This window comes from Periplaneta americana, chromosome 14 (genome assembly GCF_040183065.1).
Source record: "Periplaneta americana isolate PAMFEO1 chromosome 14, P.americana_PAMFEO1_priV1, whole genome shotgun sequence".
Taxonomy (NCBI): domain Eukaryota; kingdom Metazoa; phylum Arthropoda; class Insecta; order Blattodea; family Blattidae; genus Periplaneta; species Periplaneta americana.
The window spans coordinates 144,428,151-144,500,239 of record NC_091130.1 but is presented as its reverse complement, the minus strand read 5'-3'; the positions used below and the strand labels follow the sequence as shown (position 1 = coordinate 144,500,239).

Below are 72,089 nucleotides of genomic sequence, written 5' to 3'. Positions count from 1 at the left end.
TTTACCGTCACCATACAACACCACGATTCGATCACCACATCCAGTAGAATCACATGCGTCCAGCGTTCCACTCAGTTTAGGACACTAATAAAATATAGAGTTTGGACACAATAGTTTTGACAGGCAGGCAGGGGGTACGATTTAGGGAGGAGGGTCTCGACAGTATGCCACTCAAAGTCCGAACGCCATAAAACCTTCAGTCCAAGTGCCATTTAGGGAAGTGAGGCTTTGAAAAGCAGCCAATGAGGACACGAGTTTGCGCGTCTGTTTTCTCTGTGAACGCTGCCAGTCATGAGTGCGCCACCTCCTAAGGCATGAGGATCCAAAGCGCAGGCACCTTTACACACACCCGATGTCACAGTTTCAGTAAACCTGCAGTAAAAATACACTTCTCTACGTCCAGATATGTGATTCCCTTATCATATAAACACCTTCTAAAAATCTACAATACAGTAAAACATGTCCAGTTCTTGGTATACTATGCATCCACACACGACCCCATCCGTATCATCCTTTGTGTCAGTCTCCGCTCCGTTTCTCCGCCTACTGGAGGAGCTGTAATCAAGGTCATTTAAGTTTTTACGATATGATCTAAAAAAGTACCTTTAATAAAAAACACAACCTGAAGTACGATAAAATTACAAACCACTTAAGTTTACTACATTTATTCACTTTAATTTCATTTATTTCACAAGTTAAATCCAGAAATATTCAAGCGAGATTCAACGAATGGCGCCTCATGATGATTTACGTCATCGTAAACCAGCCAAATGACAGCCATCATGGCTGCCCGGGGTGGGTCATTTGGAATCAAAACAAACCGAATACCAACCATTCCCTCCAAGTTCTGTTTAATGTTTTTGAATATTTAGGGGGGTGTTTGGAATGATTGTGAGAAATGAAAGGTGTCGTCTGTAAAATAGAGCATGTTCAATATATTATGTGTGCTTTTTTTTGTGAAGATTAAAAGTCAATGTTGGGTAACGTGAATTCTCAAGGTGATTCGGGCGTTAGTGAAACAAGTTAGACCTCTGTAGGGTGAAGTGATGGCTGGAAGGAGGAGCGTATGGAAGATAAATCAATCCCAGGACACTACAGTGTAACTCCCCGTCTCACATGGCATAGAAATGTGATTTGAAAGTTGCAGTGTTGCGCTCATTTTGTGAGAGTATTAATTGTACACATTTTAAAAGTAAATATTGGACTCGTATTCTACTATCAAAAAAAAAATCGTAGATCGAGGTAGATATACATTCAAAATTTGCTACTTTAAATAATTTCATATAATATCCGTGTGATTACTCAACACAAAAAAAAATAATTTCTTCAAGATCATAAGTGGTGATTTACACATTCCCTTTTATCACAGTGTTATTCGTTACAATTCATATCTTTTCCTTGGAATGTCTTAAACGTTGGCATTAGTCTGCCTGTGAGATTGCGTGGGGAAAAAAAAAAAAAAAAAATTGATATACAATCGCCTAGTTGGCAGAACTGATACAGTAGAATTGTGACTGCTTGGCCGCTAGGTGGCAACAGCGATAGGAAAATTTTCCTATACCTAACTCGGTCGGTAATACAGAAACCTATTACCGCTAAGGTTTACCGTGGCTGGTTTAGTTTCAAGACAATTGCATTGAATTATAATATGAATTAATTGGTTTGAATTGCGATTAGGGTTCCCAACTTTGGGTCACCGGTAGGTCGATAAATTCCAGGACAACATATATTATTTATTTATTTATTTATTTATTCATTCTTTCATTTATTTTTTATTTATTTATTATTTATTTATTCACTCATTCACTTATTTATTTCTTTATTCATTCTTTCTTTCATTTATTTATTTATCTATTTAATATTTATTTATACATTTATTTATTTATTTACTTATTCATTTATTTATTTATTCATGCATTCATTCATTCTTTCTTCTATTCATTCATTCATTCATTCATTCATTCATTCATTCATTCATTCATTCATTCATTAATTCATTCATTCATTCATTCATTCATTCATTTTTCATTTATTTATTTACTTATTCATTTATTTATTTACTTATTCACTTATTTATTCATTTATTCATTCTTACTTTTATTTATTTATTTATTTATTCATTTATTTATTTATTCATTCTTTCATTTATTTATTTATTCTTCCATTTATTTATTTATTCATTCATTCATTCTTTCATTATTTATTTATTTATTTATTTATTTATTTATTTATTTGTTTGTTTATTTAACCTGATAGAGATAAGCCCGTCGTATACGAAGAACAACAAAAAATTGTTACCAAAAAACGACAAAAAAAAAAGATTGAGTATGACATAAGTTGGAATTGATATTTATGGTACCTTTAGCCTTACAAAAGTAATCAATAAACTAATCAAAACAATATTACAGTACAAAGCAAGGTTACCTAGGTGCCGTATATGTTTTAAGTGTAACTAATATTCCATAACAAAACTCTTATCACATTATGCTTTTAAGGTGATATTGGTGAGCAATTTCCTACCATCAGGATATTAAATTATTTTCTCGAAAATTGCTGAAGCTATAGAGCTGACATTTTTACAACACATGGGCACGTATCTTTTGCTTATGATGTAACAGTAGTTGCTTTGTTAATTCATTTCCTTACAAACAATTTCCATGCAAATATTTTTAAAATTTTCAATACACTATCTTCAGTAATACGAATATACGGTATATTAGATTTACGAAACCATTCTGTAAGGCTACTAAATAAATAGGCCTATATCTGAAAATTTCACTTTTCTATAAAAGTAAGTTGAGAAAATATTTCTTTTGAATAAAAATTTCAACTTGTGAAAAATGAACATTAAAATTAAAACTTACATTCTTATAATGCACTTATACTTCTCAGGCAAATCTAAAAATTAACATGGATACAGTTTTAATAAGTTCTCTTCCCTTTATCTATTGAATCAGTGCTGGCCATCCCTGAATATAGCTCGACCAAGCGGCATATACACCTCTTTCGTCTGTCTCTTTCCTTTCCGCTGTAAAGCGCTCAGGCTCTCCTGAGCTCTAAAGCGCGCGCTTGCTCCTATGGGCATCAATTGACATGACTGTCCTTGATCATATATACGCAGATAGGTCGGCCTTATAGACCTTGAGGTTAACAACTTGTGTCGTGTATAGTTCCTGGGGTAGCTCAGTCGGTAGAGCGTTTGCGCGCTAAGCGAAGGGTCCCGGGATCGATACCCGGCTCCGGAACAATTTTTCCTTGAAATTATTCAAACCTGTGTCAAGTTTACTATGCTGCCATCTAGTTGTTACATAAGGAGTCACGTTATAATTCCCATTTGAATTGCATTAGCGACTGTACTGCCATCTCGTGTTCGTTTACGGCGGACGGGTGGCGATTCTGGCTTTTGTTCTTCAAAGTGCTGTCGATTTTAACATAGCGATGACTTATCTGTTACATATATGATCTAGGGTTTCATGTACACATAATCCCCCTTCTAAACTCTTCTTCTTCTTCTTCTTATTCTTTTCTTCTTCTTTTTCTTCTTTTCTTCTTCTTCTTCTTTTCTTCTTTTCTTCTTCTTCTTCTTCTTCTTCTTTTTTCTTCTTCTTCTTTTCTTCTTCTTCTTTTCTTCTTCTTTTTCTTCTTCTTCTTTTCTTCTTCTTCTTTTTTCTTCTTTTCTTCTCCTTCTTCTTCTTCTTCTTCTTCTTCTTCTTCTTCTTCTTCCTCTTCTTCTTCTTTTCTTCTTTTCTTCTTCTTCTTCTTTTCTTCTTCTTTTTTTCTTCTTCTTTTCTTCTTCTTTTCTTCTTCTTTTCTTCTTCTTTTCTTCTTCTTTTCTTCTTTTTTTCTTCTTCCTTTCTTCTTCTTCTTCTTTTCTTCTTCTTTTTCTTCTTCTTCTTTTCTTCTTCTTTTTTCTTCTTTTCTTCTCCTTCTTCTTCTTCTTCTTCTTCCTCTTCTTCTTCTTCTTTTTCTTCTCCTTCTTCCTATCACGTATTAAGCCTGGTGGCCAGTGACACAGCGCCCCTCAACCCCATGAGTCATGACGTCATTTATACTCTGTGCGTTCCAAACATGTCTGGTGATTCGGTGATCCGGCCTAGACCGAGACCTGATGATAATGCCGGCGAAAAGTGTCCCGGGGTCCGGTGCCACACAACCATTATTTGAAACCTGAAATATCTGTGATATTTAGGTATAATTTTGTAACTATTTATTTATAAAATAACAGTATTTCACGTTAAATAACATAGCGTTTTCTTCTAAGATGAGACAGCCTGTACTTAATTTACACTGTTTCACTAGGCATTGACAGAATGTGAAAAGTATGTCAGCAACTAATGTGTGTAATTTCCATTTTTGTATATTTTAACACTTTTTTCATTTTCTTGGATTAAATATCCATGTAAAGTGATATGATATGATATTTATTATATTATAGATCACAGACAAGGTACATACAAGTAAATCAATTTAACCCTTACATTACACACTTTACAACAATTTTTACACAAAGATATAGCATTCTTTAAATACAATTTCTACAATTTACATATTTACATATTTTTTTTTATCTTGCACTTGCTTTTAGTTTTGTGCAAGACTCAACTCATTCTAGAATGTAGTTGCAATCAGTATTTGTTTACCTTCCTAAGTTGCACTTCCCGCTTCAAAAATAAAATATAATAAAAAACATAAAAATAAAATAAGCTTTAAAAACATATTTGTTTGATAATCATTATTCTTATTTATTTATTTATTTACTAGCCGTACCCGTGCGCTCCGCCGCACCCGTTAGAAATGAATATAAAATAATGACATAATTAAAATAGGACATTTGATCCAGGGAATATTCGTGTATGATAGAAGGATAAATCGTTTAATATGTTACTTAATTTAAATTGTATTTAAAATATTAAAATGCGATCATTTTGGTCCAGAGACACTCATTTGGTGCAATGATAATTCCTTTAACATGTTCCTTAATTGTTATTACATGCAACCATAGTTTAATGAACATTGACATAATTTAGATTTAATGTCTATACTTTATTTTACTTGCTATATGTTTCCATTGAATTATGGTAATAACTTAATTTTAACCCTTCTTTTCTACGTATTCAGTAAATGGCGTTTGGCCCACTATGATTCTGAACCCTTCAAATAACTTAAATTATATTATATAATATTACATATTATATTATATTATATTATATTATATTATATTATATTATATTATATTATATTATATCACAAGTTACTGTAATAACATTATAGCATTTTGTCCATATAGAGAAACTACACTTTCCAATGATGAAATAATAATTAATTTATCAAATCGGTTAATTTAGCTTCCGATATTAGCCTACTTCATACAAACACAGAAACATTCTCTGTAGGCTATCTTTCATAGCTTTCGATTGTTGCTGTCCAAGGCCCTTTATAGACGAAGTCATTTGTTTTTTAATTCATTACACGGCCTTAGATGGCAGTTATTTTAATTTTAAAACTCATTTGTGTCATTTAATATCAGTCCTATCAAAATTTGTCAAGGAATAAAACTTATCGCAAATTATTTTTAAAGAACCTTTTGTTATGTAACATTTTTCACAAAAATCAATAATGAGCGAGATATTTCGATTTATTTAATTCAGGCCCCCTTATAACCCCCTTTTAAATAATGTATTTTGAATGCCATATAGCCTAAAATCTAAGTTACAACGAACTTAATTTATATTCCAATTTTCATCGAAATCCGTTCAGCCATTATGGCGTGAAAAGGTAACAAACATACAGACAGACAGACATACAAACAAAAATTTCAAAAAAGCGATTTTCGGTTTCAGGGTGGTTAATTATATATGTTAGGACGAATTATTTTTGGAAAATCGAAAATTACCAGAAAAATTTCGGCTACAGATTTATTATTAGTATAGATTTATGTATTTATTTGTTTATTTATTTCTCTATTTATTTATATATTTATTTATTTTTTCCGTTCACTTCTATTTCATTTATTCTATCCATTGTAATTTTTTTAGTCAAAAAAAGATATAAACCTAATTGCTTTTGCAATTTTATGCTAGTAATATTCATCAGTTTTTTTATAGCTATTTCTTTATTTATTTGTAGGAACTTTTCTTTTATAAATTTCGTCCGTATATCTTCTGTATTTTGACATTCAACAACAATGTGAATGTCATCTTCTCTCCGTCCACATAATGGGCACGTGCCTTGAGGTATATTGCCTCTATTATTTGTTAATTTCCAAATCCCCAGTCTGAACCAGGCTAGTCCAAATCTTTCTTTCATATTCGTATTACAGTATCTATATATGTACTCCTTCCCCATATTTTTTATATTAATTAAAAAATATTAGGGATCGCATTTCATTGTTACTACTGAAATCACTTTGCCTAGTTATATTTTTACATACTTACTTACAAATGGCTTTTAAGGAACCCACAGGTTCATTGCCGCCCTCACATAAGCCCGCTAGCGGTCCCTATCCTGTGCAAGATTAATCCAGTTTCTGTCATCATACCCCACCTCCCTCAAATCCAGTTTAATATTATCCTCCCATCTACGTCTCGGCCTCCCCAAAGGTCTTTTTCCCTCCGGTCTCCCAACTAACACTCTATATGCATTTCTGGATTCGCCCATACGTGCTACATGCCCTGCCCATCTCAAACGCCTGGATTTAATGTTCCTAATTGTGTCAGGTGAAGAATACAATGCGTGCAGTTCTGCGTTGTGTAACTTTCTCCATTCTCCTGTAACTTCATCCCGCTTAGCCCCAAATATTTTCCTAAGCACCTTATTCTGAAACACCCTTAACCAATGTTCCTCTCTCAGAGTGAGAGTCCAAGTTTCACAACCATACAGAAGAACCGGTAATATAACTGTTTTATAAATTCTAACTTTCAGATTTTTTGACAGCAGACTGAATGATAAAAGCTTCTCAACCGAATAATAACACGCATTTCCCATATTTATTCTGCGTTTAATTTCCTCCCGAGAGTTATATTTTTACATCTTGATTTAATTAGATTTAGGCTTGCTGACATATTTCTAGTAGCTAAGTTATCCCATAATCACTCTAGCCCAATATTAAAGATGTTATTTTTAATATTCACGATTGATTTATTTGTCGTATTATCAATTAACAAATGTGTGTAGTATTGCACCACTGCAATGGATTGTGTGTATCAGGTTATTTTACGATACTGTAGAGCAGCCGTGGCGAAAATGTGACCGTGCGCCGAGCCACTGTGTAACCTGCAATGTGCATAGCACCTTTGGAGGGCGGCGGACACCCGTAGGGGAAGTGAAGCAACTGTCTGACTTATTAACGGATCAAGCACTTAAATATAATTTTATACAGTATAAGGTTACAAACTAATGTGTAGTATGTCTAACGAAGAAAGAAATGAACAAGAAAACATAGGACACATTATCACAACCTAAAATTAACTGTCTTCAGAATGTCTCTGCGACAAAGTTTCAAAATCAGGAATTATGTCACTTACTGCCAGTCGTAGTTGGTCACGAAGGTATTTGTCTGTCAGTCGTGATTTAAATTTGGTTTTTAATATTTTCATTGTTGAAACTAATTTTTCACAAACGTAAGTTGTAGCGAACATGGCTTCAACAGGCAAGCGAAAGAATGAAGCTTCGGATATTTTTTTTTGGCAAAGATTTGAAAAGTTCAACATTTGTCTAGTCCTTACATCTAGCTTTCATTTAACATTACATTGTAAATAAATGAGCTAACCGCATTATTCGTATATCTGCTGAAAAATAATCGACGAATGATGATGATGATGATGATGATGATGATAATAATAATAATAATAATAATAATAATAATAATAATAATAATACTTACTGGCTTTTAAGGAACCCGGAGGTTCATTGCCGCCCTCACATAAGCCCGCCATCTTGAGCAAGATTAATCCAGTCTCTACCATCATATCCCACTTCCCTCAAATCCATTTTAATATTATCTTCCCACCTACGTTTCGGCCTCCCCAAAGGTCATTTCCCTCCGGCCTCCCAACTAACACTCTATATGCTTTTCTGAATTCGCCCATATGTGCTACATGCCCTGCCCATCTCAAACGTCTGGATTTAATGTTCCTAATTATGTCAGGTGAAGAATACAATGCGTGCAGTTCTGTGTTGTGTAACTTTCTCCATTCTCATGTAACTTCATATCTCTTAGCCCAAAATACTTTCCTAAGCACCTTATTCTCAAACACCCTTAACCTATGTTCCTCTCTCAAAGTGAGAGTCCAAGTTTCACAACCATAAAGAACAACCGGTAATATAACTGTTTTATAAATTCTAACTTTCAGATTTTTTGACAGCAGACTGGATGATAACAGCTTCTCAACCGAATAATAACACGCATTTCCCATATTTATTCTGTGTTTAATTTCCTCCCGAGTATCATTTATATTTGTTACTGTTGCTCCAAGATATTTGAACTTCTCCACCTCTTCAAAAGATAAATTTCCAATTTTTATATTTCCATTTCGTACAACATTCCCGTCACATACTTTGTCTTTTCGGGATTTACTTCCAAAACTATCTCTTTACTTGCTTCAAGTAAAATTCCCGTATTTTCCATAATCGTTTGTGGATTTTCTCCTAACATATTCACGTCATCCGCATAGACAAGCAGCTGATGTAACCCGTTCAATTCCAAACTCTCTCTGTTATCCTGGACTTTCCTAATGGCATACTCTAGAGCAACGTTAAAGGTGATAGCGCATGTCCTTGCTTTAGCCCACAATAATAATAATAATAATAATAATAATAATAATAATAATGATAATAATAATAATAATAATAATAATAATAATAATAATAATAATAATAATAATAATTCACCTTTTAATGTTTCATCAGTAACATGTAGTATAATGCCGTTTTATGTTATACAACCGTTTCCTCGTAATACTTGTTAACAAATCATACATTTAATATTCTCATCATATTGGCAGCAAAAAAATGCTTCCTCCCATCCTACTTGAAACTTTCGTTTTTGTAGAGGTACATGGTTTCGAGAGAGACATTGCGATGATACGCCACTCGCAGGCCAGACACAAATACAAATAGAACGAAGTTTGACTGCAGTGAGTGAGAGGGTTGGGGTTGGGGGATTTAGGAAGCAAGAGAAATGCACAGCTATCATTGCGAGCCACAATGTGCTCGTGAGTCACATTTTCGCCATGGCTGGATTAAAGGAAAGGATTTTTATTAGATCAGATATGGTTGTCGTATTCTGCGATTGTTTTAGTAAGGAGATAAGCACTGCTATTCTGTTTCCGAATATTTTCTATGGTAGTCGTTCTTTGTAAAAAATTACAAAACTTCTTAAATAGTAATATACGTTACAAGAGCGGTATGTTGACGTTCTCATGTTCGAGGAAAAGATTGAAAAAGCGAAACGTAGTTGAGCTTTTTTAATTTCCGACAACATGAAAACAAACATACCGCTCGTGTATCGTACATTATTTTGTGCGAAGATCGTTTATTACATACCTGAAAGAGGAATTTCTAATTAGTTGCAATGAAATCTCCATCTTGGTTTCTGTTCAATGACGGCAACTTTGGAAAACAAATATATCTATCTTCAACATTGTTCTTATAAAATGTTTTCTGTGTTTACTATACTCCAGCAGGCCGTGATATACGTCCGTCTTTTTTTTCCCCCAGTCTATGACGAGTCTGGAATCTTGTTGATTTTTTCACGGCTTCCTTAATGTTACTTGCATTACAAATGCAGTAACTTTTGTGGTGTTGTAGAGTTTACTTAATTTTTGAAAATATTTAAAAACAATAATTAACAGTGCAATTTAGGTGAAATTGCAGTGGTAAGTTTCCAATTTATAATTATTACTACATTGAACGTCTTTAAAAATAATATGTTAAAAGCCTAAAGCAGTAAAATGAATATGACGCTTAAGCGGTAAGAATAGGGAAATTGTTATGTGTGTTACGTTGGGAATACTGAATGTGGTATTTCACACTTACCGCGTATTGGTTTTGTGCGGAAAGCAAGCAAATACGCACGATCTCGCACAAAATAATTAATTAAATTACGATGGCCGTTTATAAATCGTATCTAGGTAACCGTAGATATAATTTTACATCAAATGTACTAAAAAATTTCAAGTCGACCAGCATGTCGCATCTGTTTCACATAGTACAAGAATACAAAAAAAAAAAAAAAAAAAAAAAAAGGCAGAATCTGCAAAGAATTCTATAGATACCTCAGTTTTTCCCGTGGTAGAGTGGGTGTAGCAGAGAAAAGCAACTGGACAGGGTCATAAAAGCGAACTCGAAGTACGATTTTTTTTGTTCGGTGAAGAAGGTTATTTGTGGCGAAAAGTTGAATGAAGAATTTGACCTGACACTGTCACAAATATGTTCATTCTAGTTTGCACCCATAAATTCTTGCGATGTAGAGAGGTCATTCTCTGCCTACAAAAACATATTGACTGGCAAATGCAGGAACCTAACCTATCCAAATTAGAAATGATTTTATGTTGTTAACTGTGCAAAAAAAAAAAAAAAAAAAAAAAAAAAATGAAGTTAAATAAGACATTTAAAAAAAATGAAAGTGCATATCTTAAATTATATATACAGGGTGTTTAAAAAATACAGGGCATAATTTCAGGTATGTATTCCCCATATGTAGATAATAAAAAAGTTCATTATAACATATGTCCGGAAATGCTTGGTTTCCGAGTTATCGCCTTCAAAACAGTGATATTCACCGGAACGTACTTCTTCCCGCAGGTAGTTGCCGTGACAGAAGATATTAACAGAGTTAATTCCGAGGCGAAGGGTACATTGAGTGTTGTGTTTGGCGGTGAACTGTGCGACATGTACTCAAATAAGAAGTTGGCAAAAGTGCACTTCATGTACGCTAAGGCGGACTACAATGCTGCGCTGGCTCGTCGTTTGTACTAGGATAGGTACCCTGACCGATGGATAGGTAGAGGTGGTCCAATTGCTTGGCCTCCACGCTCACCTGATTTCAGCCCTATTGATTTCTACTTGAGAGGCCATTTAAAATCATTGGTGTATTCGTCTCTGGTGCCTGACATGGAATCCTTTCGGAATCTAATTGTGGCAGGTTGTGAGGAAATACGCAATACTCCTGGAATTTGGGATCGTGTTCGCAAGGCCATGAGACATCGATGTGAGGCCTGTATTCAAGCAGGAGGAGGACATTTTGAACATCTGCTGTAAAGGCAACTACCTGCGGGAAGAAAACCGTTACGGTGAATATCACTGTTTTGAAGGCCATAACTCGGAAACCAAGCATTTTAGGACACATGTTGTAATGAACTTTTTTATTATCTACATATGGGGAATACATACCTGAAATTATGCCCTGTATTTTTTAAACATCCTGTATATATAATTTTGAACTGGTCATGAAAATTACGGGAAAACGGCTGAACCGATTTTAATAAATGACCCCTCATTTTGAAGCTTGGACCCCAAAGTTTTTCAGAAAAATAGTAGTTTTCAGTGAAATGTCAATTTTTCTACATAATTTTCCTATTTTCCAAAATCCATCTGTCGTCAGTTTTGAGAACTAATGGCTTTTCAGAATAAAACAAAACACACACACTACAATAAACAATATTACACGAAGGCCATGACCTGCAGGATTGCTGACATATTTAGAGCTCAGATTTTCTGACAACATAATTCCTATAGCTATGTCGATCTTCATTTGTGTAATTGTTTTAGAACATCTAAAAACTTACTAAAAATAATTTACAGGTCTGATTCTCTGGTGCTTAATTTTTTGAGTGCAGCTGTATATTGGATGTTAGAAACTACAAAACTTAAGAAGGTTTGATGACATAATTACATTAAAATTTGAATATTATCACAGTTTATGCCATGATGTATTTGTCACTAATGATATACATTAATGCTATTGATATATCGATGATATGATAGTGAACCCTTTTGGGGTTATATAAGTAGGCGTAGAGAATATCTTAAATTAGTTCTTAATATCTATAATTTACAGAGTAACGGCTATAGTATATGTAGAGTTACTGAAAACTACAAAACGTACGTTACATAACAATATTGCTATTAAAATGAAAAATTTTTATAGTTATTACTGAAGTGGTGTGGGTCTTTTTTTATATATTTAATGGCTGGGCGGTGTAGATACTTATATGTGTGATTCTCTGATTTTTGTAGGATGCAGTGCAGTAATATGGAAGAGGCGTTAGTAAATTGAGTCATGCTTTCTATTTTAGCTGCATCTTATCAAAATTAATTTCATATTCCTTTGGTTTAAGGGGAATTGAACGTTATCGCATGCAAAGTAATGGTAAAAATAGCCTATCTTCAAGCAGTCATAAATGTAATACTATTTATCACAGCTATTTCATTTTTTTAGTGATATATGTATACACATTAAGCTTTAAAATGAAAGAGGAATGGTTAATCTAGTGTAAATCTTACCCTTAAATTAATTTTTTAATTTAAACATATTTTTTATATAAATTCACTGCAAACCTGTGATTAGGTACACTCTATTCACTTATCATAGCACACAATGAATTAAAATTTTTGGGTACTTACTGCTAATAGATACTAAAACATACCCTACTAAAATGATTAAAATATCTGTAATATTATGGGCATAGGGCTTATACTAATCTTCATTTTTTTTATTTTACTGACGGTGACGATTGCTATAAGCCCTATGCCCATAATATTACAGATACATGAATAATTTTAGCAGGGTATGTTTTAGTATCTATTAGCAGTAAGTGGTCAAATTTTCAATTCAATATGTCCTATAATAAGTGAATAGAGTGTACCTAATCACAGACATGTAGTGAATTTATAAAATAATAGAGATTTACTCTAGAGTAACCATTCTTTTTCATTTTATAGCTTAATATGTATACACACATAGCTAACAAAAATGAAAGATCTCTGATAAATAGTAATATATTTATGAACTGCTTGAAGATAGGCTATTTTTACCATTATTTTGCATGCGATAATGACCAACTCCCCTTAATCGATTAGATCTGAGATCGCTGCCAATCATATCATTTTGTTCTAGGGAGAACTCAAAGAACTGAAGATAGATGTGTTCAAGAAAAAGTATTTAGCATAAAAACATTAAAGAGGAAGCTTTTTAAAAGAGATATTTTTGACGGGATTATTGAGTTATAATGTTGCTTTAAATGTTACATCTTCATCATTATGGAAGCAAATACATTTCAAAATGTCTGGTAATCTTTCTGGAATATAAATATGAAAAATATTATTTGAACTTGTAATTAAGTAAATTTGCAGCATTTCTTGCACAAGCCGCTAGTTTTAATGTATTTTTCGCTTGATCGTGCATGTTTCATAGTTTAATAGTGCATGAATCCAGACATATATTGGGATTTTATAGTGCATGAATTTCTCGTCTCTAATGATGATTATTACAAGAATGATGATAATGATGACGGAGAATATATTTTAGTGTTTTGGATGTCCCATTTTATAAGTAAGTTATTTTTATAGTACTGTGGCAATAACGTATAAGAAATAATAGTTTCGAATAAATTTCAATTTATTTATTGTCTTGTAATCTTCTACATATTCTTCTCCATAAAACAGAACTTAAATCAGAACATGTATCTTAAGAAGATGCAGGTCCATTTTGGATGCACGAAATGGTAGTCGATACGGTGTTTCCAATCTGGGAAGTGACTTTTATCAACTCATCCTTTCCGCACTGAACCGCCTTTATCCCCAGAACTGCCGTGCAATTTGACAACTTTACCAAATCGTCGCTCATAGAAGACGTCAAGAGAGCGAACTTATCTGCTCTAGTTGTAAAATAATTGAACATACATACAGGGTTAATTGAACAACTAGCAAATCAGCCTGGAATTCCCTCAGCCAGTTCCAACTCTTGTTGTTTCAGATTAGCAATATCTTTCAAAAACTATTCACAATTCTCTAGCTGAGTTTTTGTACAGTTCTGAAAGTCTAGTCCTGCGAAAGAAACAAAACAAAACAAAACAATATTAATATACAATTTTTGTTACCTGAAGCAGCAAATCGTCATTTTTCTAAAACCTTCTACGTGACAATATAGAAAATAATTTTTAAGGAGTAAGAAAAAATTAATTAAAACTCAATAAGCCTACATAAGAATATAAAATAATTCGGTAGAAAATGTTGGTGAATACGATGAACATAAATTACATCATCCAGGATCCGTGTGGGCCAGAGTGCTGTATTGGAGTTAAATCGCTCGCTTGAACTCGGTCGAGTGTCGCACCCTCGAGTGAGATACGCTCGGTCGTGATACGCTCGTAATAAATAGAAGCACAGTACAAGGTTATCTCACCGACATGTCTTATCTTGTATGGAAGGCGACAGATGAGATACACATATGTTTTGCTCACAGGTAAAAATAAGGCTTTTTTTTTTTTCTGCGTTTAATGGAACAGTCAATGGAACGTACCAAAACAGGAACATGATGTTATAAATAAAATAATATGAAAAACTTCGATATACAGTTATTATTGCTAATTAATAATTATTCAATATTTGATTTACCACATATATAATATGATAGGTCCATACATAGTGTTCCGCCTATATACTGCGACAATGTAGAAACGTTTTACAAAATATTATTGATATAGCAGTAGATTAATAAGAATATTAGTACAGAGATAACGTCAAAGAAAATATATTAAAACGAATAATCATGCTGCACAACTGTTACAGACGCAAAGATTTAAATTCAAATACAGAATAAAGAAATATAATTACAAAACAAACAAAGAGAAATACAAATAAAATAATACAAGCGATATAAAAAGAAGATACAGTAGTATTAACAAAATGTGAGAACGAATGAGCAGCGCTCGTGCTCGGTCGCAGTTCAGATATAATATTAAAATAAAAAATAATAATAATAATATAAATAAATAAGTAAAATAAAATAGGAACTAAAATGTAATTACAGCGGCAATGGAATTATATAATATAATATTAACACTAGAGAAGAATAATATCACACGTGAAAAGTAGGACTAATATATATTTCAAAATTATAGAATACAAATATAATATAGGTTGATTAATTCATACACATAGGCTATAAATTTATTTAATCAAATTGAAGATATTAACACGTTTCTAATTTTCTTGTTATATGTTAGTGGGTTACATGTTAGAAGTTCTGGGTGTAATTTAGTTAAAGCATTGTACAACCGAGGGCCAAAATTTATGCTATGCTTTAGACCAGCAGATGTGAGACATTTAGGTTCTACTAATGTTGAATTAATATTGATACACTATTGATACACTACTTATTAGAGATTACCATTATTATTATTATTATTATTATTATTATTAATATTATTATTATTATTATTATTATTGTTACTAGAAAACTTGATACAGTTCTTGCATTATCGTGATTGTGTTCTCCGTTTATAATAATTACATTTACATCCAATAACATCTATCAGATGTGGCAAAATCAAAATCACTCCTGTGTGGGGGAAAAAAAAAAAAAAAAAAAAAAAAAAAACATTTACCTACAACATTTATATTACATTTTTAAAGCAAGTTTTGTAGTTGTACTATGGAGAGGTTAGTTAAGCACTGTAAAGTTTTGAAACGATAAACATCTACGATGTTATTACACAGTTCATCACTGTAACAAGAACGAATGTCTAACGTTCGGCTTATACCGTTCGAGGATTTATCGCTCGTGACAATTTTACCCATCATGCACGTGCGCTACCTATCGGATTATGCTATGAACTACTTGGCGCTCGAGCGAAAACGTTCGATGCAGAACTCTGGGGCCTGTTTTTCAAAAATACTAATTTAGTAGTTCACCAGTTACTAGTTACCAGAGTGTATTTCACCAGCTCTAGTAGATTCTGTTTCTCAAACTATTTCACCAGTCTAGTAACTTGTGACAATTTTTTACTAGTCACATGATTTTTTTCACTAGTCAGCTGATTGAGTTCATTTGTTTATAGTCATGAGTAGGTATTGTTATTTGAGATTAGAAGGCTAAGTTGTTTGTGCTTTGGTTTTGATTTCTCTTTTCGGTTGAAATTCCATCAATTGAAAGCAAATTAACTATACTCAATATGTTTAAAGGATCAAAGGATATAGTATTTGGTGCTTTTTCAAGCATATTAACAAACAATGATGAAGTAAACGATGGACAAAAAATTCTATAACGCGTTAGGCTGTGGAACTATAGACCTACCTCAGAACAAAGATTATGCATACGTTATGGACACTTATTGGACCAACATTAAGAAAGCAACTTTGATGAGTACCAGTTCACGTTCACAGTATCATAATATGAACATATGATGTAGCTAGTGGGTCTACTGCCAACATAAATGTCACATATGACTTGGTGAAAAATTTGCTTTTTTTTTCAGTTTTACATTTGATCTATTCATAAATTAATGCAGTTTTATATTTAATTTGTAGGCTAAAGTTGACAATGTCAGAAGAACTGGCAGTGGAGGAGGAAAGCCAACAAAAATTACGCAGTTGATAAATTGGTATTAGATTATTAGGAAAGAATTCTGCATGTGTTGCTGGTCTACGGCAGAAAGACCAGATGGCATTGGAAATTTTTTTTTGTTAGGTTATTTTACGACGCTTTATCAACATCTAGGTTATTTAGCGTCTGAATGAGATGAAGGTGATAATGCCGGTGAAATGAGTCCGGGGTCCAACACCGAAAGATACCCAGCATTTGCTCATATTGAGCTGAGGGAAAACCCCGGAAAAAACCTCAACCAGGTGACTTGCCCCGACAGGGAATCGAACCCGGACCACCTGGTTTCGCGGCTAGATGTGCTAACCGCATTGGAAAATAATCCATCTCAATTTGTAGAGCAATTTGTATTTGAAGCTTTGCTGATAATGCGTGACTTCTGTTTGTTTGTCTTGTTATGGCAGGTACCACTATATTTAACAACTCTTCAAACTTTTCAGCACTTTACCTAAACATTCTTTCTCGATATAGTTTTAGCTCTTCTCACAACAACTTCTTCATCACTTCAATCGCAATCACTAAAGCACATATTAAAAAAAATAACTACAATATTTTCTTTGATTATCTGAGAAAGGTTGTCACTGGTAACTGATAATATAGAAATCATCAGTCTTTAGAGTCTTGTAGCAATATTCCTGTTGAATACTAGTGTAATCAACTAGATTAGCATTTTGAGAAACAAAATCACTTATGAACTAGTGAATTCGACCAATATTACTAGTCTATGAACTGGTAACTACTACTTTACCCTTGTAGTTTCTAGAAACACAGCAGTGGCGGCTGATTGACTGAGGCAAGTGAGGCCGGGCCTCAGTCACTTGGCTTAACTGAAATCAAATTTTGTGTTTTTATATAATGTATTAGTTATTTGAATGAAGCATATATCGCTGTAGAAGCATTTGATAACTTTGATGTATATAGAACTGTTTTGCAGTAAAATTTGTTCCTGAGGCCGGGATCGCTCGTGCCGGGTCTGGCTTGTGATGTATATAGACCTGTTTTGCAGTAAAATTTGTTCCTGAGGCCAGAATCGTTCGTGCCGGGTCTGGCTTAATGCATTTCATGTCCTTTCGCGGGCTTCGAGTTTACGCTTAAAACGTTGTAGCTGAGGCACAATTCGGCTGGCCTGGTCAGGTTTCACTCGTCCCATCCATGGGCCGGCCTCAAGGGTAGAGTGGGGTGGGAATAGCAGTGGTGACTTGTTTTCCTAACTAGGCCATAAATAACAAAATTCCAGCTCTTTGGCAGGCAGAGACCCACTCGATTCTCTCCCCTTATGTCTCAGTTTATGACACAAGCGAGGGTGTTGTACTATTGTACTTGGTAGTACAGTAGTGAATCTGGGCCAATGTTGTTATGTATTTTGGGAAAATATAAACAGAAACAAATGAGAGAAATAATGCTGGTGTAGTTAATTCATTGTTAGAGTGTCTTTTTTCGAGAAGAAATAATATTGAAAGAAAGTAAGTTTTAAATAAAGAGAGAGACTACCGAGATACCTACGACATCGCTGATAATTTTTCTGACACATAATCTTAAAACGCGAGTTTCTATTGCATCCCGGTATGGGCAACATAAATGGTTAAGTGGTAATGTGATGCAAAATAAACTTCTCTGTTGGCCTTGTTTGTTGCTGTCAAAGGAAAAAAATAAAAAGAAAAGAAAGAAAGGGGAATTTCAACACATAATATGGGATGCTTCATCACACTGAAACAATCACTGAAACTCAGAGCATAACAGCTTATTTGGTGAGTGACATTATTATTTTTCATTGATAGTAATAAGAATTGACTAATAATAATAATAATAATAATAATAATAATAATAATAATAATAATACTGTAATAATGATATCTATACTAATAATAAAACTGTAGCCGAAATTTTTCTGGTAATTGTCGATTTTCGAAAAATAATTTGTCCTAACATATATAATTAACCACCCTGAAACCGAAAATCGCTTTTTTGAAATTTTTGTTTGTATGTCTGTCTGTCTGTCTGTCTGTATGTTTGTTACCTTTTCACGCCATAATGGCTGAACGGATTTCGATGAAAATTGGAATATAAATTAAGTTCGTTGTAACTTAGAATTTAGGCTATATGACATTCAAAATACATTATTTAAAAGTGGGGTTATAAGGGGGCCTGAATTAAACAAATCGAAATATCTCGCTTATTATTGATTTTTGTGAAAAATGTTACATAACAAAAGTTTCTTTAAAAATAATTTGCGATAAGTTTTATTCCCTGAAAAATTTTGATAGGACTGATATTTAATGAGATAAATGAGTTTTAAAATTAAAATAACTGCCATCTAAGGCCGTGTAATGAATTAAAAAAAAATGACTTCGTCTATAAGGAGCCTTGGACAGCAACAATCGAAAGCTATGAAAGATAGCCTACAGAGAATGTTTCTGTGTTTGTATGAAGTAATATCGGAAGCTAAATTAACCGATTAGTATAATTAAATCTTATTTCATCATTGGAAAGTGTAGTTTCTCTAGATGGACATAATGCTATAATGTTATTACAGTAACTTCTGATATAATATAATATAATATAATATAATATAATATAATATAATATAATATAATATAATATAATATAATATAATATAATACAGTATAATATAATATAATTTAAGTTATTTGAAGGGTTCACAACCATAGTGGGCCAAGCGCCATTTACTGAATACGTACAAAAAAGGGTTAAAATTAAGTTATTACCATAATTCAATGGAAACCTATAACAAGTAAAATAAAATATACACATTAAATCTAAATGATGTCAATCTTCATTAAACTATGGTTGCATGTAATAAAAATTAAGAAACATGTTAAAGGAATTGTCACTGCACCAAATGAGTGTCTCTGGACCAAAATGATCGCATTTTAATTATTTGGATGCAATTTAAATTAAGTAACATATTAAACGATTTATCCTTCTATCAAACACGAATGTTCCCTGGATCAAATGTCCTATTTTAATTATGTAATTATTTTATATTTATTTCTAACGGGTGCAGCGGAGCGCACGGGTACGGCTAGTTAATAATATAATAACAATAATAATTAATATCATAAACAAACATTTCGTATCGGAAGCACTTAAACTAGTTGCATCTGGCCTCACCGAGGATTTCGATCACCGGCCGCTACTGAAACGCAGACTTGTAAAATAAACTAAGATTACTATTGTACAGACTAGTATTACTAGTCCGTGAGTTTTGAGAAACAGGCCCCAGGTCCACACTGTACTTACAATCCATGAGGATTTACTTGTCTAGTCCCTTTTAGAAAGAGAGAGAATGCTCACCTTCTCTCTCTACCCTCATTTATGATGGTCGACACTCCTTCAAACGACCACGAGTTACCAGTGGCGGCATTCTCTTCCTCTTCAAATTCTGACTCCACTCCGCCAGGAAGTTCGTCCATGTCCGTGTCGTCCAAATTGATTACGAACGAATAATAAATTTCCATCTACAAGTCCATCCTTCGCCCAATAAAATTTTTCAACTTTTTCTACGTGTTCACAGGCCTTCCTGTAATTTTCTTCTCTCACTTTTGCAAGTGCGCTCATTTTTAACCTGTTACACACGTTTTTTAAGAATCCTATTCGGGGGTTTCTTTCCTGGAGATCGCAGCACGCTTCCAATTCCGCTTCCGCTTTGTTTTGTTTTTTTTTGTTTTTGTTTTGTTTTGTTCTGTTTTTTTTTTTTCTATTTTAATCCTGTTAACACCACGAGATGATATATCTGTCGCTGCAGCAGTTCTTTCGATAAAACTCGGCACAGATATTGTTTCTTTTCCGCATTTCAGTGCCTCATATTCTCCAGTAAAGAATTTATATGCATTAATAACCATATTCATACCGTCCGACTTCAAGTTTTCCCGCGTTTTCCCATACAAACTCGTCCACACCTGTGGAGTAACGGTCAGCGCGTCTGGCCGCGAAATCAGGTGACCGGGTTCGAATCCCGGTCGGGGAAAGTTACCTGGTTGAGGTTTTTTCCGAGGTTTTCCCTCAACCCAAAACGAGCAAATGCTGGGTAACTTTCGGTGGTGGACCCCGGACTCATTTCACCGGCATTATCACCTTCATTTCATTCAGATGCTAAATAACCTGACCTGTTGATACAGCGTCGTAAAATAACCCAATAAAAAAAAAGACACAAACTCACTTCACTATTCACAAAATACTACTAACTAATGAACTCAGACAACCCCGAGACGCCACTGAGAGATCCACTAATTGGGTTTGCAAAAGTGTGAAGGGAGAAGGGAGGAGAAAGGGAATTCCAAGAATTTTACAAAAGGAAAGCTCTTGCCCGTCACATCTGGTGGCATTCGGTAGACAAGGACAGTAGAAATCACGCCAACTTAATCCTCATGCACTGTAAGTGATCCTCACTATACTAATAAGGGGAAAAATGGTAAGGTTTCACCCGTAGGGTATTAAGTAAGCTGACCCGGACTGTACCTGCTTGTGATCCGATTTTCTGGAGAGCATCAAACTTTCCAGCAACGCATTTTGTGACATTTTCCCAGCCTGTACAGCCTCCTTAACAGCTGAATTTATCTTTTCTTTGGCGTTCTGTATGAGCTGCTGAACGTTTTGCGTTGTGGACTTTATTATCTGAGAGATCTGCTGTGTGGCGTTGTTGGTCGCTTCCAGAGCTTTGGGCATTGCATCCTCAAGCTGTTGCCTCACTTCCTCAGCCTTGTTCCACAGAGCGTCAGTGAGTTCTCGTTTCTGCGGTTCAGCAGACAGGACACACTGAAAGGTCAAACAGAGCAACGCGCATCAGAGACAGTGTTTTTATTCGTGTACTGTTGCATAATGTCCTTGCAGATGTTCCTGAGTTCAGACACATATAATGGTGATGATTTTCAAGGACGATCAAATTCTTAGCTCTCAGAAAGAAGTTCTTTGGGGAAAAAAAATTTCAAATAAATAATTATTACTCATTATTTACTTACTTACTTACAAATGGCTTTTAAGTAACCCGGAGGTTCATTGCCGCACTCACATAAGCCCGCCATCGGTCCCTATCCTGTGCAAGATTAATCCAGTCTCTATCATCACACCCCACCTCCCTCAAATCCATTTTAATATTATCCTCCCATCTACGTCTCGGCCTCCCTAAAGGTCTTTTTCCCTCCGGTCTTCCAACTAACACTCTATATGCATTTCTGGATTCGCCCATACGTGCTACATGCCCTGCCCATCTCAAACGTCTGGATTTTAAGTTCCTAATTATGTTAGGTGAAGAATACAATGCGTGCAGTTCTGTGTTGTGTAACTTTCTCCATTCTCCTGTAACTTCATCCCGCTTAGCCCCAAATATTTTCCTAAGCACCTTATTCTCAAACATCCTTAACCTATGTTCCTCTCTTAAAGTGAGAGTCCAAGTTTCACAACCATACAGAAGAACCGGTAATATAATTGTTTTATAAATTCTAACTTTCAGATTTTTGGACAGCAGACTGGATGATTTTACTTATACCTAAAATCCAAAACTTCTTCAGAGCAATATTTTTTTTAGTTCAAATAATATAATTATGTTGTTTGTTTGATGACGAATGGTTTTGATCCAAATGTCTGAGTACAGAATAAATAAAATGTTGTTGTTTAGTGAACTGTCCGAAGATACGTTTGAACATCATATATGAAACCAATACTGCATCATTCATGAGGCAACCAAGCCAGGAGATAATGAGGTAGGGTAGCCAGTCCTTTCCCCCTCCATTGGATACATCACTGACTAGCTACATATTACACTAGTCAGACTTCAGGTGTATACAAACAATTGTTCTTCCTCTGACACATATCGTTAAGTGAGATGTACTGCCTGATTATAGATGTACAGGGACATCATTTTATTTTTACTATAATTTTTAATATTAACTTGGCTATACCTCTGGATCAACGCCGTTTGCTACCCCCTTCCACGACTGGAGTTCGATGATACTGGCGTAATATACAAACAAATCACTTTACTAGGTATAGGAGGGAAGAAAAGTAGTTCATCCATTTACGTAAACTAGGAAATATCGCGATTTTGAGTTTAATCATTTTATTAGGTTTTGTTTAATCAAAATACAGTACAGTATTAACAATAAGTGTTTTTACTCACGAACTGAGCTGTCCATGTGGACGTATTCATTATGCAGTGTATATTATACTGTCTACAGCACATTAGCGTACAATATAGAGAATGAAGTTAAATTGAAAATAATCATAATATGGATATTTAAACACTTTTTTTTTTAAATGGTGGCCGTTCATTTCGATACAGGCTTCAGTTCTAATGTGGATATTATCGCACTGTAGACTGTTGTAGGCCTACCTAATTCAATTACCAGTTTCGTTCTTCGTATAGTAACTCATGTTGAAATAATTCTGTACCTACTCTATAAAAGAGTACCTTACATACTATAAATTCAATCTTCACTTCTGCTCGATCCGAAAAGATAAAATTACTCGGACATGCTATCTCCTGTCCGTCCAAGTGGTTATGTCGTAGGGTCGTAGAAAGGAAGGAAATCACATGACAATTAATTAACGAGGCCCTTTTATTTAAGTTATTTTAAACAGTTGTATAATATTACGTAGACGTCCAATTCCTAACAGAAATTAATGTTCTCAGAAAAGAGCTAAGACAGCCCAGCCACTAGCTGGCGAATAAAAGCTGGTGGGGGAAACCGGGATGCGACGTAGGCAAATGGACGACAGTACCTGTGCGAAAATGATTCAATATTGAAAGCTCTTTCATCACTGGAAAACGCGAACATATTTTTGGAACGTACTGTTTACTATGACCGTAAGGCTACTATGACTGTATATGCGGTTTTGGATCTGTGTGGAGGACGGTTGAACTTCATTAGTAGAAGGGTTGGGAGTGAAGTACATTCAAAAACTCAGGTACAATAAAAATTGAAGTAATAATAAAATTATGTCCCTGTACATATCAGCCAGAACCTTAATCAGAGAATTTGTCGTATGTAGGTGAGTAAAAAGAAAGAATTCTTTGAACCTTATCTATTTTTTATTTCATGGGGAGCCCGAGACGTAGATGGGAGGATAATATAAAATGGATTTGAGGGAAGTGGGATATGATGATAGAGACTGGATTAATCTTGCACAGGATAGGGATGGATGGTGGGCTTATGTGAGGGCGGCAATGAACCTCCGGGTTCCTTAAAAGTCAGTAAGTAAGTAAGTAAGTAAGTAAGTAAGTAAGTAAGTAAGTAAGTGAGTAAGTAAGTGAGTAAGTAAGTAAGTGAGTAAGTAAGTGAGTAAATAAGTAAGTGAGTAAGTAAGTAATTAAGTAAGTAAGTAAGTGAGTAAGTAAGTGAGTAAGTAAGTGAGTAAGTAAGTGAGTAAGTAAGTGAGTAAGTAAGTAAGTGAGTGAGTGAGTAAGTAAGTAAGTAAGTGAGTAAGTGATTAAGTGAGTAAGTGAGTAAGTAAGTGAGTAAGTAAGTAAGTGAGTAAGTAAGTAAGTGAGTAAGTAAGTGAGTAAGTAAGTAAGTGAGTAAGTGAGTAAGTAAGTAAGTGAGTAAGTGAGTAAGTGAGTAAGTAAGTAAGTGAGTAAGTGAGTAAGTGAGTAAGTAAGTAAGTAAGTGAGTAAGTAAGTAAGTGAGTAAGTAAGTAAGTGAGTAAGTAAGTAAGTGAGTAAGTGAGTGAGTAAGTAAGTAAGTGAGTAAGTAAGTGAGTAAGTAAGTAAGTGAGTAAGTAAGTAAGTGAGTAAGTGAGTAAGTAAGTAAGTAAGTAAGTGAGTAAGTGAGTAAGTAAGTGAGTAAGTAAGCAAGTGAGTAAGTAAGTGAGTAAGTGAGTAAGTGAGTAAGTGAGTAAGTGAGTAAGTAAGTGAGTAAGTGAGTAAGTAAGTGAGTAAGTGAGTAAGTAAGTGAGTAAGTAAGTAAGTGAGTAAGTGAGTACGTAAGTGAGTAAGTAAGTAAGTGAGTAAGTAAGTGAGTAAGTAAGTAAGTGAGTGAGTAAGTAAGTAAGTAAGTGAGTAAGTGAGTAAGTGATTAAGTGAGTAAGTGAGTAAGTAAGTGAGTAAGTAAGTAAGTGAGTAAGTAAGTAAGTGAGTAAGTAAGTGAGTAAGTAAGTAAGTGAGTAAGTGAGTAAGTAAATGAGTAAGTAAGTGAGTAAGTAAGTGAGTAAGTAAGTGAGTAAGTAAGTAAGTTAGTAAGTAAGTAAGTGAGTAAGTAAGTGAGTAAGTAAGTAAGTGAGTAAGTGAGTAAGTAAGTGAGTAAGTGAGTAAGTAAGTAAGTAAGTGAGTAAGTAAGTGAGTAAGTAAGTGAGTAAGTAAGTAAGTGAGTAAGTAAGTAAGTGAGTAAGTAAGTGAGTAAGTGAGTAAGTAAGTAAGTGAGTAAGTAAGTGAGTAAGTGAGTAAGTAAGTAAGTAAGTAAGTGAGTAAGTGAGTAAGTAAGTATGTATCATGTAATTTACGCGGCTAAGCTTGATTATAGGTTTTACATATAAATTATCGTGGGTCATGAAAGAACATGTGTGAACTTAGCGAAGGTTTTTCAAAGGATGTCAGCTCAGTAGAGAGACAGAAATATGTGTTCAATTAAAAGTTGAGTTTTAACTATAGAATTAACAAGTACTTACTTGAAAGGAAGCGAGCACGACTAGCAAGTAAATCACTTTCGAAGTCATCTTGCCTTGCAGAATTGTAGAATACAAAGTTCGACCACAACATGAAGGGTTTTTATAGTCAGGTTCTGACGTCCTCAGCAGTGTTATACAAGCTGAACCAACACAGTTGGTACTGCTGATTACTCTAGATGAATACAAATTAATTTTTAAGTACACATAATTACGTCAAAAGCATAAAAATTTAATGAATAATAGGTTAATAAGACAGATAAAGCTCTAGGATTTTTCCAACTAGCATGCACGTGTTTCATAAGGCAATCAATCGAATCAAATAACAGAATGATATTGTTGGAATTTTGAAAGAAAAACTTCTTGTAGATAAAATATGTGAAATAATGAAAGCTTTGAACAGCAACATTTGGACACAGATTAAATTAAACAAGGAATTAGCACAATTAATTGTTGTTCACGTGGTAATTATACATAATGCATATGAACGACAGCCAATGCATATGCGAAGCGGTGTTGCCAAACCTAGTAGGTGTGTGTTAGTGGGAACACTGGACATTAGAACACAATGAAAATTATGCAGAAATGAAAATCTTACCTTGTCGATGTTACTGCTGTATTTTAAAGTAATGAAACGGCAAGCACTTCTGGAATGTTCTCTTCATCATCTTCATCTTCATTTCCGTCTTCATCACTTAACTCAACAATCATCACTCAGAATCATCACATTTATTTATATATTTATTTATTTATTTATTTATTTATTTATTAATTTATTTATTTATTCTGGCGTAGTTAAGGCCATCAGGCCTTCTCTTCCACAACACCAGGAATACAAATACAATAATAGAAATAAACAGAAAAAAATACACTATATACAAAGTAAAGCTATACAAGAAATAAAGAGAGAGAGAGAAAAAACACTATAAACAAAGTAAAGCCACACAAAAATATACACAGGTTGCAGTCACACAAACTTTAAATGAGTGATTAAGTATCATAATTAACTGTATCCTAACTAATTACCTAACATAAACAAGAAACTTGCAATTTTAATCTAGATTAAAAAAAGAAAAAGAAAAAGAAAAAAACACAAATCAATACTTCTAGGAATACCTAAAAAACAATAACTAAGACAAAATTTTCCAATTTAATTTTGAATTGTGATAAAGTCCGGCAGTCCCTGACGTCATTAGGTAACGAATTCTTCCCGCAAGTTAATTATAGACTGCACACTTTCATCCCTTGCAACTTCTTTGTTGAAATTTTCATCCTGAAGCTATTCTGCGTGCCTAACGTGAGAGATCTAGTCTTCTTTAGTGACAGTGTCAATTCAATCAATCAATCAATCAATCTAATTTATTTTCCAGAATTACAATTATGTAATTATATGCAATAGTCAATAGAAACACAATCAGATTAAAATGTTAAAATTCCAAGTTCATATGGCTGTCAAAATATTCATTAATATGGCAAAAAGGTTTATTTATAAGACTTTTTTTTAAAACAACTTTGAACTTAAATAAGCCATAATAATATATTACATTGAGATGAGCCATCTATGTTTATCTAGTTTTATATAAATTAATTATAACATGAACGTTTTCGGCACTGATGTGCCATTTTCAAATGTATGAAAGTTTGCCTAATTACATATTAGTTATTTTATTTCTTAATGATTATTTAATTTATTATTTATTCACAGTAATAAGTTTTGTAAATTTATGGGAATTTACCTCAAGGGTCTGTTCTGAACCTTTACTGCCCAATTCTTTGCCTCCGATTCCATAGAAGTGAAGTTTGGAGTGAGATACACAGTCAGAAGCCTTGGATAGGTCACAAAGTGTAGACATGGTACTATCACAACTCTCAAAACCAGTAACAACAGATTCCACTAAATAATTAAGTGAATCAAGTGTGGATAATTCTGATCGAAAACCATATGGTGAATTGGAGAATTGCCTCATGCTTAAGTTTTCGATATTTATTAAGACGACTTTCATATCTTTCGTCGTGTAGTTCAGAGTTTCGTAATTTTTCACTTCGCGTAACATTCTCTTTCTCAACCTATAGGCCTACCTAAGCCTAAACTGTGATCCCTGTCATTGTTATCGTCATTATTATTATTATTATTATTATTATTATTATTATTATTATTATTGTTATTATTATTTACCTGTTTTCAATTATCAGCGTTCTTGTATAGTACATCATGCAACGAGCCTATAATGAAGGTAATTAAGAAGTGAGTACGGATATTTATGAAACGAGCGCAAGCTCGTTTCATAATTTTCATACGAGCTTCTTAATTACCATTATAGGCTAGTTTCATACGACTTTTTATGCTCGACCATATTTCTAACTTGATATTATTAATTTTAATTGTATCTGACCTTCAGCAATGTTCCGTATGTTGTGAGATGTGCGCAGACGCGAAAGTATTGATTTTTTTCCGAGGAACAGATATCCACATTGATCTTGCTAGGCCATAAGAACCTACAGAGATAACATTGAAATTAAATTAGACATTGAAAAACGAGATGACAAATTGAATTTATTTGAATATTATTTACAATTAACGCTAATTATTATAGTAACAGAACATAACCTTCTGCGACAGTATTGGATTTCCAGCCTCCGTGACTTTTCGCTAATTCTCTTTCGATTGCATATCCGAGAATAATCGATACTTGCGGTTTTATAACGGTAGAAAGCTGACCTGTCATTGGCTGAACAGTTGTAACCTGAGTCGTCATTGGCTGAAAGACCTGACGTTTAATGAGTAGGTGTACTTTAATGACATGCATTAAAGGTCTGCTACCAGGTGTATAATTACTACATTTCGGCATGGTCGAGCATGAAATATTTTAACTTTTCTGGCCTTTATGCTAGACGTCTTGAGCTTGACTACTTATTCCTTTGTAAGGCCTTAAAGGGTGATATTGATTGTGAATCCTTCATAAGCAATATCTACCTTCGGGCCCCTTCGAATGGTTTAAGATTAAAAAAAAAAAAAAACAAATTATACCTATAAGCCTAAATCTCTCTCTCCAGTTGTCAGATGCAAGAAAACTGCCAATTTACATTATAATAATTCAGATCCGTTTAATGTATAGTTTGTTGTTTGGCTATTCTTCATATTATTCATATTCATTTTAACTTCTTTTGTGTTGTTTTTAGCTTTTCTGTATCATGTATTTTTCTAATTATCTGTTCATTTTTGTCATCATTGTTTATTTGTATTTGTCTCTAATTTTAATAATTATTTGTATGCACTGTGTCTTATATTATTCCAGTCTTCATTTATATGATTTCATTAATTCATTTGTAATTCATTTTATTTAATTGCCATTATTTTAATTATCTCACTGTACTAATTTTAATAATTATTTGTACTATTTATTTTGTTGCATTTGGTCAATGATTAATGTTGACTAAGATCCCTGAGCCAAATAACGCCATGTATACCTTTAACGCCACCCTATTAAAATTTGTTAACGACACAAGTTTTCGGTTGTGCACTACTGTAGCCTGCATTCGCTTGCAATCTAGTGATGAAATGAGTTACTAGCTGTCCGCTGACATTTACGAGTGACATTATATTCCATCATTTTCCTGTTGTGTGTTGATAGTGAATGGCTGTTCTTATATCAAGGTAAGAGGTAATATTTTATTTTGTGTGTTGAGCAAATAATAACTATATTAAACTATATATTTTCGTGATCCTTGAACATTCTTCTATGTATAAAAAGTATTTGCTATATATAAAATTTGAAAATGTTAGAGAAACAGGCATGTCATGTTATCAAGTACTCAGTAGCGCTTTAACGTCATGTGGTGTTAAAGGTCTACAGACAAAATTTTAGGTTATGTTAGTACTAAGGCTGACAGTACAGCATCAGTGTGAAAACATCAGGAAACTCACTAAGCTTTCAACTTACAAATGTTCGGAATGTGCAGTGATGATATTGGTTCAATTGCTTATCGAACTCTTATTTTTTATTTTATTTTACATAACTTAATTTTTTTGTTTTACTTAATGGAAAACATTCATATTAAGCTAAGGTAAATGCTTTTGTGTTTAATAACTTTCTACTTTGTCACATTGTCTATTTTTTTTTAAGTAAGGAGTCACTGGAAAACATATTTTCCTAATCCATCTGGTGTTTCAGTTTCACATCAAGAATCTTTCATTAGTATTGACTGATTTTGTATCTTTTATTAACAGAAACTCAAATTTAGTCGCTTAGTTCAATTTGTGTTACTTAGGAAAAATAATTCATTAACAATTATAAGTGTATAGGTTACTAGAAAATAGGTGGCGTTAATTGGACAACCTGTTCCTAATAACGCCAGTTTACAAAGTTTTCCTATTTGAGTTCTAATTCTAGTTCGGTATATAATATATCCATTTTCATTGTGCTATTTTGTAAAGATAAGATTACAGTTTATATTTCATAATTTTCGTGTTTATACATAACTTATTTTCAGAGCAAAAGTGACTGAAGTGTTAAGGTGGCGTTATTTGGTACGTGTACCTTATTATATTGATTGTATTCCATCTCACTGCCATTTTCTATCATTCATTCTCATCATCACGCTTCGAGACTTCGGACCCAATAGAGGAGTTCAGTGGGAAATCCGCATAACTGCGTGCTGAGTATAGTGGTAAAGCGTACAGTGGGTGGGGGTACTGTAGAATGGATGCCAACAAATACGCAAAGGAAAACGATCTGGATTTGAAGGTTCTGACGAATAATTTGGTTTTCATACAAACTGTGTCTGAAACTATTACACGGTTAGAAAAGTCAGAGCAAGAGATGCCGGAAGCCCTGAAATTAATTTAGAAAATGACACAGAGAATTAATGAGACACCAAGTACACCGGTTACTGAACGTGTAAAACAGAAGTGGAAATCAATTTTATGTAAAAATAACGGATATGGAACATTGTGTAACATAAACAGCAAATTAGTGGACATAGAGTCACCCGAGAATAAAGGACTGTCTCTTAGAGACTGCAATGATGTTAGGTTTTTTTCGTTTTGCTCCTATCACGTCATGCGACGTAGAGCGCAGCTTTTCACAATACAAACTTTGGCAGATAAACGAAAAAGATTTACGTTTGAGACACTGAGAATGTATCTTGTAGTACATTGCAATTCGGTACTGTAACTTCACTTCCCAAAGACAACCAACAGAATAAATGAAAAAATTAAAATTGCTACATGCTTATTTCCACCATTAACACTGTGTATAATTAAACAGAAATGCTTATAAAATACAGGAGAATAAATGCTTTTCACATTCTTTTGGCATTATCATTGTGTAATGCATATTTACTTTCAGAATGTACATATGTGTGTTTCCCCATACTACCGTACTCTACTCTAAATAGCAACGTTGTTACCTCAACACATCTCTATCTACCTGCAGCGAGTCAACAACCTATAGTGCATGCACAGTAAACTTACTGTATCGGGTCCAAAGTCTCGAAGCCTGCTCATCATCATTTGTTGTTTTGTTTTGTATCTTGTGCTAAACTGTAATTGGCCATGTGCTGTTGTTTTGCACGTTAATATTCTAAATAAATAAATAAATAAATAAATTCTAAATAAATAAATAAATAATTATTATAGAAAACGTTTGAGTTCATATAAACATTTAAAACGGATGACTGGTAAATAATACCATGGAAGACACTGGATTGGACGACTGGAGGGACAAGAGGAAGGGATACACCACGAGAAGTAGACTGAATTTCCATTTTGCATAAATAAGTAGTTTTTTAACACTATGACAATAACATTAGAAATGTTAGTTTCAATAAGTTGTAATGTATTTATTATCAAGTAATGTGCTACACATATATTTTTTTGTGAAGCAGAACATAAATCAGAACATGTATCTTATTTAAGAAGATGCAGGTCCATTTTGGATGCACGAAATGGTAGTCGATACAGTGTTCCCAATCTGGGAAGTGATTTTCGTCAACTCATCCTTTCCGCACTGGACCGACTTTGTCCCCATTTCTCCCGTGTATTTTGCAAACTTTACCAAATCGTTGCTCACAGAAGACGTCAAGAGAGTGAACTTAGCTGCTGTAGCTGTAAAATAATTGAACATACATACAGGGTTAATTGAACAACTAGCAAATCCGCTTGGAATTCCCGCAGCCAGTTCCAACTCTTGTTGTTTCAGATTAACAATATCTTTCATTATGTAGTCCAAATTCGCTACCTGAGCTTGTATACAGTTCTGAAAGTCTGGTCCTGCGAAAAGATACAAAACAAAATTCTGTATTAATATGCAATACTGGCAGCCTGTAGTAGCAAACACTGATTCTTTATTTTGGACAATTATAATAGGGCCTACAGCTGCGAATATATTGAATAAGCCAGGTCTGAACAAACGACGCTCATCGAGCGCTGACGCTCCTTCGGAGCGGGAGAGCCGTCTAACAGCTCGCCGGAAAGGTATGTCAGGATGACGTAGGCCTGCTATAGGTAGAGGATAGTCAACGCAGCTATCTGGTGTAGTGTGTATTATCTACAGCAGAGGTCTCCAAAAAGCGTATCGTCATTCGTGCTCTCGATGCTGCCCGCCGAACACAGTGTGCTGTAAGGCTAGAGAAGGGGGAGAGACTCGTACCTCAACAGAGGTGAGCGATCAGTGGGGGATCGCGGCAACGGTCTGCTTAAGTTTACAAATAATAACATCAAAAGAATAAGAAATATACGTTTGTGCGAGATCGTGCGTATTTGCTTTGTTTCCACGGAAAGTCTAAAATTCCACATTCAGTATTCCCAACCTAACACACATAAACAATTTTCCCTCTTCTTACCGCTTAAGCGCCACATTTACTGCTTTAGGCTTTTAACATATTATTTTTAGAGACGTTTAACATAGTAATAATTATAAATTGGAAACTTACCACTGCAATTTCACCTAAATTGCACTGTTAATTATTGTTTTTAAATATTTGCAAAAATTAAGTAAACTCTACAACTCCACTAAAGTTACTGCATTCGTGATGCAAGTAATACTAAGGAAGCCGTAAAAAAATCAACAAGATTCCAGATGCCGATGTTATTACTCCAATATGTCATATAAATACTTACTTACTTACTGGCTTTTAAGGAACCCGTAGGTTCATTGTCGCCCTCACATAAGCCCGCCATTGGTCCCTATCCTGTGCAAGATTAATCCAGTCTCTGCCATCATATCCTACCTCCCTCAAATCCATTTTAATATTATCTTCCCATCTACGTCTCGGCCTCCCCAAAGGTCTTTTTCCCTCCGGCCTCCCAACTAACACTCTATATGCTTTTCTGGATTCGCCCATACGTGCTACATGTCCTGCCCATCTCAAACGTCTGGATTTTATGTTCCTAATTATGTCAGGTGAAGAATACAATGCGTGCAGCTCTGCGTTGTGTAACTTTCTCCATTCTCGTGTAACTTCATCCCTCTTAGCCCCAAATATTTTCCTAAGAACCTTATTCTCAAACACCCTTAATCTCTGTTCCTCTCTCAAAGTGAGAGTCCAAGTTTCACAACCATGCAGAACAACCGGTAATATAACTGTTTTATAAATTCTAACTTTGAGACTTTTTGACAGAAGACTAGATGACAAAAGCTTCTCAACCGAATAATAACAGGCATTTCCCATATTTATTCTGCGTTTAATTTCCTCCCGAGTGTCATTTAGTTTTGTTACTGTTGCTCCAAGATATTTGAATTTTTCCACCTCTTCGAAGGATAAATCTCCAATTTTTATATTTACATTTCGTATAATATTCTGGTCACGAGACATAATCATATACTTAGTCTTTTCGGGATTTACTTCCAACCCTATCGCTCTACTTGCTTCAACAAGAATTTCCGCCTTTCCCCTAATTGTTTGTGGATTTTGTCATATAAATAATATTGTTAAAATATTAAAATGAAAAATAAATCATTACATAACCTTACCGTTTGTTTTAAGTTCGCATTTATAGACTGGGGGGAAAAAAACAGACGTATATCACTTCCTGCTGGAGTATAGTAAACACAGAAAACATTTTAAAGCAACAATGTTGAAGATAGATATTTTTGTTTTGCAAATTTGCCATCATTGAACAGAAAGCAAGATGGAGATTTCATTGCAACTAATTAGAAATTCCTCTTTCAGGTACTGTATGTAATAAACGATCTTCGCACAAAATAATGTACGATACAAGAGCGGTGTGTTTTGTTTCAATTCTCGGAAATTAAAAAAGCTCAACTACGTTTCGCTTTTTCAAAGTTTTCCTCGAACATGAAAATTTCAACATACCGCTCTTGTAACGCATATTACTATTGTATATTATTTTGACATACTATGAAGCTGGAGCCCCGTCTGTTGTTATAGACACAAGCCATTGCAAATTCAACCAAACAAAATACAACTGGAGAAGATCTTTTCCAGGCAATGAAAGGCACCTTAGAACAGAAGAAGTTAAACTTGCAAAGGCTTGTGTCGGTAGCAACAGACGGGGCTCCAGGTTCATATATGTCAAAATAATATACAAAAGTATGATATTTCTTATTCTTTTGATGTTATTATTTGTAAACATAAGCAGACCGTTGCCGCGATCCCCCACTGACAGCTCCCATCTGTTGAGGTACGAGTCTCTTCCCCTTCTCTAGTTTTACTGTACTCCAACCACGAGAAAGTCTCCAGGGAATGAAACGGAGCGGGGTGATGCTGTGAATGAATGTTGATGTCATAAGATGTCATAAGGTCACATACGTGGGTATGCGTATCTCTATTGGCTAAGTCTCACAGCACAAACAATAACACTGATATACACATTTTTATACTACCGTAGTTATAAAATTAGATCACGTTTAATCTCCTGGTCTTTTAATCCCTCCATACAGGAAATAACATATGCAGGAGAGAGCATGATTTTTAAACTGACATTATAACTCTAATATTAACTATCTACTTCGCTCCAATAGATGACGCAATAGTAAGCACATTCCTTTCACGGTTTATCTCCTGATTGGAGAACAGTACAGCACACTGTGTTCGGCGGGCAGCATCGAGAGCACGAATGACGATACGCTTTTTGGAGACCTCTGCTCTAAACACTGCAATAGGACAAGGACCTGTTAACTGTTATACCTGCTTGTGCTCCGATTTTCTGGAGAGCATCAAACTGCCCACCAACACACGCTGTGACATTTTTCCCAGCCTGTACAGCCTTGTTAACAGCTGAATTGATCTCGTCTTTGGCGTTCTGTATAGCCTGCTGAACGTTTTGCGTTAAGGAGTTGAATATCTGAGAGGCCAGTTGTTTGGCGTTGTTGATCCCATCCTGAACAGTGGACAATGCACTCTCTATCTTTTGCTCCAGTGACCCAACCACGTTCATCAGATCGTCAATGAGGCCTCGCTTCTGCGGTCCAGCGGACTGAACATGCTAAAAACAACAAACAGAATAATAAGCATCGGAGACAGTGTTTTTATTCGTGTACTGTTACTTAATGTCCTTGCAGAGGTTTCTGAGTTCAGACACAGAAAATGGTGATGATTTTCAAGGACGATCAAATTCTTCGCTTTCAGAAAGGAGTAAGGGCGAAGACCACCTACTGTCTCATATCCACTGCGTTCTCTGCTACGATCCAAAAATAATTGTCCGAGATATACAGAGTGATTCACGATATAGGTACAGAGTGATTCACAGTGGATTTACCGCAACTTACGGAGCTTATTTTCAAGAAATTCTGATCAAAAAGTATCATTTAAACATGTGTCCTAATCTCAATATTTTCATATGATGAAAGAGTAATGGAACGGAGAAAAATTCTCTTCGGCGCCGGGATTTGAACCCGGGTTTTCAGCCCTACGTGCTGATGCTTTATCCACTAAGCCACACCGGATACCCACCCCTGCGTCGGACAGAATCATCTCAGATTAAGTTCCAACTCTTGGGTTCCCTCTAGTGGCCGCCCTCTGCAGAATATATCTGCATAGAAATATCATATGTTCTTCGGTACATTAAAATAATATATATATCAATATTTTCAGTCACACTAATTTGAAATTGTTTGTAAAATATCATTATTATTTAGTTTTAAGGGTAAAAGAATATTACGGATAAAGAATGAACTATTCAGGAGTATCATTTCTTTAGTTGGCTAGTATTCTGGAGCTAAAAAAATGTGTTATAAATTCCACAGTTGCTTCGTACATTTTTTTTTATTTTAAACCATAAAATTACATTTTTCTTAAGCATTTAACACAACAATAAATTGTTACAAATCACTCCACTCTTGTAAGTTTTTTAAGACTGTACATTAGGATGCATAATTAAACTGTAAATAATAATAATAATAATTAATAATAATAGTAATAATAATAATAATAATAATAATAATAATAATAATAATAATGATTTATTTAACCTGCCAGAGTTAAGGCCATGCGGCCTTCTCTAACACTCAACCAGGAGTAAAACTGCGTTACAAAAAACATTAGAAATTTACAAAGTACACTACAATTTTACACACAAAACTGAATCAAGTTCCTAAAGTCGTATGATTTGTAACAATTTTTGTGATAAGTGCGTAAGAATGGTGTAATTTTTAGTTAAAATTGAAAAACAAAATCTGTGCAAAGCAATTAACGACATATTTTAGCTTCAGAACACTAGCCAATTAAATAAATGGTAGTTCTAAATACGGTAGTTCATTCTCTATTTGTAAGTAATATTTTTTACCCTTAAAACTAAAGAAAAAAAGGGACTTTACTAACAACTTCAAATTAATGTAACTTTGAAAATACTGATTTTAGGATAAATGTTTATATGACAGGAATGGTTGAGCGCGAACAAAACAGCAACTCCCCGTACAAAAGGCCAGCGCATATCCACGAAAGATGTTATACATCTGATGGAACTGCCAGGGTGTGCTGTACTACGAATTGCTTCCCCGAGGTCTAACCATCACTGCCGACATTTATTGCCACCAACTGAGACATCTTGCACACGCAATCCAAGAAAAAGGACCAACAATACTGCGTGAAGTAATGCTACTCCACGATAACGCCCGTCCGCACTCTGCTAACCTGACACAAAACACTATCCAGAAGTTCGGTCGGGAAGTCATTCCGCACTCACCTTGTTTATCTGATCTTGCGCCCTCCAGATTTTCACCTTTTTCTGCTCTGTATTGAACAACCTTCAAGGAACTTCCTTTCCGGATGAAAATGCGCTCCGAACATGGCTTGACGACTTCTTTAACTCAAAACCTCACGATTTCTACAGAGTGGTATCGAAAAACTACTCCAGCGTTGGCAGAATGTTGTAAATAGTGAAGGAGAATTTATTGTTGATGATTAACTTCTTTTTTATGTTCATCTGATGTGTTTAATAAACTTATGAAAAATCACTACGGAATTATGCACCAACCTAATATTTTGAAGACCTTGGTCTAGGAAATCGATAAATTCTGAACGTTCTAAGGTATTTTGTGCTGATCCTAAGTTAGGATTTTCCATCTGAAAAATCGTACATAGCCACGGGTCTTCAAAGATGTCAGCCTCTTGAAGAGTAAGGAAATTGTTCAATTAAAAATTATACAGTGAAACTTCCCTTAACGGACACTTCCCAATAGCGGACTCCTCTCAATAGCGGACATTTTAAAATTCCCCTGCAAAATAACATTGGCCCTTATGACAAAATTCTTCCAAATAGAGGACATTCTCAATACCGGACGCGGACACTGAAATGTATGTCCCAACAACAATCAAAACTGCCAAATAACGGACAGCGTGAAAGAAAAAAAAAGAAAAAGACGGTTGTAAATTAAACGGAATTCTAAAGGAATTCTTTGCAACAATCATTATCGTGCATTTGAACGTTCTTGTCCTTTATTGAAGGTAAGCAGCACAGTTGTTAGTTGTGATACTGTACGTGAGCAGTCCGTACTTTTTAGTTTGTCAAGTTGAGTGTTCGGGAGTATAGTCACATAAAAAATGTCACAAAAACGTAAACATTTGTCACTAAAAGAGAAAGTGGATATTGTAAAGCATAGTGAGAAGGAGAAATTAAGTGTTCGTGAGCTGGCCACAAAGTTTAATGTGGAAAATCTCAGATTAGTGAAATTTTGAAAAAAAAAAAAAAAAGGATGTTAATTTAAAATCATTCACTGAGAATGCAGTTCTAGATTTCTTTGTGTAAGGTTAAGTGGTACAGTGACTGATGTTTATTTCATTTACAAAACATTTACTGGTACGATTTCTCTCTGGATGAATACTTTAACAATCTCACTGTGTACTGTACTGTACTGTAATAGTAATATGCGTTACAAGAGCGGTATGTTGACGTTTTCATGTTCGAGGAAAAGATTGAAAAAGCGAAACGTAGTTGAGCTTTTTTAATTTCCGAGAACATGAAAACAAACATACCGCTCGTGTATCGTACATTATTTTGTGCGAAGATCGTTTATTACATACCTGAAAGACGAATTTCTAAATAGTTGCAATGAAATCTCCATGTTGGTTTCTGTTTAATGACGGCAACTTCGGAAAACCAAAATATCTTTCTTCAACATTGTTGCTATAAAATGTTTTCTGTGTTTACTATACTCCAGCAGGCCGTGATATACGTCTGTATTTTTTCCCCCCAGTCTATAAATGCGAACTTAAAACAAACGGTAAGGTTATGTAATGATTTATTTTTCATTTTAATATTTTAACAATATTATTTATATAACATATTAAAGTAATAACATCGGCATCTGGAATCTTGTTGATTTTTTCACGGCTTCCTTAATGTTACTTGTATCAGGAATGCAATAAGTTTCGTGGAGTAGTAGACTTTATTTAATTTTTGCAAATATTTGAAAACAATAATTAACAGTGCAATTTAGGTGAAATTGCAGTGGTAAGTTTCCAATTTATAATTATTACTATGTTAAACGTCTCTAAAAATAATATGTTAAAAGCCTAAAGTAGTAAAATGAATGTCGCGCTTAAGCGGTAAGAAGAGGGAAATTGTTGTGTGTGTTACGTTGGGAATACTGAATGTGATATTTCACACTTACCGCGTATTGGTTCTGTGCGGAAAACAAGCAAATACGCACGATCTCGCACAAAATATAGTGTTGAATATGTATGAGAAATTTTAATGTACTATATACATTATTTTACTTATTTATTTTTATTACTATTTTTTTATTTTCTATATTTCTCTTATATTAATATTGTATTATATAATTTCTGTAACTGTAATTTTAATTCTATTTCCTATTTTATTTTATTTTATATTCTCTTATAGGCCTATTAATATTATATCTGAACTGCGACCGAACACAAGCGCTGCTCATTCGGTTTCAATTTTTTTTAATACTACTGTATCTCCTGTTTTATATTGTTTGTATTATTTTATTTCTATTTCTTTTGTTTGTTTGTAATTATATTCTTTATCCTGTACATTTAAATTTAAATAAATAAATTAAATTAAATAAATTAAACATATTAACGATTTTCTAAATAGCGGACACTTCTCAATAACGGACATTTAATATTTCGCCGGCGGCGTCCGCTATTGGGAAGTTTCACTGTATTCTACTATAGAATTAACAAGTACTTACTTGAAATGCACAGAGAACAACTAGCAAATAAACCACCTTCGACATCATCTTGATTCCCAAAATTGTAGGACAGAAACTCTGATCACAACACGGACGGGTTTTATAGGCAGTACTGACGTCTTCAACAGAGTCACACAAGCTGAACTAACACAGTTGCTGTTGTCGATTAACCCGGTTCATTACCAAATTAATTTTTAGATACACATACACGCTAGCGCACTGCATTATATAAGCAGAAAAATCAGCCATTTTTAATCATACTGTCAAGGCGACATAACAGTTTTTACATGATATTGTATACAAGGACAAGGTTATGCCTGCATGTTTGAAGTTGGAAGACAGTAAAGTTTCCTTATAGTTGCCTGTAAAATAAGTGAGTACAATGGGAAAGTAAATGCATGCGAATATATTAAAGTTGAAAGAATATGAAATTAAACATTTAAAGTAAAGTAAATCCTTACTTACTTACTTACTAACTGGCTTTTAAAGAACCCGGAGGTTCATTGCCGCCCTCACATAAGCCCGTCATAGGTCCCTATCCTGAGCAAGATTAATCCAGTCTCTGTCATCATACCCCACCTCCCTCAAATTCATTTTAATATTATCTTCTCATCTACGTCTCGGCCTCCCTAAAGGTCTTTTTCCCCTCCGGCCTCCTAACTAACACTCTATATGCATTTCTGGATTCGCCCATACGTGCTACATGCCCTGCCCATCTCAAACGTCTGGATTTTATGTTCCTAATTATGTCAGGTGAAGAATACAATGCGTGCAGTTCTGTGTTGTGTAACTTTCTCCATTCTCCTGTAACTTCATCCCTCTTAGCCCCAAACATTTTCCTAAGAACCTTATTCTCAAAGACCCTTAACCTATGTACCTCTCTCAAAGTGAGAGTCCAAGTTTCACAACCATACAGAACAACCGGTAATATAACTGTTTTATAAATTCTAACTTTCAGATTTTTTGACAGCAGACTGGATGATAAAAGCTTCTCAACCGAATAATAACAGGCATTTCCCATATTAATGCTGTGTTTAATATCCTCTCGAGTATCATTTATAGTTGTTACTGTTGCTCCCAGGTATTTGAATTTTTCCACCTCTTCAAAGGATAAATTTCCAATTTTTATATTTCCATTTCGTACAATCCCATGTGCATTAATTTAAGTGAAAACTAATGAAGTAATTAATTTAAAAGTATAAAATATAAAGTAAAGTAGACTTTATGTGCGTTAATATTATTTAGCTGAAAATTAATTAATTCAGTAACTAATTAAAAATATAAAGTAAAGTAGCCCCTGTGTGGAATAATATTTCGATGAAAACTAATTGATTACAAACTAGGCTATTAAGTAAAGTCAATACTTAGACAATTAACGTTTCAATGGAAATTAACCAATTACTTTAAAGGTAGAAAGTAACTACAAATAAAAAATTGATCTTTCTTCCTTTCTTCCTGCCTTCCTTTCTTTCTTTCTTTCTTCCTTTTTTCGTTTCTTCCTTCCTTTCTTTCTTTCTTTCATTTTTCTTTCTTTCTCTCTTCCTTTCTTTCTTTCTTTCTTTCTTTCTTCCTTCCTTTCTTTCTTTCTTCCATCCTTCCTTTCTTTCATTTTTCTTTCTTTCTTCCTTTCTTTCTTCCTTCCTTCCTTTCTTTCATTTTTTCTTTCTTTCTTCCTTCCTTTCTTTCTTTCATTTTTTCTTTCTTTCTCTCTTCCTTTCTATCTTTCTTCCTTCCCTCCTTTCTTTCTTTCATTTTTTCTTTCTTTCTTTCTCTCTTCCTTTCTTTCTTTTATTTTTTCTTTCTTTCTCTCTTTCTTTCTTTCTTCCTTCCTTTCTTTCTTTCTTTCTTTCTTCCTTTCTTTCTTTCTTTCTTCCTTCCTTTCTTTCATTTTTTCTTTCTTTCTTTCTTTCTTTCTTCCTTTCTTCCTTCCTTTCTTTCTTTCATTTTTTCTTTCTTTCTTTCTTCCTTCCTTTCTTTCTTTCATTTTTTCTTTCTTTCTTTCTTCCTTTCTTTCTTTCTTCCTTCCTTTCTTTCCTTTCTTTCTTTCTTCCTTCCTTCCTTTCTTCCTTCCTTCCTTTCTTTCTTTCTTTCTTTCTTTCTTCCTTCCTTTCTCTCATTTTTTCTTTCTTTCTTTCTTCTTTCCTTCCTTTCTTTCTTTCATTTTTCTTTCTTTCTCTCTCTCCTTCTTTCTTTCTTTTTCCATTCTTCCTTTCTTCCTTTCTTTCTTTCTCTCTTTCTCTCTTTCTTTCTTCCTTTCTTCCTTTCTTCCTTTCTTCCTTCTTTCCTTTCTTTCTTTCATTTTTTCTTTCTTTCTTTCTTTCCTTCTCTCTTCCTTTCTTCCTTTCTTCCTTCCTTTCTTTCTTTCATTTTTTCTTTCTTTCTTTCTTTCTTTCCTTCTCTCTTCCTTTCTTCCTTTCTTCCTTCCTTTCCTTCTTTCATTTTTTTCTTTCTTTCTGTCTTTCTTTCTCTCTTTCTTTCTTTCTTTCTTCCTTTCTCTCTGTCTTTCTTTCTTTCTTCCTTTCGTTGGTTCTTTTTTTCTTCTTCCTTTCGTTGTTCGTTTGTTCTTTTTTCCTTATTAATTAATTAATTTATTTATTTATTTATTTATTCCTTATTAATTAATTAATTAATTAATTAATTTATTTATTTATTTATTTAATAGGCAGAATGTTTTAGGAAATAAAACTAATTTTTATTAACGTTTTATGAGATTCACTTTTTTATAACGAATTAACAACCCTTAAGGGGAAGGACCTATAGAAAATCTCTTTCTTTTTTTCATACCATTTTAAGTACAGCCTCTATTTCCCTAACCTAGTTTCATATCAATGTACTGTATGAAGCCTTTTAAATACAACATTTTCACTTTTTACCCTCTACGGTACAGTCACAGACATAAAAATGCAAAAAAAAAAAAGCCGTATTATAAAGAAAATGATATACCCTGCTCTAAGAGTATCACAGAATCACAAATCTTGTCTTAAATGAAAGCTGAAAGACTGCTAATAAATGTTGTTTGATGATTTTTAGAAATATTTGTTTTTATGTTTTTATTTTGCATTTTTATGAACAGAAAGAAAAATTACACGTCTATTTTTAACTTATTCTTTAATTTGCAATTTGACAGTTTCCTCTGACAGAATTATTCACGTATAATGTAAGGAATATCATCTGATTGAGGTTCTGGTTGATATGTAAATCTAGGATTTTGATGAAATTGCATCTTTTTTCTAGTAAGCCAGAAACATAGCTGCTTTAGTATTTATATGTTAAGTGATAAACTGAGTGTTTTAAGACATATTTGTTAGGGCATTTTTTTTAATTTTTTGCCTCTTACAACTCATAAGATCATCTTTTATTTTATTCAGACTTTTTTAGGCATTTTCATTTAATTTTGTCCATAAATCCCCATTATTAATATAAAATAATGTTTATTTCCTTTGATATTTTCTCTACATATTTTGTCCATTAATACCCATTATTTTTTTACTTGGTTATTTAACGACGCTGTATCAACTGCGAGGTTATTTAGCGTCGATGGAATTGGTGATAGTGATATATTTGGCGAGATGAGGCCGAGGATTCGCCATAGAATACCTGACATTTGTCTTACATTTGGGAAAACCTCGGAAAAAACCCAACCAGATAGACTAATCAGTCCAAGCGCTACCGAGCTCAACTCCGGATTGGCAGACAAGCGCCTTAACCTACCGAGCTACTACCTATTATTTTGTATAATATTTTAATCGTTTTTCTACACAAATATTGCCATTTTAACACAGTACACTCCAACCACCCCTTCAATATAGACTCCTCTATACCTGCTAATTCCTGATAAGAGTGGCCTTGTGGTGGACTACATGAAACTACATCAGGTGAAATAATTAATTAAAGTGTACCACTTAGAAAAGATTATGTAAAATTACAGACGTGGACAAATTATTATCAAAATTGACGATTTTTATGATAATTCTGTTTACAAAATTTGACTTTTCAATTTAGACTACAGTTGACAATTTTGCATATTTCCATCATTATAGTAGACAGAAATATGCAGAAATGCTAAAAATTTATAAATATGCAAAAATGTCAACTGCAGTCAAAATTGAAGAGTCAAATTTTGTAAAAATATAAAATAAAAATCTTCAGTTTTGCTAATAATTTGGAAATATTCAAAATGTGAACTCTAGTCAAAATTGAAGAGTTGAATTTGGTAAAAATATATAATAAAAATCTTCAGTTTTGCTAATAATTTGAAATATGTAAAAATATCAAATGTAGTCCAAATTGAAGAGTCAAATTTTCTAAAAATATACAATACAAATCTTCAATGTTGCTAATAATTTGGAAATACGCAAAAATGTCAACTGTAGTCTGAATTGAAGAATCATATTTTGTAAAAGTATATAACAAAAAACTTCAATGTTGCTAATAATTTGGAAATACGCAAAAATGTCAACTGTAGTCTGAATTGAAGAATCATATTTTGTAAAAGTATATAACAAAAAACTTCAATTTTGCTAATAATTTGTCCACGTCTGTAAATAAACAAATGTTGGTACTAAAAATTAATTTAATTACTAGTCTAAATAATAACTAGTACAAGACCTCCTTTCCTACTTACTCAATTATGTACGAACAATTTTTAGGGCATTTTTAAGGGTAATATGTGGCTAGTCGGCGATGTATGCAATGCAGCGGGGAAAGGAACTGGACACCCTACCCCATTATCTCTTGGTATAGTTGCCTCATAAGTGGTGCCTTCTTGGTATCACTTGTGAGGTTGAGATCAGTGTTCGGACAGTTGACTAAGCCAACCAACAACAAAACAACATGAGAATATGTCATGAAAATTTTATTCAATGATCTCTATTATTGTCTGAGGTATTACATATTAAATGTTGAAAAATGTAAAATAAACAAACTGCGGATATTCAACGGAGAAGTTTAAGCACACATATTTAAAAATGGCACAAAAGCAATTATTTTCTTCCTAACAACCATGAAATTTCGCTCGATTGAAGTCAATATTATGAAGTATTTTTGGGCTAAAAAATGTTAATTTTGACACATATTTGGTCATTCCTGTCATCCCTTAAACATCCATTACCGTATGATCGACGTTTTACTATCCACAATATTCCTTGACTTTCATGCTCTACCTAAACATGATGCTTACCGACTGCAGGGGACTTGCTCCGAGTGTTATATCTAAGCAGTAAACATTGGTTTGCTCCTATATCGACGGAACAATGTAATTAATCCAACGAATAGTAACATTGGCACATAAATTAAACTGAAAGGAATTAACAGAACAAAGTGATGTTTATACAGGTAGTACACAAGCTGATATTCTAAGTTCTTTACTGTTCAATGTCATAACACTCATAACCGATAAGATTATAGACAATAACTGAAAGCCAGTAATATCGTGTTGGAACTGAAGAAACAAAGATAACATGCTCATTAGACCATGTGTTATAGCGAAAACTGAAGATAATCTGAAAATACAGGGTGTCCTTAAATTGGACCGACAAAGTTTGTGTTAGAATGTATAGGTTTTTTTTTTTCAATGTTTGTTAAGAACACATGAGCCACAGTATATTGGGTTCTGACTGCAAGAATGCATTAGGCCTAAATGCTCTTTCCTTTCTCTTCGTTTCTTTTGTTTGTGTGTTTTTCTATATTTTTTGGACGAATAAATACCTACAATATAACATTAACGATTAATTACACTGATATGCATTTCAAAATCTGAAAGTTAGAATTTACAAAACAGATATATTACCGGTTGTTCTTTATGGTTGTGAAACATGGACTGTCACTTTGAGAGAGGAACATAGGTTAAGGGTGTTTGAGAATAAGGAGCTTAGGAAAATATTTGGGGCTAAGAGGGATGAAGTTACAGAAGAATGGAGAAAGTTACACAACACAGAACTTCACGCATTATATTATTCACCTGACATAATTAGGAACATTAAATCCAGACGTTTGAGATGTGCAGGGCATGTAGCACGTATGGGCGAATCCAGAAATGCATATAGAGTGTTAGTTGGGAGGCCGGAGGGAAAAAGACCTTTAGGGAGGCCGATACGTAGATGGGAAGATAATATTAAAATGGATTTGAGGGAGGTGGTATATGATGATAGAGAATGGATTAATCTTGCTCAGGATAGGGACCAATGGCGGGCTTATGTGAGGGCGGCAATGAACCTCCGGGTTCCTTAAAAGCCAGTAAGTAAGTAAGATATGGTTTTCAAAAAATGTTTTCTGCTACAAGAAAAAATACTGACTCTAGTTGAATGAAGTGCTCTGAATCCGAATCTGCATTTATATTTTCTGTATCATGTCAGGTTTTTCTGTAATTTGAAAATAAAAATGAAAAAAATAAACGTCAAAATTGGCAAAGTTAATGATTAAAAAAATAAAATTTGATATGATAATTTAACTTATATAAAAGCTTTTAGGTACTGAAAGATCTTGAATCCGAAACTGTATTCAACTTTTCTCTATCGCATCATGTTTTCTGTAATTTTTGGAAAAAAGAACGAAAAATATAAAAATTTAAACCAGAATTTCAGAAACATCAAATGAAGTATATTATTCTTGAAACATATTTTAAACACTGTAATATAACATTCGAGAATATAAAATTAATTATTAAACCTTAAATTAATAATACAAATAATTTTTATTACTTACTTACTGGCTTTTAAGGAACCCGGAGGTTCATTGCCGCTCTCACATAAGCCCGCCATTGATCCCTATCCTGAGCAAGATTAATCCATTCTCTATCATCATAGCCCACCTCCCTGAAATCCATTTTAATATTATCTTCCCATCTACGTCTCGGCCTCCCTAAAGGCCTTTTTCCCTCCGGCCTCCCAACTAACACTCTATATGCATTTCTGGATTCGTCCATACGTGCTACATGCCCTGTCCATCTCAAACGTCTGGATTTAATGTTCCTAATTATGCCAGATGAATGCTCTGATGTTTCTAGTAATGAACACAGTAACTTCACTATTTTTCATCAAAATATTAGGGGATTAAAACAAAAAACTGATGAATTGATCACTTCTTTAGCAACTCAAAAGCATAAACCTCAGATATTATGTATAACTGAACATCATATGAAGCAACAGGAAATACTACAACTGTCTTTACATGGATATGTATTAGGTTCTCATTTCTGTAGAGATGTCTTCCAAAAAGGGGGTGCCTGTATTTTTATCAGAGAGGATCTATTATTTAGTAAAATTGATATATCTGATTTTTGCCTTGAACAAGATATTGAAATCTGTGGAATACAAATTGGTTATGAGATATCAAATTTAATTATATTATGTGTTTATAGGGCGCCAATGGGAGATTATAAGAAATTTACAACTAACTTAGATTCATTATTGAAAAGACTTTATAAACCACATACCGAATTTGTAATCTGTGGTGACATAAACATAGATTATCTATCAGAAAGCTCACGTAAAAGAAAATTAAACTCACTTTTTGAAACTTATAATCTTAGTCACACAGTAAGTTTTCCAACCAGAACACAAGCTGGAAGTAGTACTGCCATTGATAATATATTTATAGATAAAAGTAGATTGAATTCCTATTCAACAGTACCATTAGTCAATGGCCTGTCTGATCACGATGCACAAATTCTAAGTGTTTTCAATATGAGTGAAAAATTCCAAAGTGTTAATCTAAAAATAAAAAAAAGGATTATAAATGCTGAATCTCTTCATCATTTAAATACATGTCTACAAAATGAATCTTGGGAAAATGTATATAGTACCGATACCATTGATATTAATTCTAAATTTAACGCATTTTTCACTACATTTACGAATTATTTCAATGAATGTTTTCCAGTCAAGGTGGTGAAAAAATGTAAAAGTAAAAACATGTGGATAACTCAGGGAATTAAAATATCATGTGCTAGAAAAAGGAATCTATATTTAATGAGTAGGAATAGTGATGATCCTCATGTTCTTAATTACTACAAGAATTACTGTAAAACTTTGACAAAAGTTATAAAAGATGCAAAGAAAATGTATCTGAATGAAAAAATACAAAATTCAGATATTAAGATTAAAACTATTTGGGATATTATTAAAAATGAAACTAATCGATATTCAAAGAGTGAAAATATTACTTGCATTAAAATCAATGACAGTAAAATAGATAACCCAAAATCAATTGCAAATCATTTTAACGACTTCTATATAAATATTATTCAGAACTTAAACATTCAAGATTGTCCAGAAGATGCTGCACTTGGTTACCTAACTGATGCATTTAACACTGAGTTTTTAGGTCTCAAATTTATTCCCACTACCGCAGCAGAAATCATGCATGTGATAAAACAACTAAAAACAAAATATTCCTCTGGATATGATGAAATTCCAAGTAAAGTTCTGAAAGCTTGTTCTGAAATATTATCCCATCCGTTAAGCTATCTATGCAATTTGTCAATGCAATGTGGTATTTTTCCAGAAAGACTCAAATATTCAATAGTAAAACCAATATACAAAAAGGGAGATAAATGTACTATTGCTAATTACAGACCCATATCATTATTAACAACATTTTCAAAAGTGTTTGAGAAAGTTATGTATAATAGATTATATCATTACCTGGAGTCCAACAATATATTAGTTTTAGAACAGTTTGGGTTTAGAAAACAAAAATCGACAGAGAATGCTGCTTTTAGTTTGGTGGATGAAATACTAAATTCATTAAATTCGAAACTACATGTAGGTGGGATTTTTTGTGACTTGGCTAAAGCATTTGATTGTGTAGACCATAGTATATTAGTAAAAAAATTGAAGTTTTATGGTATTAAAGATGAGATGTTGGGTTGGTTTACATCGTACTTATCAAATAGAAAACAAAAAGTAGAAATAAATGTACCAAATAGTCATAAAGTTACTTATTCAGAATTTAGAAATATTAAACATGGTGTTCCGCAGGGGTCAATTTTAGGTCCATTGTTGTTTCTAGTTTATATTAATGATTTAGCCTTGACCATAAACAATTCATCCCATGTAATTTTATTTGCAGATGATACAAGTGTAATTATTTCAAGCAAACAATACGATCATTTTATAAACACTTCTAATACAGTGCTGAATCTAATGAATGAATGGTTCCATGCAAATAAACTAGCACTTAATGTTGATAAAACCAGTGCAGTCAAATTTAGTACACACAATAGTGCTCAGGTTTCCTACAGTATTCGATTAAATGGAACTCATCTCAAAGAATCTATAAGCACAAAGTTTCTTGGTTTAGAATTGGATAATCACTTGAACTGGAAAACGCATATAGAATGTATTACTCGTAAATTGAGCTCTGCCTGTTATGCATTAAGATCCTTATCTACTATTGGTGATATAAACTTACTTAAAATGTCATACTTTGCATATTTTCACTCTGTAATGAAATATGGATTAATATTCTGGGGTAACTCGTCTGAAGCTAAACACGTTTTTGTTTTACAAAAGAAAGCTATAAGAATAATGACCGGTGTGCATAAAAGGACCTCATGTAAAAATATTTTCCGAAACTTAGAAATCTTGACTTTACCTTGTGAATACATTCTTTCCCTAATGATGCTGTATATTAAGAACCAAGATAAATTCAGTACTAATCAAGACATTCATCATTTTAATACAAGACATAAATCAGATCTTCATCTACCCTCTGTTAGTCTAAGCTGTTTTAAAAAAGGAGTTCGCTATTCATGTATAACAGTCTTCAATGCACTGCCTAATTATCTTAAAGATTTGAAGAACAACGAGAAAAGGTTCAGAAAAGAATTAACCAAATTTCTACATACTCATACCTTCTACACAATTGATGAATTGTTTATGCTTGTGAATTGAATTATTCTACTTAAATGACATGTACAATTTTATATAGCTCAACAAAAATATGTTTTTATATTGACTTAATCTGTTTACTATGTATTGTATTTTTTGTTTAGCATAACTGATGAAATGTATGTACTGTATACTGTATAGGTCAACTGATGAATTGTTTAAGCTTATAAATTGAATTGATCTACTTCATATGAATTGTATAGCTTAACGAAAATAAGTTTGTAAATGGAACTAATTTGATTGTATATGTTTGTATAGTTTGGCTGATGAATTGTATATGTTCTTAAAATGATTACTAGTCTGTGTAGCTCTACTGATGAATTGTATATAGACCTACTGTAAATTGAATGGTAATATGTATAGCTCAACTGATGAATTGTTTATGATTATAAATTGAATTAATCTACTTGATATTAATTGCACAAATTTGTATAGCTTAATGAAAGTATGCTACTTTGTATTGTATATATTTGTATAGTTTTGGCCGATGAATTGTATATGCTTTAAATTGAATAGTAATCTATATAGCTCTACTGATAAATTGTTTGTGTTTGTAATTTGAAGTAGTTTGCATGATATGTATTATCAATTTCTGTATATCACAACTGGTTGAATTGTTTATGCCTTAAATTTAATTAAATTGTTTTGTATTATAATATAGCTCAACTGATGAATGATCGCTTGCGTTTGTAAATTTAATAATCTGATTGGCTATGTATTGTATACTTTTAGTAGAGCCATCGATGTAGCTCAGTCGGCAGACTCGCTGGGCTGCTGTTCCGGAGCTGCGTTCGGGCTTGGGTTGGATCCCCCTTTGGACTTTGGTTTCTTCCGAGGTTTTCCACAGCCGTGGGACTGAAGCCGGATGGTGTATGGCGAGTCCTTGGCATCAACACCTTTGATTTGATTACCCCCTTTGATTTGATTACCTGGTTGGGTTTTTCCGAGGTTTCCCCCACCGAAAAGGCAAATGCCGGGTAATATTTTGGCGAATCCTCGGACCTCATTTCATCTCACTACATCTCGCCAAAATGTAAAAAAAAAAAAAAAAAATTGTACAACATTGTAAAAATTGTAGAAAATTACAAAATTGTAAAACTATAAAAATTTGTAAAAATTGTAATTGTAATATTGTAAAATGTTGACATGTTCCACATCTTAAAGCTTCATTGCTCATGTAAGATCTATGGAATAAAATAAATGAATGAATGAATGAAAGAATACAATGCGTGCAGTTCTGTTTTGTGTAACTTTCTCCATTCTCCTCTAACTTCGTCACCCTTAGCCCCAAATATTCTTATTCTCAAACACCCTAAATCTCTGTTCCTCTCTTAAAGTAAGAGTCCAAGATTCACAACCATACAGAACAACCGGTAATATAACTGTTTTATAAATTCTAACTTTCAGATTTTTTGACAGCAGACTGGATGATAAAAGCTTCTCAACCGAATAATAACAGGCATTTTTCATATTTATTCTGTGTTTAATTTCCTCCCGAGTATAATTTATATTTGTTACTGTTGCTCCCAGATATTTGAACTTCTCCACCTCTTTAAAAATGTTTTATGACCGGTCGTGTTTTTAACGACTTTACCTGTGTTTTGGTAGGCCTTGTAAGTGAAACTTATACCACACGTGCGGTAAGTAAAAAACAAATGAATAGCACCTTTCGACCAACATACGACGATAAGTGTATTAGCTGTTCGACAGCGACATCTAGAGACCTTGCTATCGACACATTAATGCGAATAAAAACAAATGAATGATACCTATAGATAAAGAACTAAACTAAAATGATTAATAATAATTTTTTTTATTGAGATCAACCAAAAAATAGTATGCAATATAGTATGTGTTCAGTGTTACAGAAACTCTGTGATTGAAAAGCCTAGACTTCGTCTCGTCTATTCAAACTTTTCTTCGTTTCTATAAAACCCACTTACTAATCTGGTATGGCAATACTATTATATAATTAATATAATAATATATTATATTAATATTATGCATTATAATATTCTTATTGAATTTGGTATTCTCAAGAAACTAGTTCGATTAATTAAAATGTGTCTAACTGAAACGTACAGCAGAGTTCGTATAGGCCAGTTTCTGTCGGATGCTTTTTAATTCACTGCGAGCTAAAGCAAGAAGATACACTATTACCTTTACTTTTTAACTCCGCTCTAGAATATACAATTAGGAAAGTCCAGGATAACAGACAGAGTTTGGAATTGAACGGGTTACATCAGCTGCTTGTCTATGCGGATGACGTGAATATGTTAGGAAAAAATCGACAAAATATTAAGGAAAACACGGAAATTTTACTTGAAGCAAGTAAAGAGATAGATTTGGAAGTAAACCCCGAAAAGACAAAGTATATGATTATGTCTCGTGACCAGAACATAGTAAGAAATGGAAATACAAAAACTGGAAATTGATCCTTTGAAGAGGTGGGAAAATTCAAATATCTTGGAGCAACAGTAACAAATATAAATGATACTCGAGAGGAAATTAAACGCAGAATAAATATGGAAAATGACTGTTATTATTCGGTTGAGAAGCTTTTGTCGTCCAGTCTGCTCTAAAAAAAACTGAAAGTTAGAATTTATAAAACACTTACATTACAAGTTGTTCTGTATGGTTTTGAAACTTGGACTCCCACTCTGAGTGAGTTGTGTTTTTCTATATTTTTTGGACGAATGAATACCTACAATATACCATTAACGATTAATTACACTAATATGCATTTCAAAATCTGAAAGTTAGAATTTATAAAAGAGATATATTACCGGTTGTTCTTTATGGTTGTGAAACATGGACTGTCATTTTGAGAGAGGAACATAGGTTAAGGGTGTTTGAGAATAAGGTGCTTAGGAAAATATTTGGTGCTAAGAGGGATGTAGTTGCAATAGAATTGAGAAAATTATACAACGCAGAACTGCACGCATTGTATTCTTCACCTGACATAATTAGGAACATTAAATCCAGACGTTTGAGATGGGCAGGGCATGTTGCACGTATAGAGTGTTAGTTGAGAGGCCGGAGGGAAAAAAACCTTTGGGGAGGCCAACGTAGATGGGAGGATAATATTAAAATGGATTTGAGGGAGGTGGGAAGAGACGGATTACTCTTGCTCAGAATAGGGACCGATGATGCGCTTATGTGAGGACGGCAATGAACCTGCGTGTTCTCTAAAAACATAAATAAGTAAGTAATATTATATACAATATTAATCACTATTAATTATTATAAATCATTATTAAAATTGCTTACAACCATTCAGATGTCTAGGATGTCACTCGAAACCGTTTTGATGCTCTGAGATGACTTTGAGATTAATCCCTCTTTATGCACCAGCAATAACCCGCCAACATTGCTTCATTCCACTTGATCTGGTACCTTATTTTCATTGTTTTAATATCCTGATAACATTTTTCACCCTGTTCGTCACTCACTGCACGAAGATTTTTGGGGAAGTAGTCAGTAGATGCAGTGAATGTGGCGCTACATCTCAAATGGAAATGGGGCGGACACGTGAGTAGGATGTACTGCAGCAGGTGGACGTACGCCTCGACCATGTGGGACCCACGCATTGGGAAAAGAAGCAGGAGACGGCCAAGGAGAAGGTGGTCGGACGTGTTCTGGAGAGAGACTGGAGCGCAGTGGACGAGAACAGCGAGGGACAGGCAGGCCTGGAAAAGACTGGAAGGAATTACGAACACTATGTAAACTGTGTATAGTTGTGTATTGTTTATATAGTTATTTTTGTGTGTGTCAGTTTGGATACTTTGATTCTGTGTATAGTTGGTATAGTTAATGTATTTAGTTAGTATAATTTTTGTGTTCAATTGTATGGTTTTGTGTGTTTTAGTTTGGATAGTTTGATTCCGTGTATAGTTGGTATAGTTCATATATTTAGTTAGTATAATTTTTGTGTTCAATTGTATGGTTTTGTGTGTTTTAGTTTCGATAGATTGATTCCGTATGTAGTTGGTATAGTTCATGTATTTAGTTAGTATAATTTTTGTGTTCAATTGTATGGGTTTGTGTGTTTTAGTTTGGATAGTTTGATTCCGTGTATAGTTGGTATAGTTCATGTATTAAGTTAGTATAATTTTTGTGTTCAATTGTATGGTTTTGTGTGTTTTAGTTTGGATAGTTTGACTCCGTGTGTAGTTGGTATAGTTCATGTATTTAGTTAGTATAATTTTTGTGTTCAATTGTATGGTTTTGTGTGTTTTAGTTTGGACAGTTTGACTCCGTGTGTAGTTGGTATAGTTCATGTATTTAGTTAGTATAATTTTTGTGTTCAGTTGTATGGTTTTGTGTGTTTTAGTTTGGATTGTTTGATTCCGTGTGTAGTTGGTATAGTTCATGTATTTAGTTAGTATAATTTTTGTGTTCAATTGTATGGTTTTGTGTGTTTTAGTTTGGCTAATTTGATTCCGTGTGTGGTTGGTATAGTTCATGTATTTAGTTAGTATAGTTTTTGTGTTCAGTTGTATGGTTTTGTGTGTTTTAGTTTGGCTAGTTTGATTCCGTGTGTAGTTGGTATAGTTCATGTATTTAGTTAGTATAATTTTTGTGTTCAATTGTATGGGTTTGTGTGTTTTAGTTTGGATAGTTTGATTCCGTGTATAGTTGGTATAGTTCATGTATTAAGTTAGTATAATTTTTGTGTTCAGTTGTATGGTTTTGTGTGTTTTAGTTTGGCTAGTTTGATTCCGTGTGTAGTTGGTATAGTTCATGTATTTAGTTAGTATAATTTTTGTGTTCAATTGTATGGGTTTGTGTGTTTTAGTTTGGATAGTTTGATTCCGTGTATAGTTGGTATAGTTCATGTATTAAGTTAGTATAATTTTTGTGTTCAATTGTATGGTTTTGTGTGTTTTAGTTTGGATAGTTTGATTCCGTGTATAGTTGGTATAGTTCGTGTATCTAGTTAGTATAATTTTTGTGTTCAATTGTATGGGTTTGTGTGTTTTAGTTTGGATAGTTTGACGCCGTGTATAGTTGGTATAGTTCATGTATCTAGTTAGTATAATTTTTGTATTCAATTGTATGGTTTTGTGTGTTTTAGTTTGGATAGTTTGACTCCGTGTATAGTTGGTATAGTTCATGTATTTAGTTAGTATAATTTTTGTGTTCAATTGTATGGTTTTGTGTGTTTTAGTTTCGATAGATTGATTCCGTATGTAGTTGGTATAGTTCATGTATTTAGTTAGTATAATTTTTGTGTTCAGTTGTATGGTTTTGTGTGTTTTAGTTTGGCTAGTTTGATTCCGTGTATAGTTGGTATAGTTCATGTATTTAGTTAGTATAATTTTTGTGTTCAGTTGTATGGTTTTGTGTGTTTTAGTTTGGATTGTTTGATTCCGTGTATAGTTGGTATAGTTAATGTATTTAGTTAGTATAATTTTTGTGTTCAATTGTATGGTTTTGTGTGTTTTAGTTTGGCTAGTTTGACTCCGTGTATAGTTGGTATAGTTCATGTATTTAGTTAGTATAATTTTTGTGTTCAATTGTATGGTTTTGTGTGTTTTAGTTTCGATAGATTGATTCCGTATGTAGTTGGTATAGTTCATGTATTTAGTTAGTATAATTTTTGTGTTCAGTTGTATGGTTTTGTGTGTTTTAGTTTGGCTAGTTTGATTCCGTGTATAGTTGGTATAGTTCATGTATTTAGTTAGTATAATTTTTGTGTTCAGTTGTATGGTTTTGTGTGTTTTAGTTTGGATTGTTTGATTCCGTGTATAGTTGGTATAGTTAATGTATTTAGTTAGTATAATTTTTGTGTTCAGTTGTATGGTTTTGTGTGTTTTAGTTTGGCTAGTTTGATTCCGTGTATAGTTGGTATAGTTCATGTATTTAGTTAGTATAATTTTTGTGTTCAATTGTATGGTTTTGTGTGTTTTAGTTTGGATTGTTTGATTCCGTGTGTAGTTGGTATAGTTCATGTATTTAGTTAGTATAATTTTTGTGTTCAGTTGTATGGTTTTGTGTGTTTTAGTTTGGATTGTTTGATTCCGTGTGTAGTTGGTATAGTTCATGTATTTAGTTAGTATAATTTTTGTGTTCAGTTGTATGGTTTTGTGTGTTTTAGTTTGGCTAGTTTGATTCCGTGTATAGTTGGTATAGTTCATGTATTTAGTTAGTATAATTTTTGTGTTCAGTTGTATGGTTTTGTGTGTTTTAGTTTGGATTGTTTGATTCCGTGTGTAGTTGGTATAGTTCATGTATTTAGTTAGTATAATTTTTGTGTTCAATTGTATGGTTTTGTGTGTTTTAGTTTGGATAGTTTGATTCCGTGTGTAGTTGGTATAGTTCATGTATTTAGTTAGTATAATTTTTGTGTTCAATTGTATGGTTTTGTGTGTTTTAGTTTGGATAGTTTGATTCCGTGTGTAGTTGGTATAGTTCATGTATTTAGTTAGTATAATTTTTGTGTTCAATTGTATGGTTTTGTGTGTTTTAGTTTGGATAGTTTGATTCCGTGTGTAGTTGGTATAGTTCATGTATTTAGTTAGTATAATTTTTGTGTTCAGTTGTATGGTTTTGTGTGTTTTAGTTTGGATAGTTTGATTCCGTGTGTAGTTGGTATAGTTCATGTATTTAGTTAGTATAATTTTTGTGTTCAATTGTATGGTTTTGTGTGTTTTAGTTTGGCTAGTTTGATTCCGTGTGTAGTTGGTATAGTCCATGTATTTAGTAGTTAGTAAAATTTTTGTGTTCAATTGTATGGTTTTGTGTGTTTTAGTTTGGCTAGTTTGATTCCGTGTGTAGTTGGTATAGTCCATGTATTTAGTAGTTAGTAAAATTTTTGTGTTCAATTGTATCGTTTTTGTGCGTTTAGTTTAGATAGTTTGTGTGTTTAGGCTGTACAATTTATGTGCGCAATTTGTGTAGGTTTTTGTGTATTTAGTTTGTGTGTGAGTTAAGACTATGTATGTGTTCAGTTTGTGTAATTTTTTTCTTTTCTATCGTGTGTTTAGTGTGGATAGTTATGTGTTCAAATTATAATTTATGTGTTTAGTTTGCATAGTTTTTTGTGGATGTTTAGTTTGCATAATTTATGTGTTTAGTCTGTATAATTTTTCGTGTTTAATTGGTATAATTTGTTTATGTGTTTAGTTTGTAACTGTATAGTGTAAGCTCTCTTGGACTGGCTCCCCAAGTGTAGTTGACCTTCAGCTCACCCTACACTCCCGTAGGAGGCCGTTGCCCTTGTGGGATTTCAGACTTTTCGTATTTCGTATTGTCAGTATGACTGCGTAGAAAATGAAGTTTCACACTCATGTTGCAACCTAGAGTTCTGAAGTTAGCTAACATTTCCTCGGCAATTTTCTTGTAATTTTGAGATTTTCTGTTACCTAGGAAGTTTTCTGTCAAACTCTTAAATTAATGCCACGAAGATTTTTCTAGTTCATTCATTGAGGACTGGAAATTTAGATCCCTCGTTAGGCCGCGTATCTGTGGTGCATCAAATACAACTACTTTGCTTCTGTTTTCGAAAGAATCTTAAACACTGACTGAGAAATGAAAAATAAATTACGTGTAACTGATGACAAGACAGGAGGACATAAATAAAAACTATTATTAAAGCAGAATGCATTACACAGGTAACCAATGCATCTCTGCGGTTGATTCCAGGATTCGTTACCTGCTTTTGAAATTCTGCTCTTTGGCGATGCAGTTCAACGGGAAGTAATTTTATTGCTCCACATAACAGACTTCCTTTTCACAAAATAAACACACATTTAAGGCTTATACCAGGCCTGCAGAACTCGTAAGTAGGGGAAATATGACGTCAGCCTCACTCCACTTCTATTGAGAATGATCGACTTCCGCGTAGAGTTATTTACCTTCTCTTGTCGTCAAAGGTCCATCAGTGGCGGCATGTAATTTTCGAAAAGGATTGTAATAAATTCATTGTATTTATAATGCGTTATCTCGTTTCAAGTTTTACAATTATGCTAGATTTCCTGTCGGTAGTTTCTTTGAGATTTCTTTGCATCTAACCTGTTTTAGATTTTCGAAAACTTTCCTCCTATCATCACCTACGGAAACATAAATTTATAGCATTTAAGTAATGAACCTTGAAAGTCACTATTAATTTCAATTCAAAATGAACACAACTAGTGACGTCCTTAATTTTACAGTATATAAATAAATAATCAATATAGAATTCGTAATAATGAACTTACCCGAAAGTTTGTGCATTCCATAATTCTTAATATGGACTTTGTTGAAATGTAGTTTAATATTGAAATGACGAGTGGAAATAAATTGGATGGGACACAGTAAACAAGTAATTCTGTCGTCTTCAACAACAAAATAATCATATTACTATTTCCTTTGGAAGCAGTATTCCTTCAGGGGTTTAGATTTTGCCATGTTCCAGTTCTCTTTAAAACGCAGTATGCGTATTATTTGTTTGTTTGTTTACTTATTTTCTTATTTACTTACTTTCTTATTTACTTATTTTCTTATTTACTTACTTAGGCCTACTTATTTACTTAATTACTTATTTACTTATATATATATATATTTACTTATGTATTTATTTACTTCTTTACTTATTTATTTATTTCCTTATTTATTTATTTATTTACTTATTTACTTACTTAATTTCTTACTTTCTTACTTTTATATATTTACTTATTTATTTAGGTATTTATTTGGCTGGAGTGCGTTATAATGTTGAATGACAGCATTGAAATCCGGTCATATAGCTATCACTCACTTATCAACGTACAATTTATTTATCGTCCTATTACTAGTAAAACCATTTAAGACCAGTAATACAAGTTTTGTAAAAACAGGAATTAAAACTTTATTAATGCACGAAAAATCATAATACATTCTTCAAATAAAGTAATTGGTTTGTTGCCTGCATGCAACATTTCGGACTTATTTCATTTTAGTGTAATACAGAGCACGGAAAGACAAGTCGGGGACTGTACTTAAATTATTTTACACAAAAAGTGGATTTAATCGGCTTTACTAGTAATAGGACGATACATATAGGTAGACCTTCTTACATTATTAGCACACATATATATTAAACTTTATTTCACATATCTTTTAATTAATTTATTTCCCTCATTCATTTTTCTCTTAATTTCTAAAGGTATATTTCTAAGGATTTTTATTATCTGTTCGTTTGTAAATTCTTGATAGCGTATTGTATACTTGCCGCCGCGAATGAATGTTAATGCAACCGAGCGTAACTAGAACGTCATGACCGCGCTCGTAGAAAAGGTGGGTGGGGTAAGAAAGGGGAGTATAGCAGTAGTCTCGGGAGCTACAGTTCTGCATGCCTGGCTTATACCTACAAGTTTCAAGGAATAGCATACGAATAAGTTAGAAATGAAGTGATTTTTTTTAAGTTTCCTAGCAATATTAAACAAGAAAAATGACATTTAGGGATAGTTTGTTCATAATTTTTCATTCATGTTGTTTTATAACGTTTTAGTGATTTCATTATGTCTAAATTACCAGCTTTAACGTAATAATAATAATAATAATAATAATAATAATAATAATAATAATAATAATAATAATAATATAAAGATCACCTCTGTGGTGCAGAGATCAGCATGCTGGTCTCTTATGCAGAGGGCCCGAGTTCGATTCCGGGAATAACCGACGGCTTTCAATGTTTGTAAGTGCTACACCCTATTATTGTTTATAAATAAAGTTTTTGATTTGAATAATAGAGATAACGATAAGATGGGCAGGGCGTGTAGCACGTATGGGCGAATCCAGAAATGCATATAGAATGTTAGTTGGAAGGCCGGAAGCAAAAAGACCTTTGTGCGAGATCGTGCGTATTTGCTTGGTTTCCGCACAAAACCAATCCGCGGAAAGTCTAAAATTCCACATTCAGTATTCCCAACCTAACACACATAACAATTTCCCTCTTCTTATTGCTTAAGTGACATATTGATTTTACTGCTTTAAGCTTTTAACATATTATTTTTAGAGACGTTCAATATAGTAATAATAATAATAATAATAATAATAATAATAATAATAATAATAATAAATTGGAAACTTACCACTGCAATTTCACCTAAATTGCACTGTTAATTATTGTTTTTAAATATTTGCAAAAATTAAGTAAACTCTACAACTCCACTAAAGTTACTGCATTCGTGATGCAAGTAACATTAAGGAAGCCGAGAAAAAATCAACAAGATTCCAGACTCATCATAGACTGGGGGAAGAAAAGAGACAGACGTATATCACGGCCTGCTGGAGTATAGTAAACACAGAAAACATTTTAAAGCAACAATGTTGAAGATAGATATTTTTGTTTTGAAAATTTGCCGTCATTGAACAGAAACCAAGATGGAGATTTCATTGCAACTAATTAGAAATTCCTCTTTCAGGTATGTAATAAACGATCTTCGCACAAAATAATGTACGATACACGAGCGGTATGTTCTCTTTCAATTCTCGGAAATTAAAAAGCTCAACTACGTTTCGCTTTTTCAAACTTTTCCTGGAACATGAAAACTTCAACATACCGCTGTTGTAACGCATATTACTATTGGAGAGGCCGAGACGTAGATGGGAGGATAATATTAAAATGGATTTGAGGGAGGTGGGATATGATGATGGAGACTGGATTAATCTTGCACAGGATAGGGACCAATTGCGGGCTTATGTGAGGGTGGCAATGAACCTGCGGGTTTTTTAAAAGTCATTTGTGTGTATGAATGTAATAGAGATAACGATATATTTCGTTTAATATTTGTTACAATATATTTCGTTAGATATGAAAAAGGAACAAGTCCACACATGAAAATTGTTTCTATAGGGCAGGATAAATTGAGAAATACACATGGTTTTTTTTACATAAAGACCTTGTTTAGTCATGATTGGTTCACAGAAATATTTTCGGTGCCATTTGTTTATATTTCGTTGTGTGCAGAAGTTGTGTTTTTCTCAAAACTAACTAAAGGTGACTTATTCCCTTTTCGTATTTAGTGGTTCATTTATTAACCTAGCAATACAATACACCTTTTTTTGGTAAAGCATAACATAAAATCAGAACATGTATCTTATTTTTAAGAAGATGCACGTGTATTTAGGATGCATGCAATGGTATTTGAAACGATATCCTTAATTTCTGAAGTGACTTTCGCCAACTCAACCGTTGCGCACTGGGCCAACTTCGCCCCCAACTCTGCCGTGTATGTTGCCAACTTTACCAAATCGTCGTTCACAGAAGCCGTCAAGAGCGTTAACTTGGCTGCCGTGGTTGTAAAATAATTGAACAAACATACAGGGTTAATTGAACAATTCGCCAGTCCGCCAGGAATTTCCTTAATGATCGCCAACACTTGTTGTTTCAGACTATTAATATCTTGCAGTATGTATACCAAGTTAGCTATCTGAGCTTGGGTACAGTTTATCAAGTCCGGCACTGCGAAAGAAGAAAAACAAAAGACAGTATTAATGTATAATATACTCTAGAAATATTTCAAAACCTTCAAATACGCTGGGAAAGAGAAGGGCATTGATGAAGATGTACAGGTGCGTCAGAAAGAACGGATGGATTTCACATGGCAAGAAAATTGTAAAGATTCATAAAAAAAAATTTATTGTTATCAACATATTCACCAATACATGCAGTTTATTTATGTAAAACAACATTATCCATATGATGTCCTTGGCTTTCAATACAGGCATCGAGGCGTTTTCTGATGTTCGCCATCACTTTCACAGTCATAGCTGGTGCAATTGCCACGATTTCTTCACGAATCGCTGTCTTCAGTTCGTCCAGTGTATGTGATCGATGTTTACAAACTTACGCCTTCAAATGGTCCCAAAGAAAGAAGTCGCAGGGCGCGAGATCTTACCGTAGCCTCGGACAATCTCAGTGCAATAGAATTTCGTCCAGGTGATTTCTTCTTTAATGTTGAACCTGTGATACGAAATGAAGCCACCCACCGCAAAATTGTATTCCGAGTTGGAATCCTAGCGTGACATCCGATGTCGAAATGAGTCCTGAGTGGCGATCACAGACTCTTCATTTTTCAAAAATGTCTCTACGATGAAAGCACGTTGTACACCAGACCAACACCATGTTCTCAACTGAAACTGCATTCTATGGCTGACCCAACAGTCGTGGTCCCCCCACTATATCTCTCTCCTCGTTGCCTATCGATAGTTTGAAATCCATCCGTTCTTTCTGACGCACTCTTTATAAGGAAAAATCATCATTATTATTATCATAGGCAGGAAGTTCTTACCAAAACAGTAGATTTCAGTTGAGTACAGCGAGGAATATAGATGTCACCCGCGCCTCGCCCTGTTCCCGCTCGCTACATACGATACGCAGTTCACATAAACAACGCATAGTATTATTCTGTGGAGCTGTGTACAGTCATGAATAGTTTGAAGAATATTATTGATTTATATTAATATTTTAGGTTTTGAACAAAGTGAGCTATTCTGTTATTATAGTATTATTTACGTAATGTTAATATTATGCTTGATTCCAAAAAAGTAAACTCAAATGTTATTAAATAATTATGCAAACAGGAGTGTGTAACACGTTTATTTTTCCCGGATTATTCTTCGTTATATGTTGGTCGAAAGACAAGTTTATTTACCAGCCGTCAATACTTGTTTGTTTTGCTGGTCTGCTGACGTTTCGTGCTGCTATGCTACTACGCATTCGGTTGCGTTACAGTCGAAGCTCATTCAACATCAGAATTACGATACGAACTGATGTCAGTGCATATGTGTGTATTTTGAATACTTGGTCCAGATTTGAGAAGCTACTTTCACAAAAACAGTGTAACTAGCTGAAATGAAATAAATAAGTAAATAAATAAATAAATAAATAAATAAATAAATAAATAAATAAATAAATAAATAAATAAATAAATAAATAAATAATAAATAAGTGAATAAATGAATGAATGAATAAATGAAAAAATGAATAAATGAATGAATGAATGAATAAAAGAATGAATAAATGAATGAATAAATAATAAATAAATTAATAAATGAATGAATGAATACATGAATAAATGAATGAATAAATAAATAAATGAATGAATGAATGAATAAAAGAATGAATAAATGAATAAATAAATAAATAAATAAATAAATAAATAAATAAATAAATAAATAAATAAATAAGTAAATAAAAGAATTAATAAATGAATGAATAAATGATAAATAAATGAATCAATGAATGAATAAATGAATGAATAAGTAAATGAATATGTAAATGAGTGAATGAATGAATAAATGAACGAATAAATAATAAATAAATGGATCAATGAATGAATGAATGAATAAATAAATGAATATATAAATGAGTGGATGAATGAATAAATGAATGAATAAGTAATAAATAAATAAATCAATGAATGAATGAATAAATAAATGAATATATAAATGAGTGAATGAATGAATAAATGAATAAATAAATAAATAATAAATAAATAAATAAGTAAATAAATAGTAACTAAGTGAATAAATGAATGAATAAATAAATGAATAAATAATAAATGAATGAATAAATGAATAAATAAATAAATAAATAAATTAATGAATGAATGAATGAATAAAATAATGAATGAATGAATGAATGAATAAATAATAAATAAATGAATAAATAATAAATAAATGAATGAATGAATAAATAAATAATTAAATGAATGAATAAAAGAATAAATAAAAAATAAATAATTAAAAGAATTAATAAATGAATGAATAAATAATAAATAAATGAATCAATGAATGTATAAATGAATGAATGAATAAATAAATGAATATATAATTGAGTGAATAAATGAATAATTGAATGAATAAATAAATAAATAAATAAGCAAATAAATAAATGAATAATTGAATGAATAAAAGAATGAATAAAAGAATTAATAAATAATAAATAAATGAATAAATGAATGAATGAATAAATGAATATATATATATATATATATATATATATATATACATATGTGTGTGAGGGGAAAACTAATTGAAATATCTACAGGTGTCCACAGAAGGAATGCTGAACCTAGACCTTTTTTTCGCAGAGCAGAGACCAGTTTTGTATCAAAAGAGTACTCCGAGCTTGCGAAAGAAACTCTGAAGGGACACTGGGACTCAGTTTTGAAACTTACAGTATTTGATTAATTTCTTTCAATTTCGGCGGGTTTGTTGTGAATGTACGTTAAATAACAGTGCCAAATTTCATCAAATCTCATTACTTAGTTCCTTAGATATTAATTTTCATTTATTTTAATGATATTAAATTATGTCTAAATTCAAAACATCCCTAATGCCTTCGGAATTGTTTCTGCTTTTAAACATTTTCTGTGAAGGACTTAATGATAAAGAAAACTAATTTTGATTTATTATTGGTAAAATTTGTGCCGGCAACAGCGGTTATATAATGAATGTAAGTGAATCTTTTTGGTTAAAGTAGTTATGAGTTTTGTTAGAGGTTTTTTATTGTTTTTGGGTGAAATCTTAATATTTATTATGACTTTCCTGTATTTGACACGTGGACTTTTAAATTAGAGAATTGGTTCATGAGATAAAAATTTTCTTAGAAATCATAATTTTTGCTTCATAGTTTTCTTTAATTTTTAAAGTCATCATCATCATCATCATCATCATCATCATCATCATCATCATCATCATCATCATCAGCCTTCAAGTGTTAGACTCTAGTGGATCTGTTACTGTCTCTTGTCAGCTTTTAAAGTTAGGAATTCATATCATGAAAATTTTTCAGTGAAGAGCTGATTCCATGCACAGCTTTTGTGTATTGGAGCATGTTGAGTATTGTTGCAAGTTTAGTGTAAATCGGAGCATATGTAAACCGTTAGAAACTTTATCATTGACCAAAAACGTAGTTTTGAGAAAACTTCACTTTTAGTGGGTGTGGTAGGTTTAAAAGAGCTGCGCGTAGCTTTTTAAAAATGGTCGCCTGACTTTTAAAGTAGTAGGCGGGGGGCTAAATATAGGGCAGAATGTTAAACAAAAGTATTAGGTAATTATTTATGTAAAAATACAAAACAATTTTTTACCATTTTGGCCCAAAATTCAGTCGTAGTGTCCCTTAAATTATTATTTATATCATTTTCAACCTCGTATGTATTTCTTTCTCGTCTATGTTCGCCGTCAAAACAAAAGAGAGACATCTCTTTGATATTAAAAATGATATCACTATGTATATCGAGTACTTAATTCAGATTTGAGAGGCTACTTTCTGAAAAACAGGCACTACCACATTCATTTTTTTTGCTTTATAACTACTGAAGTCCCGCGCCGTGGCGTCGCGGTCCAAGGCATCCCGCCTAGGACTCGCGTTACGGAATGCGCGCTGGTTCGAGTCCTCATGGGGAAAGAAATTTTCTCATGAAATTTCGGCCAGTGTATGGGACCGGTGCCCATCCAGCATCGTGATGCACTTGGGGAGCTACGATAGGTAGCGAAAATCCGGTTTAGAAAACCAGCTATAACGGCTGGTGGATCATCGTGCTAACCACACGATACCTCCATTCTGGTTGGATGATCGTCCACCTCTGCTTCGGCATGTGAACGTGAGGCCAGCAGCAGGCTGGTCGGACTTGGCCCTTCAGGGCTGTAGCGCCACGGATTTAAGGATAACTACTGAAACATTTTTTTTCTTGCTAAACGTTTTTCATTATTTACGTTTCTAAGTACAAAATTAATGTAAGTTAATAAGGCATCACTTCGCGATCCATTTCAGCCCTTTACACGAGTCACCCTGGGTCGGTATAGCGCTGGTGTTCTATGCTCGAGGTTACGGGTTCGATCCCGGCCCAGGTCGATAGCATTTAAGTGTGTTTAAATGCGACAGGTTTATGTCCTAGATTTACTGGCATGTAAATGAACTCCTGCGGAACAAAATTTCGGCACACTGGCGACGGTGATATAACCTTGACAATTGCGAGCGTCGTTAAATGAACCATAATTTAATTTTCTTTACACCACCTCTACTTTAGGAACCACTGACTCTAGATCCTGCAAATGTAAGACAAATGCCTGTTTTAGTCTGACCATCGGATCTGTGCTCCCGTAAGATATGCGAACTGAATCTTAATTCCTTTTCAGCCTCGGCAATTCATTTCTCTCCCTGTATTCCTATTGCTCTCTTTTCTATCCCTCTCTCTTTCTCTCCCCCACTACACACAATTTTGAGCCATCTTGCGGGACAGTTTATTTGCACTTGCAGTCCAGTGTTGTCAACTCAACATGAATACTGTAGCACGGAGTGGTGAAAGAAATATTATTAAGCAAGTAATAGCATTTTGCATAAGTCAATCAGCGTCATTAGACCTACTTAAATTAAATTATGGATAAGTAATAATTAACCTTACAGTATTATAAGCAATATTCAAGAGACATGACACTGTTTGACGGAAGTTTGGCAACATCCCTATTCGGCAAGGTTCGTGGTCTGCTGTTTGACGTAGTGGGAGAGAAACGGGTGGAATGGAGTGAGTAGAGACGTTAACTTTTCCAAGAACGACGACAGCGCTGAAGGGGTACAGATCCGATGGTCGGACAATAATTGTTATACCTGCTTGTGAGACAATGTTATCGAGAGCTTCAAACTGCCCAGCAAGACATCCTGAAACATCTTTTCCAGCCTGTTCAGCCTCAGCAACATACGAATTTATCTCGTCTTTGGCGTTCTGTACGAGCTGTTCCATGTTTTGCGTTGTGGAGTTGATTATCTGAGATGCCTGATCATTGGCGCTGTTGATCGCATCCTGAACCTGCGACGCTGCACTGTCGATCAATTTGACTAATTCCTCGGCTTGTGCCATGAGCTGGTTCAGGTAGTCGTCAGCGAGGCCGCGACTCTGGAGTCCCTTGACCTCAGCATACTGGAACACCAAATAACAGAACTCTGTCTTTATCGGCGGGGTAGTGATTACTAGGGACCGGATTTTTATGTAATATCAAGGTGTGAAATATGTACATATTTATGTAAGAAAAATAAGCTGAATATGTAAATATTTTAAATTGTGAATTTGTAAGGTACAATTTAAATTGTGGATTTGTAATGCATATTTTTAAATTTTGGATTTGTAATGTATAATTTTTTAAATTGTGAAATTGTAAGGTACAATTTAAATTGTGGATTTGTAACACATATTTTAAATTTGTGGATTTGTAATATATAAATTAAATTGTGGATTTGTAATGCATATTTTAAATTTGTGGATTTGTAATGTATAAATTAAATTGTGGATATGTAATGCATATTTTAAATTTGTGGATTTGTAATGTATAAATTAAATTGTGGATTTGTAATGCATATTTTAAATTTTTGGATTTGTAATGTATAATATTTTAAATTGTGAATTTTTAAGGTACAATTTAAATTGTGGATTTGTAATGTATAATTTTTTAAATTGTGAAATTGTAAGGTACAATTTAAATTGTGGATTTGTAATACATATTTTAAATTTGTGGATTTGTAATGTATAAATTAAATTGTGTATTTGTAATACATATTTTAAATTTGTGGATTTGTAATGAATAATATTTTAAATTGTGAATTTATAGGTTACAATTTAAATTGTGAATTTGTAAGGTACAATTTAAATTGTAGATTTGTAATACATATTTAAAATTTGTGGATTTGTAATGTATAAATTAAATTGTGGATTAGTAATGCATATTTTAAATTTGTGGATTTGTAATGTATAATATTTTAAATTGTGAATTTGTAAGGTACAATTTAAATTATGGATTTGTAATACATATGTTAAATTTTGGATTTGTAAGGTATAATTTAAATTTGACTCTATCTATTACAATAGTGTATTGCTAGATAACTATGAACTATTCTACATATATCAAATTCGATTAATAATATAAACATAGTATGTAATATTGCAACACTTGTACAAAATTTTCTTATAATCCATTTAGACATAAGCTTTGTAACTGGCGAGCGGATTGATTCTATATAGTACATAGATAATTTAATTGTGGATTTGTAATGTACTTAAGCATAAGATTTATAATTGCTAGTAGATCATATATTGTGTAGAGTAGATAATTTTTATTTATTTTAATTTTTGGATTTTAATATCTATTTTAACCGACTCTGTACATTGCAATAATGTACTGCTATATGAATATCAACTATGAACTATGAAATATGTAACATAAACATAGCATGTAGTATTGTAAATATTGTATGCAATGGAACATTCTGTTTTAGCACAATAAAGGAAAAAAAAGCTGAATATGTACCAAAATATGTAAAATCATGAAAATATTTAATATCAATATCTGGCAGGTATAGGATAGGTAACACTCTCCAGTTGTGATTTCATAGAGCACCCGACTTTTTTACCGCACACTTGACACATTACTATTTTTCCATCTGTAGTGAAAGCTTTGTCCATCGCAATCCATGATTTTATTTTTGTTGTAAGGGTTGAAGGTACAGAGGCTATTTTAGTTAGTTAAAAGCAGTAGATAAACTCACTTGCACTTTATACTGTAAGTACTAAAACTAGAGAACTGAGTGAAATGAATGACACAACAGTACTGCAAGCACTGTTTCGCTTTACTGGATTAGGAGAAAATAAGAGGAGATGTGGGACACATGTGTTTTACCTGCTCCTTGTAAGAAATAAAGTACCTACTAAAACCTCAAACTATAGATATTTACAAACTGTTGCTAGAAAAGTGACATTCCTGTCTCATTCAGAAGAGTAGGATTATTCCAGCCGAGAACCATACTTTCTAATTGCTCAGAAAATCCAATTTCCGTATAGGTCTACTAAATTTAAAGTAAAGAGATCAAGCAATAACCTGAAATCTTTCAACATATTTCCAGTTTCTTCTTTTACTCCAGCTTCTGTTCAGAAGTCGGCTACTTTATTGCTGCTCATAGACTTGACACGGGTTTTCCCTGGAAGATTAGGAAGAGGGTGGGTAAAGTTGCAGACTGCATGGGAACGGCTTCTTAAGACTTGTGCAGAACAATTATAGTTCGAGGCAAATCATGTCGTCCTCGTCCCACTCCGCCGCATGAAGGTAACGCTACTTTCTGAGCGATTTTTACAATACAAGGTAGTTGTATGAGAAAGGTTGCCTTTTGTTCACTTATATTTACAGTGGGCGGTATGGGTTGAGTGCCTCTATTACTTCCTGGAACTAAGGACGTTATGTTTGGTCCCGAAATATATCCTTTCTTGGGTGGGTAAAAAGGCTTTTTAAATCTGTGTATTTCAAATTGTGAACTTCTCCAGCAGAAGTTTTTTTTCCCCTTTTAGAGAAGTAAAAATGAATAAAACCCTAAATATATAGATTTATGTAATATCAAACCATAATATGTTATGTGGGGTAAATATGTAAAAATATGTAATATCAAATTTTAATATATTAATGGTAATTACAAGATTATGCGCACTGTTCAAAACATACAGATGTGAGCCTGCTGGAGAGAAATAAAAAATAGGTTGTAACCGCCGAATTACTCTTCAAGGAACGACCACTCATATAAATTGAGGGAAAGAAGACAGAGGACGGACACTGGAAAGTTTTCTTTTCTCAATCGTACTATCAGGGACTGGAATGCTTTACCTGCAGACTTACTAAAGGCTTTACCAATAACCAAAAATGTATTGAAAAATAGGCTAAAGGACTTTACTAATATACGATAATTGTAAACAGTATGTAAAGGATGTAAATGATATTTTGTTATTGAAGTGTTGTATCAGTGAAGAATTATGTTGTATCAGTGGTGTGTTGTGTCAGTGAAACGTGTTCCTGTCAGGGAAGCTTTATAGTTTATAGTGGCAGTGCAAAGTATTTGAACAGTGAAATGTTTTTGAAGTGCTAGTGAAATCAGGATAGAATCAGTGAAATGTGTCGTAGTTCCAGTGCAGTGGGTGAGTTGACAGCGAAATGAGTGTAATGTGGAAAGGTACCCTTGCAGATATGAACACATCATACTCGTGGGTTTTAGTTCGAACTTAGATTTAAGATACAAATTAGATTTATTTTAAATGTTATTTTAAGTGATAGTTCTTCATTTAATTTAGGATATTCCCTATTATTATTATTATTATTATTATTATTATTATTATTATTATTATTATTATTATTATTATTATTATTATTATTATTATTATTATTAATTATTATTAGTATTAATTATTGGTATTATTATTAAGTGTATTTTTAATTATCAAGTTTATTATTGTCATTATTGAGTGTAATTAGTTACCACTGCCACCGGGTATATACCCATTGCAGTGTGAATAAATACATACAGTATATACATACAAGATTCGCAAAGATTTGTTATTTATATACGGTTAGGTTGAAAGGAATATAATATGCAATACATAAAAATCCGGTCCTTAGTGATTACCGTCCTCGCTGAGGTTTGTGAGTTCAGAAACAGACAAAGGCAATAAATTTTCAATTGACGATCAAATTATTAGCTTTACAGAAAATATTAATTGCAAGCGTCTACTTTGACTAGAGACAAAGGGAAACAATTTGACAAGCACAGAAACAAGTGAAAAGTGACAACCAAACTAGAAGTGGATTTTCCAGTCTGACGGTATACATCAGCGGTCGTCAGCACAGAGCACCCTAGGGCTAGCGTCTCTTACCCGCGGAGAACACAGTGCACCGTGGTGCATTCGTAGCTGCTAGCGGGTATGCTCTCTACCTCTTCCTGCTGCACGACGGGGCACACGGGATGGCTCCGCTTACCCTTTGCACATTTCAGCGAGTGCTGAAGACCACTGTTATACATCTTTGAAATTTCTAACGTCTACATTTTACACCAATTAATCTCAAACTTTTACCACATATTTATTACAATGTGGACATACAATATACAAATTTTCACTTTGATATTCCATTTGAGGCATTTAGTTGCAAAATCAGATACATCATTTTTTTTTCGGAATGAGTTAATGTTATATTTCATATCTTCATATGATTCTACAATTGCTATGGCACTGTTACGCTCCAAAGCCAGATACATCACATGGATTTGTATGATGAGAAATAGTATTGGTTGGAAATTCTTAGTTCCTTGCAAACGTTTTTCCTTCTTACTGAAAAATTTTAGTGACGTATCTGATTTTGCAACTACACGCCTCAATTCTAAGTTTACTTATAATTCATTTTTAATACTAAATTATAATTGTCCCAATTTTCAAAGTTTACATATATTTATGCTCGACCATGCCGAAATGTAGTAATTATACACCTGGTAGCAGCCCTTTAATGGACCTCATTAAAGTACACCTATTCATTAAAGTTCAGGTGTTCCACCAATCACAAGATACCATTGTAGCTATATGAAAACGCAAGTATCGATTATTCTCGGATATGCAATCGAAAGAAAACTAGTTCTGTTACTATAATAATTAGCGTTAATTGTAAATAATATTCAAATAAATTCAATTTGTCATCTCGATTTTAAATGTCTAATTCAATTTCAAGGTTATATCAAGATTAATGTTTATTTTGCTCTCTAGATTATGTCAAGGTCAATGACATTTGTTTCTCGGAAAAAAATCAATACTTTCGCGTCTGCGCACATCTCACAATTTACGAGGTATTGCACAAGGTCAGTTCCGCTCCTCAGTCAGATAAGAATAACATGAATACTTATGAATGATTTCAAGTTAGAAATATGGTCGAGCATAAAAAGTCGTATGAAACTTGACTATAATGGTAATTAAGACGGTCGTATGAAAATTATGAAACTCGCTTGCGCTCGTTTCGTAAACATACTCGCGTCTTAATTACTACCATTATAGGCTCGTTGCATAATGTACTATTTTTAAATGTATAATAATGACCTATCTGTATTATCTAGATTGTCTAATTGCTTCGCCATTCTATAGTTATTAAGTTTAACAACCGAAGAGAAATAAATACAGTATCAACAATGTAAATACAGGTGCTACTAAGTTATATTTAAGACATATGAATAATTCCCACACTCTCTCTGAATGCAGACTATTTGTTTTAGCACCTATCATTGCAACTATACTGAAACTGCAGCTTATGTTAATAAAGTTACAGCTGTTTACACAACCTGGGGAAAATCGTCTTTTTTCACAATAGACAAATGAGTTAGCAACAGGCGAAAACAAACCCTTGTGTAGATATGCATTTAACTTTCATAACTTCCTGCTGTTTGATTTTATTAGGTTGATGAATAAGTTCGTAGCGTTTTTGTTTGTCATAACGCTGCGTTGTTAGGAGACCGTTTGTCGTCTGTCATTTGTCATTTGAAGTTTTGTGCTTGTACGTAGGCTACACCTTGAATTTTGCGGATTTGAAGAAAGTTTGTGCTATTTGTGGAGTGAAGAAGACGAAAAAAAACAAAAACAAATACTTCCGACATATTATTATTATTATTATTATTATTATTATTATTATTATTATTATTATTATTATTATTATTATTATTATTATATGCGAGTTTAATAGACGAGCAAAGGCAGCGGATGCTGCTCGAAGCATTTATGCCGTGCACGGGAAAAATGCCATTGGAAAAATCACTGCAAGAAAATAGTTCTGTCGTTTCGTTCTGTCCCGTACAAAAGTTACTATAAATCCAAATGCAATTACGTTTTGCGTCTGGTGGGATAAAGAAGGCGCCGTGTACTACGAATTACTACTCAGGAATATAATTATAACTGCTGATATTCATTGCCAATAACTCAAACGTCTTGCGGCCGCAATTGAAGAAAAACGACCGGGAAGACAGCATCAATTGCTGCTGCAACGCGATAATACACGCCAGCACTCCGCTAACACATAAACACGTGGAGTAACGGTTAGCGCGTCTGGCCGCAAAACCAGGTGGCCCGGGTTCGATTCCCGGTCGAGGCAAGTTACCTGGTTGAGGTTTTTCCGGGGTTTTCCCTCAACCTAATATGAGCAAATGCTAGGTAACTTTCGGTGCTGGATCTCGGACTCATTTCACCGGTATTATCACCTCCATCTCATTCAGACGATAAATAACCTGAGATGTTGATAAAGCGTCGTAAAATAACCTAAATAAAAATATATATGTGTGTAGGCATACTAGAAACAAAGAAACAAAACATAAGAACGCAAAAAATACATCACAGTAACATACGAAAACAAAAACACACACAAGATCGCATCTTCATTCAGAAAATTAAATTACAATATTGGATACAGAACAAAAAACACTCTACAAAACATCCTAACACACAAACAAGACAAACAAACAAATACCATCTAACAGGAGTATACAAATTAAAATAGAATAGTTGTAACTATTTTCACATCAGACAGACTGGGAGATCATTTCAAACACGA

The 72,089-nt window shown here is 33.3% G+C and overlaps 3 protein-coding genes across 3 annotated transcripts in view; all 3 read right to left on the bottom strand.

Annotated features, from left to right (window-relative positions):
• Positions 1 to 13,594: 13,594 nt before the first annotated feature.
• LOC138712982 (uncharacterized) lies at positions 13,595 to 25,498 on the bottom strand. Its single transcript, XM_069844664.1, has 3 exons — positions 25,223 to 25,498; positions 21,083 to 21,379; positions 13,595 to 14,046 (listed from the first exon to the last, which is right to left on the bottom strand). The coding sequence occupies exons 1-3, from the start codon at positions 25,268 to 25,270 to the stop codon at positions 14,041 to 14,043; spliced, it is 351 nt and encodes a 116-aa protein (XP_069700765.1). The 5' UTR covers positions 25,271 to 25,498; the 3' UTR covers positions 13,595 to 14,040.
• Positions 25,499 to 31,035: 5,537 nt separating this feature from the next.
• LOC138713802 (uncharacterized) lies at positions 31,036 to 39,052 on the bottom strand. The gene is made up of 3 exons (XM_069846228.1): positions 38,842 to 39,052; positions 34,370 to 34,667; positions 31,036 to 31,490 (listed from the first exon to the last, which is right to left on the bottom strand). The coding sequence occupies exons 1-3, from the start codon at positions 38,887 to 38,889 to the stop codon at positions 31,132 to 31,134; spliced, it is 705 nt and encodes a 234-aa protein (XP_069702329.1). The 5' UTR covers positions 38,890 to 39,052; the 3' UTR covers positions 31,036 to 31,131.
• Positions 39,053 to 59,449: 20,397 nt separating this feature from the next.
• The window catches only part of LOC138713801 (uncharacterized), a 14,711-nt gene continuing 2,071 nt past the window's right edge, over positions 59,450 to 72,089 (bottom strand). The window contains exons 2-3 of the mRNA XM_069846227.1: positions 65,314 to 65,623; positions 59,450 to 60,162 (exon numbers count right to left, since the gene is read on the bottom strand). Of these exons, the coding sequence (XP_069702328.1) occupies positions 59,804 to 60,162; positions 65,314 to 65,623 (669 nt within the window). The 3' untranslated portion in view covers positions 59,450 to 59,803. The remainder of the gene's footprint in view (positions 60,163 to 65,313; positions 65,624 to 72,089) is intronic.

Coding starts and splice junctions, on each gene's coding strand:
- LOC138712982 (XM_069844664.1), bottom strand. CDS start 25,270: ATGACTTCGAAAGTGATTTACTTGCTAGTCGTGCTCGCTTCCTTTCAA. Junction 21,380..25,222: donor TCGTGCTCGCTTCCTTTCAA/GTAAGTACTTGT, acceptor TTGACCTTTCAG/TGTGTCCTGTCTGCTGAACC.
- LOC138713802 (XM_069846228.1), bottom strand. CDS start 38,889: ATGATGTCGAAGGTGGTTTATTTGCTAGTTGTTCTCTGTGCATTTCAA. Junction 34,668..38,841: donor TTGTTCTCTGTGCATTTCAA/GTAAGTACTTGT, acceptor TGTTGTTTTTAG/CATGTTCAGTCCGCTGGACC. Junction 31,491..34,369: donor GAAAATCGGAGCACAAGCAG/GTATAACAGTTA, acceptor ATCTTTTCGCAG/GACCAGACTTTCAGAACTGT.